Genomic DNA, 68,797 nt, shown 5'->3' on the forward strand with positions numbered 1-68,797 from the left:
GAAAATAATCGTTCTAGATTACTTTATCCATGTCATACACAACTTAGTGTTCTCTGGTAATATTAGTGAGTTCACAGGCATGAACTGGGTAGCTCTCAGGCCAAGGATCCTGCAGTAAAAAAAAAAAAAAAAAAAAAGGATTCTTTCATACCTGTCTATGTGATTACATTTTCTTCTCCAGAATTCAATCTATGTTCCATTTCAGGATGCCCATGTACATTACAATAAGTACAATTTCTCCCAAAATGAAAACCACATTCACAGTTAGTTAAAGAAGTTTGGTAAAGAAAACATTTCAAAATCAAAAGGATTTTTCTCATCACAACAGTCAAAAAAACAATCAGCAACTTGAATCCATTAATGATTAGAAAAATCAAACAAACGATCCTACTTGGGTATGACCAGGTTTAGGCAGGAAATTTCCAGGAGGAGGTATATGTGCAAGTCTTGGGATGTGATAATGAACATTTTATGTAAGATACCGTCCACCACGACAACTGCTTCTAATGTGACTTCTGTTCATTTAATGATGACACAACACAGATACGGATCCAATGAACATTTCTTTCTGGTCAAAATCAATACAGGCATAGGTCTAGTGTGAGAATAAGCAACGTCATAATTGCTGTACAATATACACACACATTAACATATCAGATCCTCCCTACAACTAGATCTGATAGCCTCATCTTCCACTCTTAACTAATTTAGGGCAAACTTGTGATGGCCACAAACCTTCTTGGGAAGCCCTTTCATAGAAGAGAAGACGAAACCTCCCAGAGTGCCACCAGAGATGCCAAAACTGCAGTGAATGACACCAGCAAAGCTTTTACCACAGACAGATGACCAACAAAGGATGTGGGGTACATTGGATATTTGTTGAAGCATAAAAAAGGTTCTGTGCTGGGGTGAAGTATATAAGAATTGGACTGAGGGCTTTGAGGCTTACCTAAAGTTTCTATTGATAATGGCTGTGGTGGTAACTCACAGGCTACCCGTGGCCGCTATCAGTAGAAACTCTTGGTAAACCTCAAAGCCATAGATCTGTCAACTTTTACAAAATTTGGTGGAATATGAGCTTTACGCTCACCATTCCACCAAGTTTTGTCAACATTGGCAGATATATTTTGGGTAAACAATACACTTGGGGACTCTGAGGTAACTCTACGAAACGCTCGATTTCGTTGTTCAGTGAATGTCAAGTCCTATGGTTGTGTAGTTGCTCCCAGATTAACAATGAGCTGGCATGGCTTGAACTTGCTAGGGCTAGGAGCTAATATTTTTGTACTACCATTCTTATAAAAAGAAGTAAAAGTGTGATGTGGAATATTTTTGAAAGGCAGCACATAGGTATGGACTCCCTCACATAATGCAATACCTGAATATTCTATGTGCAGCCTTGTTGCCAGCCACGGCCATATCGTGGTAAGGGAAGGGGGCTTGCTCTGTGCTTTAACTTCCAAAAGGTTGGTATTTACCGAGGCAGTCTAGTCTTTTGGGACACTATGAGACCTTGGAGCGCTCTGTGCACTTGGAACACTCTAGGATCTTGGGACACTGGATCTTGGGGCACTCTGGGCTCTATGTACATTCTGGGCTCTTGGGGCACTCTGGGCTGTATAGACTGTTGGGACACTCAAGGCTCTATGAACATTCTGGGATCTTGGGGCACTCTGGGCTCTATGGACATTCTGGACTCTCTGGGGACTCTGTGCTCTATAGGCTCTTGAGACAGTCTGGACTCTTGGGGCACTCGGTGCTCTAAGGACATTCTGTGCTCTATGGACATTCTGGGCTCTTGTGGCACTTGGTACTCTATAGGCACTCTGGGCTCTATGGGCTCCTGGGGCACTCTGGGCTCTATGGGCTCCTGGGGCACTCTGGGCTCTATGGGCATTCTGGGCCCTTAGAGAACCTTTTTAATGGCCAACCTGTAAATAAATTGCCAATAAAACTATGCAAGCTACTTCCTGGGATTTCCTTCTCTTCTCCAGAAGACTTTGTGTAGAAGGTTTGTGGTCATCACCAGTGTCCCCTATAGAAGACAATCGATGAACTCCTCAGTCTGAGAAATAACCATGACACATATAAATATTTAGCGATGGTCAAATTGTAAGGATCACAGGAAACCCTGATAAGAATCTAGAGAGATCCTACACGAATATAACAAAAATACACTCAGTATTTTATTTGTACTGCAAAACACACATTTTTAAATTTTTCCATATTTAATATTTAGGGTGCTTTTCTAGTTTTAAACCAGATTTTAAATTAGATTTAACTACAACTGTTGCTCAGTGCAGTTCCTGGTGATAAATACTGACATATACACAAAAATTATTTCAAACATTATTAGACTTTATAAAAAAAAATTGCAATGCAATTGATATGTTGCATAGAATTGTGCGTGAATGAGTCAGGAGCGTGGTAAACAACAGAACGTTTTCTAGTATGGTAATAGAAAAAAGCATTTGTGCAAAATAACCAACCAGACATGACAGTGCCCCTCTAAAAGGTAGCTTTCTGCCTCTCATCCAAATATAGATCTCTGGTTCCTCCAAAGGTAGGTCCCTTCCTTCCCCTGATGGTAGGTCTCATATTCCCCTCCAAAAGGTAGACAGATCTCCCCAAAAGGTAAGTCCCTCCCCCCACCGCTACAAAAAGGTACAGGTCTCTGCCATCCAAATATAGATCTCTGCTTTCTCCTCAAAGGAAGATCCCAGCCTAACTCCCAAATTTAGGTCCCTTCCTACCCCCGAAGGTAGGCGTCATATTCCCCTGAAAATGTAGGCAAGTTTCTGCCTTCCAACCAAAGGTAGATCAATGTCTCCCCAAAAGGTAGAATCCCCCCCCCTCCCTTCAAAAGTTACAGTATGTATCTGCCTCCCAACCAATGCTAGATCTCTGAACTCTCCAAAGTTAGGTCCCCCCCACCAAAGGTAGGTCTCTACTTCTCCAAAGGTAGAACACTGTCTTGCCCAAAAGGTAGCCCCCAAATTTCGGGCTCAGCCACTCCACCAAAAAAGATATCTACATCCCTCCAAAAAGTAGAATGCTGCCTCCCCCCTCAAAGGTAGGTCCCTGCCCTCCCAAGCCCTCTCCATTTCACCATCTTAAAAAGGTAGGTCTCTGCCCCCTCAAAGGTAGGTTTTAATTTTCCTTCAAAGGTAGGTCTTTGTCTCTCCCACAAAAGTAGGTCTATTCTTACATCCAATGGTATGTGTCTCTGCATCACTCCAAAGGCAAGTCTCTACCTCTTTCCCCAAAGGTCAGTTCCTCCCCACAAAAGGTAGGATTCTATCTCCTCCCAATATATGTCTTTGCAATTTAGAAGTATGCCACCTTAAGGTAGGTCACTGCCACCCCACAAGGTAAGTGTGTTCCCTTACATTTGATCAGTTTCACAATGTACTGGAGCGTACCACAAGTAATACAAAAAAACAAAACGAAAACGAGACAGGTTCCTGAAAGAATACGCAGTTCAACAAACTCCCTAAGGAACTCAGAAATACCTGACACAGCCAATCTTTTAGACTAGGAGATAGCATTTCATTATTGCATAATACTATTATACTTTAAGCTGCCTGTAAACCTATAAGCGTAGCGTAGAGCATGGCCATAAATTTCCAATGTGAAATTAAATTGATGACAGCATTCCTGTTCTACACTTCTGCCCCATAATGTTTCCAGTGAGTGAGCTGCTTCATATGAGGGAGGTCTGCAGCTCATCAGCAGGTAAAACATGGGGTCTGAGACCTCTAAAGTAGCTTTATGGGCTGCAGACATCACCAAAGGATCCCTGCAGGGCCAGGAGAGAGCCAAATGCCCCACATGATCTTACAAGTTTAGGGCCCTTTGGGTTTTTTACCCCATTAAATTAATATAGGGAGGGGACCAATTCTTTACTATAAATTCAGTTGAGCTGTAGGGAGCCTTGTGGGACCCCAATGAGCTGCTGTGCTTATCAAAAGTTGGTAAGATGTATCTGGGCAGAAACTCCAAGGGCTGAGGGTAACTGGGGGCAGATGGCCAAGTAATTAAGCCTTAAATGAAGGCACAGAATGTCAAAATATAATACTTTTCAAAATTCCCCAATAATTACCCAAACAAGACTTCACTTCAACAGCTGAGTTGACAGTAGTGATAAATTATCCACCGCTGCCTGGTCCTTCATGTTGGGTCATACCCTTGGCTGACCATACCAGATGCCAAGACCAAGCAGGGGCTTTTTCTGTGTCCCATGCTGCCAGTAAACCCAAAAAGAAGCTGGTGACTTCCCAATAAATCCAAAGTAAGTGTAACTTTATTGTTCAGAACATGGGAGGTGTCCTAGGGGGGCTTCATCTTGAAGCCTGTCTGGAACAATAAAGTTACTTATTTTGGATTTAAGGGAATGTCAACAGCTTCCTTTTAGATTTACTGGTAGATCAGGGCACAGGAAAAGCCCCTGCTACGCGTTGGCATCCAGTTGACAGAACATCCACATTTAAGATGGTCTGAACTCTTAGGATCTGAGCGTCCAGCCAACCCCTCAACAGACATTGGTACCATATCAAAGTCCATGCTGATAAAATACTATTTAGCTTGCTGAACATGGCTGAAAATTGAACTTCTTGTCTATGGAAGCCATCTTCGAGGAGCTTATTTTCGACATTTATTCAGAATCGGCTAAAGTCCAGCAGGATAACAACAAGGTCCATGAGACTTCATAACATGAACATGTTCTGCCTGAACTTCCACCACCGCTACTGGCTCTGTGCTGTTACCCTGAAGCCCAAAGTACTCCATCCAGGGGTCAGAGCCTTCAGGTCGAACCTCCACCAGGGATCCAGTCACAGATTCCGTCAGGTCCTTCTCCAAGAGGAGATGACGTATGATAACTTGAGCCAGGGAGAATGGCACTGAACTTCCCCCATAAGCGGACAACCCCATCACGTCATGATCTTCCCCATATATCAGCACTGATGGGCAGGCCCAGTAAAGGGGACTGGAGCTCTGCGAGGAACCCTGACCCTGAACAAAGTCACTGAGAAGGATCCCTGTAGATGAAGAAACAAACCCGGATCCAAAGGTGCTGTTAAGTGTGAGGGACAACACAAAGATATCTCCAGAAGCGTCAGCTATCATGATATTGCTTCCAACAGGCGCCGGGCTCCATGCTGGCAGCTGTAAAGGAAAGAATTGGGAAGACAAGTCTCTAGGCCAGGCTCCATCCTGTGCATACATTGTCTTCGAGAAATTTAGGAGACGCTCAGAAATCGACTCCATGCTTTGCTTATGTTCTTCTTCGTAAATCTTTTGAATGGAGTTGGAGAGGATTTTCCCGGCAGTGGGACCACCAGAAGTGAACAAAGTTAGTGCATCCAAGTGAAGTGTCAGCGAGTCTTCAAGGGTAAGATGTCTGGAGATGGACTCTCTGAATTTCTCATCTTCTGTAACCCCAATGTCACTCATCAGGCTGTGTATGAGGTCACTTGAAAGCACAGGGTCTGACACGGAACTTCCAATCTGATCCAAGAGTTTGCCAAGTGTGGGATTTTCTACTCTCTCTCCAACGTCTTTAAGATTTTGTTGAGGATCACAAAAGAGGCTCCGTAGACCCTCAGAGCTTAGAACCTTCTCATGATTTGCCACAAGAGCAGCACGGAGGCTGGAGTCCACCAAGAATCCCTTTTCTGCTAGAATGACAGCAGAACTTACTAGCTGAGCCCAGGGTTTCATCCCAAACTTCTGATGAAGCACCCATAACCCCTGAAGAACCTGAGGAACTCCATATGAAATTGAAGATGTTTCTCTGGGTATTGCATTTAATACTGAGGTGTTCTGTGAGGCTTTGTTGAAATAGATGGACGAGAAAACTCCACCTGAAATGACATATGGCGAGATGACTTAGCTTTATGTTAGGTATATGTTTTCATTTCAGCAAGAAAGAAGAAAATTCCACATAAACCAATTATTTCCCATTTCCCCCTAAATTCCACCAGTCCCCTCCCTCTTACCTTTGCAACTACGCTCGCGAGAATGTTGAGTAGCCCAAATCTCACAAGATGATCCTGCACTGTGCTGCAGGGTCTTCTTGTGAGATTTTGACTACATGGCATTCCCCGGGATCTTCTCTGCAGATGGATGACATACAGTAGCTCCCTACACTGTAGAAGTTGGGGAAGGTAAGGAACTGAAGGTGGAACATCTGCTTTAGGTATCAGGTTATTGATGAAGTGTAGGCGATCATTGGAGAGAAAAGTAGAAGGTGACTGGTGGAATATAGTGGTTAATTGGACACGAAAGTGATAGATGATTGGTAGAGTGTAGGGAGTAATTGGAAGTTTCAAAAACCCCCTTAATTCCACAAAATCAATAACCTTCATGTCATCCACCTGCCAAGAAGATCCCAGGGAATGCCATGTAGCCAAAATATCACAAGAAGACCCTTCAGCACAGTGGAGGGTCATCTTGTGAGATCTAGGCTACTCAACATTCTCGCGAGTGTAGTTGTAAAGTTTCTAGGGGGTTGAGGGGCCCAAAGAAAGGAGGTGAGTTGGGCGCTAGTATCCACAAAAAAAAGTTGTTTACGTAGATGAACCGGAGCTTGCCAAAATACATAAAGAAACCTGGCGGGAAAGAGGGAGGATGATGCTGCCACCAGCGCTATGGAGATTAGGGAAGGGTAATTATATTATCTAAGTATATTTCCCCCCACAGGTACATTTTAGGGAGGGGATCATGTTTTCTAACCATCAGTAAATTTACTGACAGTTTGTGTTTTTTTACAACTGTCCGTAAGTATCAGTAAATATTTTTTCTTCAGGTCATTTTTCAGGCTGTCGGTAAAAATTTTTGCTCTGTCAGTAGATTTCCCATGTTTTGCAAGTAAAAAAAATGCTACGGGAGGTTGGCAACCCTGGAGGGGAGGTGGGGCAACTTGAAAAGTGGGTACTCCTATTCACCTTCTACCCCCTGATGTGTAGATCCTCCTAATCACACTCTACCTCCCGATGTGCAGGTTATCCAAATCACCTTTTACACCTCACAGTGTAGGTCCCCGCAGTCACCTGTTATCCCCTGATGTGTAAATCCTCCAAATCACCTTCTACCCCCCGATGTGTATGTCCTCCCAATCACCTTCTAACCCTTGATGTGCAGGTCCTCTCAATCACCGTCTACCCCTTGATGTGTAGATCCTCCCAATCACCTTCTACCCCTTGATGTGTAGATCCTCCTAATCACATTCTACCCCTTGGAGGTGTAGGTCCTCCCAATCATCGTCTACCCCTTAAGGTGTAGGTCCTCCCAATCACCTTTTCCCACCTAATGTGTCCTTCCAATTATTTTCTACCCCCCTCCTCCCAGTGTGTAAGTCCTCCCAATCACCTTCTTATACCCATGTGTAGGTTTTACAAAACATCTACCTCTGGTGTGTAGGTCTTCCCAATTATCTCCTACCCTATGATGTGTAGGTATGCGTCTTCCTAATTATCTTCTACCCCATGATGTATAGGTTGTCTCAATCAACTTCTACACCTTAAATGCTGGTTTTCCTAATCGCCTTCTACATGTAGATCCACCCAAACATCTCCTACCCCTGATGTATAGGTCTTCTCAATCATATTCTGCCCCCTGATATGTAGGTCCTTTAATCACCTTCTAGTCTTAATATATAGTTCCTCCCATCACCTTTTACCGCACCCCCACTTTCCCATATGAAGTTCCACACAAAACATCTTCTACCTTTGATGTGTAATACCGTGTACACATGGTCAGACTTTCCGACAGGAAATGTTGGATGTGAGCTTGTTGTCGGAAAGTCTGACCGTGTGTATGCTCCATCGAAAATTTGCTGTCAGACTTTCCGCCAACAAATGTTTGAGAGCAGGTTCTCAAATTTTCCACCAACAAAAACTTTGTTGTCGGAAAGTCTGATCGTGTGTACACAAGTCCGTCGCACAAAAGTTCACGCATGCTCAGAATCAAGCAGAAGGAGCCGCACTGGCTATTGAACTTCCTTTTTCTCGGCTTGTCGTACGTCTTGTATATCACCACGTTCTCACGTTCGGAATTGTTGGTCAACATTTGTGTGACCGTGTGTATGCAAGACAAGTTTGAGCCAACATCCTTCGAACAAAAATCCACGGTTTGTTGGCGGAAATTCCGATCGTGTGTACGGGGCATAAGTTTTCCCAATCATCTTCCCCCCTCTGATGTGTATGTATAGGTCCTCCCAATCACATTTTACCCCGTGATGTATAGTCTGTAGTACCAATCCTACAGGTGAAGGTAGACAATCACTTACCCAAGCTGGAAGTGTGTGGGTGTAAAACCACCAAACAGAGCACAGCAGAGATTCCTGCATCAACCACCGAACCCCCTGACTGGAGGATGTCCCGAGCCAACATGGAGCATGTCTCTGTCACCATGGAAAGGAAAGAGAAACTTGATGAATGTGAGGAATATCTGTTATTTTATAATAAGATGATTTCAGGAGTAATCATTAACAGTGGTGAGTCACATTCAACTGGACTTGTTCTGTCATGATGAAGTTGTGTCCTCCTCATTTCTTTTTTTTTTTTTTTTGATATGTTTATTGATTTTGTTGTCCTTATTTCTAATGAGCGTCAGGAACATAATTTATACCCAAAGATACCAGGAACATACTCCAGTATTTGAGTAAAGAATTTGGGTATGTTGGCGCTACCTAAAAAAATTATTTTATATATTTATATACTGGGATAGCCTAAAGTATAGCACCCCCTACTCGTATTTATAGATCTTATAAAGGTGTGCAGCATAGATGAACCCCCCCTTACAGTATGGGTGGTCCCACAGCTGATAGGTATGTGCCCACTGATCATATGCTTTGGAAACTATGACAAACAACAGGTGTCGCACAGCTTACTAGGTCCTACAGCGTCTGGAAAAGAAGCCAGAGGCTATATTCCGTAAAAAAGAAAAAAGTAATAATGAAAAATTAATGATAAAAAATAACGAAGAAAAAAATGAAAAATGACAGGTAAAGGAAGTAAAACTAAAAAGTCCAGGCACTATTGTGTGATTCTGTCCAGGTTGGATAGGACAGCAATAATTGCCAAGCCAAATACAAAAGTAAAAAGTCCCTCCAATCCTCCAGGCATAAACAGCGCAGTGGAGGTGTATGTGCACCAGCTGCTAAGCAGCGTACTCCTCTCTCGTATGCCCTGGAGCAGACTGACAGAGCGTGATGCCGTTGTGCTCGCTTCGCCGTTGCTGAGGACGTCATGTGACGAAGCGCGCACAACGGCATCACGCTCTGTCAGTCTGCTCCAGGGCATACGAGAGAGGAGTACGCTGCTTAGCAGCTGGTGCACATACACCTCCACTGCGCTGTTTATGCCTGGAGGATTGGAGGGACTTTTTACTTTTGTATTTGGCTTGGCAATTATTGCTGTCCTATCCAACCTGGACAGAATCACACAATAGTGCCTGGACTTTTTAGTTTTACTTCCTTTACCTGTCATTTTTCATTTTTTCTTTGTTATTTTTTATCATTAATTTTTCATTATTACTTTTTTCTTTTTTAATTTTTTCCTTTTTTTGTAACCAACTTCGCTGGTTTAGTTCTGTCTAACCATACTCATTTTTTATGTCAAAATATCCCCGGTTTGCGGGCGTATATGGTTTTAAATAAAGTGGTCAGACTTTATCACGCTATGGAAGCTCTTTTTTTCTTACAACACATGAGGGGAAGCAACACCTCCAAGGATTGAAAAGCATAGGAGACATCCAGCACAAAACATAGCAGCAAGGCGATCCATCTCCCAACACAGGTGGAATACCTGGAAAGCTGATTACAACAGAATTATCTGTCAGACGGAACAACAAGTGAAGTGACCCAGCGGACTACACCTTTAGCGTTATACCCCTGTTGGGGTTCTGGGAGCTGGTGAGTAAGCAACCAAAGGGGAGCACGAGAGTCACCTGACAAATTGTTACAGCACCAAAGTCACCTGTGGGAACCTGAATAAATCATATAACATCAATATATGGGACTGTTGCAATACATGTTGAAGATTTAACTGTTGGATTTTCTGGGCTATTATATTTGTTCTGTTCTATGCAACTGTAATCTATGTCGATTACGCATATGATATCAGATCAGGACAGCACAATATATATATATATATATATATATATATATATATATATATATATATATATATATATATATATATATATATACACACACACACACACACACACACACACACACATCACCGCTTTGTTATATGGTTATTAATAAATGCACAGTACGGAATATAGCCTCTGGCTTCTTTTCCAGACGCTGTAGGACCTAGTAAGCTGTGCGACACCTGTTGTTTGTCATAGTTTCCAAAGCATATGATCAGTGGGCACATACCTATCAGCTGTGGGACCACCCATACTGTAAGGGGGGGTTCATCTATGCTGCACACCTTATAAGATCTATAAATACGAGTAGGGGGTGCTATACTTTAGGCTATCCCAGTATATAAAATAATTTTTTTAGGTAGCGCCAACATACCCAAAATTCTTTACTCTAATACTTCAGCAAAGAACCTCATTAGGGACTTTGTGTAAGGGAGGCAGCAACCTGAGTTTCTGAACCTATATACGCATCCTAAAGCGCAGTTTTGTTTCATATATATACACTCCAGTATTTATACCACCTTCATCTAATCACCATGGCATGTATCCAAACAGAAAAACAGATGTTGATTGTCCAAGAACCTGATGGGACGTGTGAACATTGCCGTTCAACCCTTGTTCTGTTCTGAGTCTGAATGGGGCGGGTCTCAAATTTAAACCCATCCCATCCTGTTCTTAGGTATGTGTTACGCTATCATCAGGGGTGGTGTCATTTGATGGCATCCCTGATGAACCCAGACAGTTCCCTGGTAGCTTGGTATAGCGTTCAGAGTGATTGAAGTATTGTAAAGAGTTCACGGCAATTGAATCCTTTAAGTGCACCCCTGAGGAGGGAGGAGCAGGGGGAAGATTCAGAGAGGAAGGAAGGAGCAGGAGAAAGACTGGGAGAGGAGGTAGGATCAGGAGGAAGAGGCAGGGGGAAGACTCCGAGAGGAGGAAGAGGCAGGGGGAAGACTCCGAGAGGAGGAAGAGGCAGGGGGAAGACTCCGAGAGGAGGAAGAGGCAGGGGGAAGACTCCGAGAGGAGGAAGAGGCAGGGGGAAGACTCCGAGAGGAGGAAGAGGCAGGGGGAAGACTCCGAGAGGAGGAAGAGGCAGGGGGAAGACTCCGAGAGGAGGAAGAGGCAGGGGGAAGACTCCGAGAGGAGGAAGAGGCAGGGGGAAGACTCCGAGAGGAGGAAGAGGCAGGGGGAAGACTCCGAGAGGAGGAAGAGGCAGGGGGAAGACTCCGAGAGGAGGAAGAGGCAGGGGGAAGACTCCGAGAGGAGGAAGAGGCAGGGGGAAGACTCCGAGAGGAGGAAGAGGCAGGGGGAAGACTCCGAGAGGAGGAAGAGGCAGGGGGAAGACTCCGAGAGGAGGAAGAGGCAGGGGGAAGACTCCGAGAGGAGGAAGAGGCAGGGGGAAGACTCCGAGAGGAGGAAGAGGCAGGGGGAAGACTCCGAGAGGAGGAAGAGGCAGGGGGAAGACTCCGAGAGGAGGAAGCGGCAGGGGGAAGACTCCGAGAGGAGGAAGCGGCAGGGGGAAGACTCCGAGAGGAGGAAGAGGCAGGGGGAAGACTCCGAGAGGAGGAAGCGGCAGGGGGAAGACTCCGAGAGGAGGAAGCGGCAGGGGGAAACCTCCGAGAGGAGGAAGCGGCAGGGGGAAACCTCCGAGAGGAGGAAGCGGCAGGGGGAAACCTCCGAGAGGAGGAAGCGGCAGGGGGAAACCTCCGAGAGGAGGAAGCGGCAGGGGGAAACCTCCGAGAGGAGGAAGCAGCAGGGGGAAACCTCCGAGAGGAGGAAGCAGCAGGGGGAAACCTCCGAGAGGAGGAAGCAGCAGGGGGAAACCTCCGAGAGGAGGAAGCAGCAGGGGGAAACCTCCGAGAGGAGGAAGCAGCAGGGGGAAACCTCCGAGAGGAGGAAGCAGCAGGGGGAAACCTCCGAGAGGAGGAAGCAGCAGGGGGAACCTCCGAGAGGAGGAAGCAGCAGGGGGAAACCTCCGAGAGGAGGAAGCAGCAGGGGGAAAAGTCAGAGAGGAGGAAGGAGCAGGGGGAAAAGTCAGAGAGGAGGAAGGAGCAGGGGGAAAAGTCAGAGAGGAGGAAGGAGCAGGGAGAAAAGTCAGAGAGGAGGAAGGAGCAGGGAGAAAAGTCAGAGAGGAGGAAACAGTGTTTACATTTGGTGCATAAAAAAAAACAAAAAAAACTAGTAGAAACTAGTGTTGAAAATTATATTCATAAATTGATATTATCACTAAAAAATAAAATACAAAAAGGATAAGAAAAATGGGAGGGGGGGTCTCACAAGGAGAGCCCTCAAAGATGCACAAAATTAGTCCGGTACCTCATCCTAAAAAATTCATTACACAAAGACCCCAAGTACTAAATTAGAAGGACTATAACGGTATCAATAGGTAAAAAAGTATCAAAAATATTTATTGTACAGAGTAAAAACATTGGAAAAAAAAAAAAAAAAAAAAAAAGGGAATTGTACAAATGTACCACAAACATGAGATCAAAAAAATGTTGATTATCACCAACCCCACATTTGTGGGGGATGTAAGACTTGCTGTTGCTCCGACGCAGGTTGCGTTTCGTGGGGCACAGTCCGCTTCTTCAGGGAATTTCAAACGCAGTCATACACTAGAATAAACAATGCAAATGTCAGTCGAGATCACATCTTATCACTTGGTGTAGTGGTCTAGTGATCTATTGCCACATACCTTGACATTTTGTACAAAAAAGGGATATATAAATGGAGTCAAAGAGTATATCATATGTAATCTTCACACAGTCAGCGGCCGCTCCCTCCTGATCAGATGGGACAGTCCACACACAGTTTGTAAAGGGGCCAGGCTCCTATATAAACATTCCAGATATCCATCTGGAATGATATATCATATAGGTAGTAGAGTCATCCATACAGTATATCATCATATTGCCAAGTACACTATATGATTAGGCCAAGGATATCATAATGTGGGGTCCCATAATTACAAACTACACCCCTATTGTTTATTCTAGAGTATGACTAAGTTTCAAATTTCCTGAAGAAGTGGGCTGTGCCCTGCGAAACTCAACCTGCGTCAGAGCAACAGCAAGTCTTACATGTGGGGCTGGTGATAATCAACACTAAGAAGAACAATTTTATGTTCATTTTTTGATGTCACGTTTGTGGTACGTATGTACAATTTCATTTTTTTCCAATGTTTTTACTCTGTACAATAAATATTTTTGATCATTTTTTACCTATTAGTAGTGTTATAGTCCTTCTAGTTTAGTAGTTAGGGTCTTTGTATAATAAAATACAAAAGGAAAATTCTAAAACAAAAACTATTCACAGCTTTCTTAAAATACCCCTAAGAGGTCATAGGGTTCTATAATCACCAGATTATATTCCTCACCAGAGTCGGTAACGGCTGCTGCTTGGTGAAAGGTGCTTCCAAAATGGTGATGGCCAGAAGAAGAGTTTCCATCTTCATCTCCCTCATTCTCTTCTTGGTCCGATGTTTGGGAATCATGGTGGTGGTGATGACCTTCTCCTAGCTCTTCATGGTTGGTCAGTGATGGGGGACCTTCAAAAACACTACTATCCGAGGACTCGTCAAGGTGGTCACTGAACTTTGGTTGTGTGGCTGGTGTTTCTGTATTTCTGAACTTGACGTCGTACAAGACAAAGCTGACGGCCACCACCAGTAGGAGTAAGGAGGAGAAGATTCGAAAACAGGATTCTCTATAGCGTTCCCGGATGATGGGCGATGATGGCTGGCTGCAAAAACAATGAAAACGATTTATTCTATATATCATTATAGTAAACTCATATTGTTCTCACCAAACCAAGTTATGTGTTCAAGTAACTCATCCCTGAAGCAATACTCAATACATAGACATTAAGTAGGACTTTGAATAGGTTTTAATGGTTTTGATCTGTATTAAATAAAGATTTTTTTTTATTAATTTTGTATCTATTTAATATTCTATATATCATCATGTTTGGTATCTCATCTCCTCTTCATATATCTTTCCAAATCACACACACCCACCTCTCCAATCTCTGACCATGGGTACCATATCTAGCAAAAAAAAAAAAAGTTCTGGTATACTTATGGTATGGATTTGTTTTGGCAAATGAAGTAGTGTTAGTAGAAGTACTATAGAAGCAAATGGAAATCAGATTAGGGTTTAATGGCAGAATTGCATATTAAGATGTCAGGGTTAGGTTGAGGGATAGTGGAAAGGGTTGGGTTGATGAATAGAAGTTAGGTAGAGGATTAGTGGAAAGGAATGGGTTGAGGGATGGAGGTTAGGTTGAGGGTTAGTGGAATGGGTTAGGCCGAAAAATGCAGGTTAGGTTGGGGATTAGTAGAAAGGGTTAGGCTGAGTGATGAGGGTTAAGTTGAAGATTAGTGGAAAGGGTTGGGTTGAGGGATAAAGGTTAGGTTGAAGGTTAATGGAAAGGGTTAAGCTTAGGGATGGAGGTAAGGGTGAGGATTAGTGGAAAGGGCTAGGCTGAGTGGAGGTTAGGTTGAGGATTAGTGGAAAGGGTTAGGCTGAGGGTTAGTGGAAAGAGTTAGGGTTAGATTAAGGATTAGTGGAAAGGGTTAAGTTGAGGGATAATGGTTAGGTTGAGGGATAGTGGAAAGGGTTAGGCTGAGGGATGAAGGGTCGGTTGAAGGTTTGAGGTTAGGTTGGGGGTTAGTGGAAAGGGTTAGGTTGAGGATTAGTGGAAAGGGTTAGGCTGAGGGATAGAGGTTAGGTTGAGGGTTAGTGGAAAGCAGTGGTGGCTGGTGCTCAATACTCTGGGGGGGGGGGCAAACCAATATCACCCCCCCCCCCGTTAGGTTGAGTGTTAATGGAAAGGGTTAGGGTTACATTATGGATTAGTGGAAAGGGTTAGGTTGAGGGATGGAGGTTAGGTTAACGGTTAGTGGAAAGGGTTAGGGTTACATTGGGGATTAGTGGAAAGGGTTATGTTGAGGGAGGGAGGTTAAGTTAAGGGTTAGGCTGAGGGATGGAAGTTAGGTTGAAAATTGCTCCACTAGTGAGCTCCCAAGGGAATCATATCTACTATACCACTTCCTGGTATCTATCCTAGCTCCCCTCTTTTCTCGGATATCTATCTATCTATCTTTATTTGATCTACTTTATAGGTGTCCTAACCTTTATTGAGTGACTGGCAAGCTCTATTTAAGAATGTGTTACTTTTTAAAAGGGACAAGTCCCAGTCTTAAGGGGTGTTGTTACTACTGTGGGGCAAAAAAGTATTTAGTCAGCCATCAATTGTGCAAGTTCTCCCACTTAAAAAGATGAGAGAGGCCTATAATTGTCATCATAGGTATACCTCAACTACGAGGGACAAAATGTGGAAACAAATCAGTCTGATTTTTGAAAGAATGTATTTACAAATGATGGTGGAAAATAAGTATTTGGTCAATATGAAAAGTTCATCTCAATACTTTGTTATATATCCTTTGTTGGCAATGACAGAGGTCAAACGTTTTCTGTAAGTCTTCACAAGGTTGTCACACACTGTTGCTGGTATGTTGGCCCATTCCTCCATGCAGATCTCCTCTAGAGCAGTGATGTTTTGGGGCTGTCGCTGGGCAACACAGACTTTCAACTCCCTCCAAACGTTTTCTATGGAGTTGAGATCTGGAGACTGGCTAGGCCACTCCAGGACCTTGAAATGCTTCTTACGAAGCCACTCCTTCGTTGCCCGGGATCATTGTCATGCTGAAAGACCCAGCCACGTTTCATCTTCAATGCCCTTGCTGATGGGAGGAGGTTTGCACTCAAAATCTAACTATACATGGCCCCATTCATTCTTTCATGTACACGGATCAGTCGTCCTGTTTCCTTTGCAGAGAAACAGCCCCAAAGCATGATGTTGCCACCCCCATGCTTCACAGTAGGTATGGTGTTCTTTGGTTGCAACTCAGCACTCTCTCTCCTCCTAACACGACGAGTTGAGTTTCTACCAAACAGTTCTACTTTGGTTTCATCTGACCATATGACATTCTCCCAATCCTCTTCTGGATCATCCAAATGCTCTCTAGCAAACCTCAGAGGGGCCTGGACATGTACTGGCTTAAGCAAGGGGGACACGTCTGGCAGTGCAGGATCTGAGTCCCTGGCGGCGTAGTGTGTTACTGATGGTAGCCTTTGTTACGTTGGTCCCAGCTCTCTGCAGGTCATTCACTAGGTCCCCCCGTGTGGTTCTGGGATTTTTGCTCACCGTTCTTGTGATCATTTTGACCCCACGGGGTGAGATCTTGTGTGGAGCCCCAGATCGAGGGAGATTATCAGTGGTCTTGTATGTCTTCCATTTTCTAATTATTGCTCCCACAGTTGATTTCTTCACACCAAGCTGCTTGCCTATTGCAGATTCAGTCTTCCCAGCCTGGTGCAGGTCTACAATTTTGTTTCTGGTGTCCTTCGACAGCTCTTTGGTCTTCACCATAGTGGAGTTTGGAGTGTGACTGTTTGAGGTTGTGGACAGGTGTCTTTTATACTGATAACAAGTTCAAACAGGTGCCATTAATACAGGTAATGAGTGGAGGACAGAGGAGCCTCTTAAAGAAGAAGATACAGGTCTGCGAGAGCCAGAAATCTTGCTTGTTTGTAGGTGACCAAATACTTATTTTCCACCATAATTTGCAAATAAATTATTTCAAAAATCAGACAATGTGATTGTCTGGATTTGTTTCCCCAATTTTGTCTCTCACAGTTGAGGTATACCTATGATGACAATTACAGGCCTCTCTCATCTTTTTAAGTGGGAGAACTTGCACAATTGGTGGCTGACTAAATACTTTTTTGCCCCACTGTATATATGATAAGTACTACTGTATATGGTTTGATTATAAAGTTAGTCTAATCTTTTACACCCCTCATGAGGATTGCTGTGGCTTTAAGCTTCCATCAATCCATACACCCTTCATCGTATATACAGTATCTGACAAAAGTAAGTACACCCCTCACATGTAACAATTTTCTTCTATCTTTTTATGTGACAACACTGAAGAAATGACACTTGTCTACAATGTAAAGTAGTGAGTGTACAGCTTGTATAACAGTGTAAATTTGCTGTCCCCTCAAAATAACTCCACACACAGCCATTAATGTCTAAACCGCTGGCAACAAAAGTCAGTACACCCCTAAGTGAAAATGTCCAAATTGGGCCCAATTAGCCATTTTCCCTCCCCGGTGTCATGCGACTCTTTAGTGTTACAAGGTCTCGGGTGTGAATGGGGAGCAGGTGTGTTAAATTTGGTGTTATCGCTCTCACTCTCTCATACTGGTCATTGGAAGTTCAACATCAGCACCTCATGGCAAAGAACTCTCTGAGGATCTAAAGAAAAAAAACGTTGCTCTACATAAACATAGGATATATATACTATGATATAAGAAGATTGCCAATATGGGGATTTGGTCACTCCATATTACTATATGGTGCTTAAGCCCACTTACTGTGACAAAGTACCCCATGATTAGTGGGTCCTACACTATCCATAGAATGGGAGATCCTTCTTCTCTGAACCATGGGAGACATACACTCCTCTATATGGGAGAACTAAAAGACTCCACCCATGACACAGGTGGACACTAATGAGAGGTACTTAATGAGGGAGTGGGGTGCTCCTCACCCAAAAGGATTTGGTCAGAATCCATACAATAGAAAAGCAAGATATTTGGGGGTCACACCCTAAAAGATGCAATAAAGATGGTGCAGCCATAAGACCGTACAACAGAACAAAATATTACAGCACACACATGCAAAAAAGACATTTACCTCCTACAAGGCTTATTAAAAACACCTAAACACTTTAAAAAAATATGGGGATTTGGTCACACCATATTATTATATGGTGCTTAAGCCCACTTACTGCGACAAAGACTGGGATGCCATTACAGGTCATGTGTGTAAAGGCAGGCGTCCCAATACTTTTGATAATATAGTCCATATATAATATATAACAGTGCTTCTCAACTCCAGTCCTCAAGGCGCACCAACAGGTCATGTTTTCAGGCTCTCCATTATTTTGCACAGGTGATTGATCAGTTTCATTGCCTTGGCAATTACCACAGCCATTTCATCAGAGGGAAATCCTGAAAACATGACCTGTTGGGGCGCCTTGAGGACTGGAGTTGAGAAACACTGATATATAATATATATGTATATATTGGCCAGGAACAGCTGTATACATATTGGTTAGAAGTGATGTATACTGTAGTGTGGGGGATGGAGTCGTGTCCTGTTACCTGTCACCAGCACAACCGGTGTATCGGGTTCTGCCGGTGGAGTGTGTCAGACCTGTATGGCTGGATGCCCCGTGTTGTTCATGAATGCCCTGTGCTGGTCGGGAATGCCCCATGCTGGTCGGGAATGCCCCATGCTGGTCGGGAATGCCTTGTGTTGTTCTTGAATGCCCCGTGCTGGTCGGGAATGCCCCGTGCTGGTCGGGAATGCCCCGTGCATACCCTGTGCTGGTCTGGAATGCCCTGTGCTGGTCGGGAATGCCCCGTGCTGGTCGGGAATGCCCTGTGCATGCCCTGTGCTGGTCGGGAATGCCCTGTGCATGCCCTGTGCTGGTCGGGAATGGCCTGTGCTGGTCGGGAATGGCCTGTGCTGGTCGGGAATGGCCTGTGCATGCCCTGTGCTGGTCGGGAATGCCCCGTGCTGGTCGGGAATGCCCTGTGCATGCCCTGTGCTGGTCGGGAATGGCCTGTGCTGGTCGGGAATGGCCTGTGCTGGTCGGGTATACCTGGAGTTGCGTGGAAATGCTCTGAGCCGGTCATGAACACAGCCAGAAATGACTTTGGGAGGATCTGATCACTGGAAGACAAAAGAGATAGAAGATGATGCGTATGCGTTCTTTCCAGTGATCCTTTTTCGGGGCTCCATCCAGATCCACGCTCTACATTGGGGCACACTTTATCAGATTGAAGTTTAATGTCTTTTGGATCACAAATGAGAGTAAACGAGGACACACCCAAAGATACCCATATAGAACTGAGATGACTGTCATCAGAGTGTATGATTGGGGACAATCCCTATGGACAGTCTATGACCTCTACAGACCAGGGGAAGTATTATTTGGCAGGATTGGTACATTTTTGACGTGGGCTAAAAGTATCACTTCCAGATACAGTATCTCACAAAAGTAAGTACACCCCTCACATTTTTGTCTATATTTTTTCATGTGACAACACTGAAGAAATGACACTTGGCTACAATGTAAAGTAGTGAGTGTACAGCTTGTATAACAGTGTAAATTTACTGTCCCCTCAAAATAACTCAACACACAGCCATTAATGTCTAAACCGCTGGCAACAAAAGTCAGTACACTCCTAAGTGAAAATCTCCAAATTGGACCCAAAGTGTCAATATTTTGTGTGGCCACCATTATTTTCCAGCACTGCCTTAACCCTCTTGGGCATGTAGGTCACCAGAGCTTCACAGGTTGTCACTGGAGTCCTCTTCTACTCCTCCATGATGACATCACAGAGCTGGTGGATGTTAGAGGCCTTGCGCTCCTCCACCTTCCGTTTGAGGATCCCCCACAGATGATCAATAGGGTTTAGGTCTGGAGACATGCTTGGCCAGTCCATCACCTTTACCCTCAGCTTCTTTAGCAAGGCAGTGGTGGTCTTGGAGGTGTGTTTGGGGTCGTTATGTTGGAATACTGCCCTGCGGTCCAGTCTCTGAAGGGAGGGGATCATGCTCTGCTTCAGTATGTCACAGTACATGTTGGCATTCATGGTCCCCTCAATGATCTGTAGCTCCCCAGTGCCGGCAGCACTCATGCAGCCCCAGACCATAATACTCCCACCACCATCCTTGACTGTAGACAAGACACACTTGTCTTTGTACTCCTCACCTGGTTGCCCCCACACACGCTTATCACCATCTGAACCAAATAAGTTTATCTTGGTCTCATCAGACCACAGGACATGGTTCCAGTAATCCATGTCCTTAGTCTGCTTGTCTTCAGCAAACTGTTTGCGGACTTTCTTGTGCATCATCTTTAGAAGAGGCTTCCTTCTGGGATGACAGCCATGCAGACCAATTTGATGCAGTGTGCGGCGTATGGTCTGAGCACTGACAGGCTGACCCCCCCACCCCTTCCAATGCTGGCAGCACTCATACGTCTATTTCCCAAAGACAACCTCTGAAAATGACGCTGAGCATGTGACCTCAACTTCTTTGGTGGACCAAGGCGAGGACTGTTCTGAGGGGAACCTGTCCTGTTATACCGCTGTATGGTCTTGGCCACTGTGCTGCAGCTCAGTTTCAGTGTCTTGGCAATCTTCTTATATCATAGTATATATATCCTATGTTTATGTAGAGCAACATTTTTTTTTTTTTAGACCCTCAGAGAATTCTTGCATTGCATAGAGAAGCACAAAGACCCAGTAATGACATCACCGGGTATAAAATGATTTTATTTAAGCGTTTCATTAGCATATTGATGGGGGGACCAGAGAAGGACGACATATAAATAGATTCAACTTCAACTCCTTCACACCATGAGGTGCTTCCAGAGGTAAACTTTTTTTAAGGGCCACCCTAAATGTGCCACCCAGCACCGCCCCCTCCCTGACGCCCAGCACCGCCCCCTCCCTGACACCCAGCGCCTCCCCCTCCCTGACACCCAGCACCTCCCCCTCACCGACACCCAGCACCTCCCCCTCACCGACACCCAGCACCTCCCCCTCACCGACACCCAGCACCTCCCCCTCACCGACACCCAGCACCTCCCCCTCACCGACACCCAGCACCTCCCCCTCACCGACACCCAGCACCTCCCCCTCACCGACACCCAGCACCTCCCCCTCACCGACACCCAGCACCTCCCCCTCACCGACACCCAGCACCTCCCCCTCACCGACACCCAGCACCTCCCCCTCACCGACACCCAGCACCTCCCCCTCACCGACACCCAGCACCTCCTCCTCACCGACACCCAGCACCTCCTCCTCACCGACACCCAGCACCTCCCCCTCACCGACACCCAGCACCTCCCCCTCACCGACACCCAGCACCTCCCCCTCACCGACACCCAGCACCTCCCCCTCACCGACACCCAGCACCTCCCCCTCACCGACACCCAGCACCTCCCCCTCACCGACACCCAGCACCTCCCCCTCACCGACGCCCAGCACCTCCCCCTCACCGACGCCCAGCACCTCCCCCTCACCGACACCCAGCACCTCCCCCTCACCGACACCCAGCACCTCCCCCTCACCGACACCCAGCACCTCCTCCTCACCGACACCCAGCACCTCCTCCTCACCGACACCCAGCACCTCCCCCTCACTGACAATCAGCACCGCCCCCTCCCTGACACCCAGCACCTCCCCCTCACCGACACCCAGCACCTCCCCCTCACTGACAATCAGCCACATCCAGCCATACAGGTCTGACACCCTCCACCGGCAGAACCTGATACACCGGTTGTGCTGGTGACAAGTGACAGGACACGACTCCATCCCCAACACTACAATATACATCACTTCTAACCAATATGTATACAGCTAATTATGGCATATATATGTATATGGAGTGTATTACCAAAAGTATTGGGACGCCTGCCTTTACACACACATGAACTTTAATGACATCCCAGTCTTAGTCCGGAGGGTTCAATATTGAGTTGGCTCCGCCTTTTACAGCTTCAGCTCTTCTGGGAAGGCTGTCCACAAGGTTTAGGAGGGTGTCTATGGGAATGTTTGACCATTCTTCCAGAAGAGCATTTGTGAGGTAAGGTACTGATGTTGGACGAGAAGGCCTGGCTCGCTGTCTCCTCTCTAATTCATCCCAAAAGGCCTAATTCACACCTTATGGCATTTTTAGTGCTTTTTGCAGATTTGCACTACAGAACACGTTCCATAGGAAACCATGTTACATGGACTGTAGTGCAAATCTGCAAAATGCAAAAAGCACTAAAAATGCCGCAAGGTGTGAATCCAGCCTTAAGGTGTTCTATGGGGTTGAGGTCAGGACTCTGTGCAGGCTGGATACAAAGAGGCTGAATACAAATTCCCCCCCCCCCCCCCACACTTTTCACATATTTGTATCATTTATCATTTTCCTTCCACTTCACAATTATGTGCCACTTTGTGTTGGTCTGTCACATAAAATCCCAATAAAATACATTTATGTTTTTGGTTGTAACATGACAAAGTGTGGGAAATTTCAGGGGGTATGAATACTTTTTCAAGGCACTGTATATATTTGTGGCCGGTATACAGATACGGAGTACAGAGCAAACCTGATTGGACATAATGCCAGAGTATATGTTTTACACAGTGTGCTGGGCTGACACTCCGACCTCCGCACAGAGTACATCACTGTATATAGGAAGTAGTATATAGCACTATATACATACCTGTGTCACCTGTATACATATATACATCTCTATACAGATCTCTATATACAAATCTATATATACACCTCAATATACACACACACACCTCTATATACACCTCTATATACAAATCTCTATATACACATCTCTATATACACACACACACACCTGTATATACACACACACACACACACACACACATCTCTATATACACCTCTATATACAAATACACACCTGTATATATACACACACACACACACACATCTCTATATACACCTCTATATACAAATCTCTATATACACCTTCCCTGGGTCACATTTCTGTCTTATAACACCAGAAACTAATTACAGCATGTGAGTATATACTGTACAGTATATAGAGATAGTCATACCTGTACAGGTAGATGGTGACCCCTCCTCTAGGGATATATAATATATGTATAGATGGTGACCCCCTATATAGAGACATATAGATATTACCTGTACAGGTAGATGGAGACCTCCTCCCTCTCCTCCTCCCCCGGGGTGTTCTGCACTTTCTGGTATCGGATTTCGGGTCTCGGGGTAGCCATCTGATCACCTGTCCTCACCTCTTCCTGACTCACCTGTTACCACTGACACCCGAGACACGCCCACTACCTGTCCATCTCCGCCCACCTCCTGTCCTCACCTCTTCCTGACTCACCTGTTACCACTGACACCAGAGACACGCCCACTACCTGTCCATCTCCGCCCACCTCCTGTTCATCCCCGCCCACCTCCTGTCCTCACCTCTTCCTGACTCACCTGTTACCACTGACACCCGAGACACGCCCACTACCTGTCCATCTCCGCCCACCTCCTGTCCTCACCTCTTCCTGACTCACCTGTTACCACTGACACCCGAGACACGCCCACTACCTGTCCATCTTCGCCCATCTCCTGTTCATCCCCGCCCACCTCCTGTCCATCTCCACCCACCTCCTCTCCATCTCCGCCCACCGCCTGTCCTCACCTCTTCCTGACTCACCTGTTACCAGTGACACCCGAGACACGCCCACTACCTGTCCATCTCCGCCCACCACCTGTCCATCTCCACCCAACTCCTGTCCATCTCCGCCCACCACCTGTCCATCTCCACCCAACTCCTGTCCATCTCCGCCCACCTCCTGTCCATCTCCACCCACCTCCTGTCCATCTCCACCCACCACCTGTCCATCTCCGCCCACCACCTGTCCATCTCCGCCCACCTCCTGTCCATCTCCACCCAACTCCTGTCCTCACCTCTTCCTGACTCACCTGTTACCAGTGACACCCGAGACACGCCCACTACCTGTCCATCTCCGCCCACCACCTGTCCATCTCCACCCAACTCCTGTCCATCTCCGCCCACCTCCTGTCCATCTCCGCCCACCACCTGTCCATCTCCACCCAACTCCTGTCCATCTCCGCCCACCTCCTGTCCATCTCCGCCCACCTCCTGTCCATCTCCACCCACCTCCTCTCCATCTCCACCCAACTCCTGTCCTCACCTCTTCGTGACTCACCTGTTACCAGTGACACCCGAGACACGCCCACTACCTGTCCATCTCCGCCCACCACCTGCCCATCTCCGCCCACCTTTATAGGAGTCTTACGCTCCCAGCAGTCTTTAGCCGTTCAGACTTCACTCGGTGTCCCGCCCACTTTCAGTTATCCTCCGCCCCCTCCTCTATCCTACCTGTGTGCTGAGCTGGTAGCAGCCGCTCCCACCCTCCTACTGTACACATACTGTATTATTGCCCCTCCTATTAATTTATATTATCTATTATTAATATTATTATTACCCTTTCTATTATTTTATATAATTTATTATTACCCATTCTATTATATTATATATCACTGTACACATACTGTATTATTATTATTATTACTCATCGTTATTTATTATAAAATATTATTACACACCCATTATTTTATGTGATTATTATTATTACATTCATCCTGATTAATATTATTGATCACACCCATCACCATCAATTGTTACGCTCTGTATTCATCATCCTCTCCATATTCACATGTGGGGTCCAAGCTGTCCAGGACTAGAGATGTGACTTCTGCAGGGGGGCTCAGTGATTACAGTAAGAATAAAGCTGTGGGAAGCAAAGGGGCCCATTGCTCCTGACCCCCCCCCCCCTCTGGGGGGATCTAGTTCACACCCCCCCCCCCCCCCCTGGAGGGATCTAGTTCACCACTGTCACTGGACAGCCTGGTCTGAATGGAGATCATCTAAGTGAAGGCATTTATAATGGAGAAGGAATTCCTGTACTGAGTGTGATAATTGTTGTGTCATGAAAAGGGGGGGGGGGGGGCATCTCCAGGTTTCAGGTTGGGGCTCAGTGTGCATCGAAGGCATAGAAATAAGGTGAGGTCACTTGGAGGAACAGGAGTGCTGGGGTCACTGGAGACACTGGGGACATTAGATGCACTGGAGACATGGGGTCACTAGGCACACTGGGGCCACTGGAGACACTGAGGTCACTAGGCACACTGGGGCCACTGGAGACACTGAGGTCACTAGGCACACTGGAGTCACTGGAGATACTCGGGGGTCACTGGAGACACTGGGAACATTAGACACACTGGAGACATGGGGTCACTAGGCACACTGGGGCCACTGGAGACACTGAGGTCACTAGGCACACTGGGGCCACTGGAGACACTGAGGTCACTAGGCACACTGGAGTCACTGGAGATACTCAGGGGTCACTGCATACACTGGGGGCATTAGACACATTGCCCACACTGGGGTCACTAGGCATACTGGGGCCACTGGAGACACTGAGGTCACTAGGCACACTGGAGTCACTGGAGATACTCAGGGGTCACTGCATACACTGGGGGCATTAGACACACTGCCCACACTGGGGTCACTAGGCATACTGGGGCCACTGGAGACACTGAGGTCACTAGGCACACTGGAGTCACTGGAGATACTCGGGGGTCAGTGGATACACTGGGGACATTAGACACACTGCCCACACTGGTGTCACTAGGCATACTGGGGCCAATGGAGATACTGGGGTAACTGGAGAAACTGGGGAAACTGGAGACACCAAAATCACCAGAGATACTGTGGTCACTGAAGCGACTGGGGAAACTGGAGACAAGGGGGACACTGAGGTCACTGGAGATAATGCAGTCACTGAAGAGACTGGAGACACGGGGGACACACTGAAATTACTGGAGATACTGGGGTCACGGTAGACACTGAGGTCACTAGGCACAGCAGGGTCACTGGAGACACAGGGGTCTCTGGAGACACTATGTACATTAGACACACTGGAGAGACTGGGGTCACTAGGAACACTGGGGACAATTGAGATACTGGGGTACCCAGAGAGACTGGGGACATTGGAGACACTGAAATCCCTGGAGATATTGCAGTCACTGGAGAGACTGGGGACACTGGATACATAGGCGACACTGGAGACAATGGGGTCCCTGGATACACTGGGGTCACTGGATACACAAGGGGCACTGGAGACACTGGGATCACTGGAAATACTGTGGTCACTGGAAAACCTGAGGTCACCAGAGATACTGGGATCACTGGATATTTTGGGGACACTAGAGACTCTGGGGTCACTGGAGATATTGTGGTGACTGGATACACAGGGGACACTGGAAATCCTGGGTTCAGTGGAAACACTGAGGTCACTGGAGATACTGGAGACACGTGGGATACTGAGGTACTGAGGTCACTGGAGATACTGGGATCACTGGATGCATGGGCGACACTGGGGCCCCTGGATACACTGGGGTCACTGGATACACAGGGGGCACTGGATACACAGGGGGCACTGGATACACAGGGGGCACTGGATACACAAGGGGCATTGGAAATACAGGGGGCACTGAAAACACTGGGGTCACTGGAGCTACTGGGGTTACTGGAGACACTGAGATTACTGGAGATACTGCGGTCACTAGGGACACTGGGGACACTGGGCACACTGGAGACACTGGAGTGGCTTGAGACACTGGGGTCACTGAAGACATTAGGGTCAATAGGCACATTGAGGTCACTGGAGACTCTGAGGTCACTGGAAATATTGGGGACACTAGAGACACTGGAATCACTGGAGGCACTAGACACACTGGGGATACTGGGATCACCGGAGACACTGAGATCACTGGAAGCACTGGGGAAACTGGAGACACTAAGGACACTGGGGTTACTGGAGACACTGGGATCACTGGAGACACTAGGGTCACTAGGCACATTGGGGTCTCTGTAGACCCTGGGGTCACTAGGCACATTGGGGTCACTGGAGACAGTGGGGTCACTGGAGACACTGGGGACATTAGACACACTAGAGACACTGGGGTCACTAGGCACACTGGGACCAATGGAGACACTGGGGTCACTTGAGACACTGGGATCACTGGAGAGACTGGGGACAATGGAGACACTGAAATCACTGGAGATACTGTGGTCGCTAGAGAGACTAGGGACACTGGAGAAACTGGGGACACTGAAATGACTGGAGATACTGCTGTCACTGGAAATACTGGGATCACTAGAAACACCTAGGTCACTGGAGATACTGGGGTCACTGGAGATATTGTGGTCATTGTGGTAACTGGATACACAGGGGACACTGGAAATACTGGGGTCACTGGAGTTACTGGAGACACTGAGATTACTGGAGATACTGGGGACACTGGGCACACGGGGTCACCTGCAGACACTGGAGTCACTGGAGACTCGGGTCACTGGAGACACTGGGTACACTGGAGAAACTGGGGTCACTGGAGACACTGGGATCACTGGAGACACTAAAGACACTGGAGTTACTGGAGACACTGGGGTAACTGGATACACTAGGGCCACTGGAGATACTGGGGTCACTGTAGACACTGGGGTCGCTAGGCAAACTGGGGCCAATGGAGATACTGGGGTCACTGGAGAGACTGGGGACACTGAAATCACTAGAGATACTGTGGCCACTGGAGAGACTGGGGACACGGGGGACATTAGACACACTGGAGACACTGGGGTCACTAGGCACACTAGGGCCAATGGAGATACTGGGGTCACTGGAGAGACTGGGGACACTGAAATCACTGGAGATACTGTGGTCACTGGAGATACTGTGGTCACTGGAGATACTGGGGTCACTGAAGATACTGGATACACTGGGTTTACTGGAAATACTGGGGTCACTGGAAACACTGAAGTCACTGCAGATACTGGGGATACTGGGGTTACTGGAGACACTGAGATTACTGGAGATACTGTGGTCACTGAGGTCACTAGACAAACTGGGGACACTGGAGACACTTGGGGTCACTGGGCACAATGGAGACACTGGGGTTACTGAAGACACTGGTGTCAATAGGCACATTGGGACCAATGGAGACACTGGGGTCACTTGAGACACTGGGATCACTGGAGAGACTGGGGACAATGGAGACACTGAAATCACTGGAGATACTGTGGTCACTAGAGAGACTAGGGACACTGGAGAAACTGGGGACACTGAAATGACTGGAGATACTGCTGTCACTGGAAATACTGGGATCACTAGAAACACCTAGGTCACTGGAGATACTGGGGTCACTGGAGATATTGTGGTCATTGTGGTAACTGGATACACAGGGGACACTGGAAATACTGGGGTCACTGGAGTTACTGGAGACACTGAGATTACTGGAGATACTGGGGACACTGGGCACACGGGGTCACCTGCAGACACTGGAGTCACTGGAGACTCGGGTCACTGGAGACACTGGGTACACTGGAGAAACTGGGGTCACTGGAGACACTGGGATCACTGGAGACACTAAAGACACTGGAGTTACTGGAGACACTGGGGTAACTGGATACACTAGGGCCACTGGAGATACTGGGGTCACTGTAGACACTGGGGTCGCTAGGCAAACTGGGGCCAATGGAGATACTGGGGTCACTGGAGAGACTGGGGACACTGAAATCACTAGAGATACTGTGGCCACTGGAGAGACTGGGGACACGGGGGACATTAGACACACTGGAGACACTGGGGTCACTAGGCACACTAGGGCCAATGGAGATACTGGGGTCACTGGAGAGACTGGGGACACTGAAATCACTGGAGATACTGTGGTCACTGGAGATACTGTGGTCACTGGAGATACTGGGGTCACTGAAGATACTGGATACACTGGGTTTACTGGAAATACTGGGGTCACTGGAAACACTGAAGTCACTGCAGATACTGGGGATACTGGGGTTACTGGAGACACTGAGATTACTGGAGATACTGTGGTCACTGAGGTCACTAGACAAACTGGGGACACTGGAGACACTTGGGGTCACTGGGCACAATGGAGACACTGGGGTTACTGAAGACACTGGTGTCAATAGGCACATTGGGGTCACTGGAGACTCTGGAGTCACTGGAGAGAATGGGGACACTAGAGACACTGGAATCACTGGAGGCACTGAAGACCCTGGAGACACTAGACACACTGGAGACATTGGGATCACTGGGTGCACTGGGATAACTGGAGATACTTGGGTCACTGGAGACACTGGGATCACTGGGAACACTAAAGACACTGGAGTTACTAGAGACACTGGGCTTACTGGAGACACTGGGGTTACTGAAGACACTGGGGTCAATAGGCACATTGGGGTCACTGGAGACATTAGACACAATGGAGACACTGGGTTCACTAGGCACACTGGGGCCACTGAAGACACTAGGATCACTAGGCACACTGGGGCCAATGGAGATACTAGAAACACTGGGGTCACTAGACACATTGGGGTTACTGGAGACACTAGGATCACTGGAGACACTGGGGATGCTGGAGACACTGGGGATTCTGGAGACACTGGGGGCACTGGGATCCCTGGAGACACTAAGGACACTTAGTCCCCTGTGTATCCAGTTACCACAATGACCACAATATCTCCAGGGGCCCCAGTGTCGCCCATGCATCCAGTGATCCCAGTATCTCCAGTGACCTCAGTACCTCAGTATCCCACGTGTCTCCAGTATCTCCAGTGACCTCAGTGTTTCCACTGAACCCAGGATTTCCAGTGTCCCCTGTGTATCCAGTCACCACAATATCTCCAGTGACCCCAGAGTCTCTAGTGTCCCCAAAATATCCAGTGATCCCAGTATCTCTGGTGACCTCTGTGTTTCTGGTGACCCCAGTATTTCCACTGACCCCAGTGTCTCCAGTGTCCCCTGTGTATCCAGTGACCTCAGGGACCACAACATCCCCAGTGACCCCAGTGTCTCCAGTGTCGACCATGTATCCAGTGACTCCAGTATCTCTAGTGACCTCAGTGTACCCCGTGTCTCTAGACTCTCCAGTGACCACAGTATCTCCAGTGATTTCAATGTCTCCAGTGTCCCCAGTCTCTCCAGTGACCCCAGTTTCTCCAGTCTCTCCAGTGACCACAGTATCTCCAGTAATCTTAGTGTCTCCAGTGTCCCTAGTCTCTCCAGTGACCCCAGTATCTCCATTGGTCCCAGTGTGCTTAGTGACCCCAGTGTTTTTAGTGGCCCCAGTGTGCCTAATGACCCCAGTGTCTCTAGTGTGTCTAATGTGCCCAGTGTCTCCAGTGACCTCAATGTGCCTAGTGACCCCAGTGTCTACAGTGACCCCATTGTGCCCAGTGTCCCCAGTGATACTAGTGTCTCCAGTGCTTCCAGTGATGTCAGTGTCTCCAGTGACCCCAGTGTCTCCAGTGACCCCAGTGTCCCCAGTGATCCCAGTGTGTCTGTGGACTCCTGTGGAGTATAGAAGGACAGAAAGGATTGAGGGACCCCTGCCGGGGGTGGGTGGGTGGGTTACCTTGGGTTGGACCTCGGGAGTCTGGCTTGAAAGGATTCTACCACAGGAGGCAGTTGGAAGGAGGCTTTCCGGAGAAGCAGCAGAAGCAAAGAGAGTGAGTGGATCAGTACGGTGCTGGGACAGACAAGGGGAGGGACTGCCAGCTGTAGCAGGTCTCTCTTGTAGACAGCGGTGTGTCGAGTCTTCATTCAAACTTGCCCTCGGAATCTCCAGTGTGTGCCAGTCAGGAGGACTGGGAATAGGAAGCAGCCAGGTGGGCTAGCATTTGTTTGGGAAGTAGAGCTTGGACCAGGGTCTACAGGGAAGCAGATGGTATTGCAGGAAGCATCTCACTCCACATTTTCTACAAGGGACTTCCTAGTTCCTAGCCTGTAATGGGCTGCTGTTGATCTAACGAGAGACTGTTCGTTCCTCCAGGAGTGAACCAGCAGAGCCGTGCAAAGGAACCAAGTTTGAAGCAGGAGGAGGAAGTGGAAGCAGTAAATAGGGAGGAAGTTGTCCCTGGTTCTGTTGTTACTGTCAAGTTGGGCATCCCATAATCCCCAACCCCATCCGGGTTATTATCCGCTAAATAAAACCACAAAACCAAGCTCAAGGACTGTTTTCTGAGTCTGGATCCAAGAAGGAAATGCAGTGTGACTGGCTGTGTAGCAGTGACTGGCTGTGTAGCAGTGGGGAACCCAGACATCTGCAACTCCTACCTGTGTCCCCTGTGTATCAAGTGACCCCATTATCTCCAGTGACCCCAGTATCTCCAGTGACCTCAGTTTCCCCTGTGTCTCCACAGTGTCCCCAGTCTCTCCAGTGACCACAGTATCTTTAGTGATTTCATTGTCCCCAGTCCCTCCAGTGACCCCAGTCTCCTTAATGTTTCCAGTGATCCCAGTGACCCCAGTGCCCTTGGTGTCTCCAGTGTCCCCAGTATCTCCAGTGATCCCAGTGACCTCAGTGTCTCCAGTAACTGCAGTCTCTTTAGTGTCTCCAGGGGACACTGGAAATACTGGGGTCACTGGAGTTACTGGAGACACTGAGATTACTGGAGATACTGGGGACACTGGGCACACGGGGTCACCTGCAGACACTGGAGTCACTGGAGACTCGGGTCACTGGAGACACTGGGTACACTGGAGAAACTGGGGTCACTGGAGACACTGGGATCACTGGAGACACTAAAGACACTGGAGTTACTGGAGACACTGGGGTAACTGGATACACTAGGGCCACTGGAGATACTGGGGTCACTGTAGACACTGGGGTCGCTAGGCAAACTGGGGCCAATGGAGATACTGGGGTCACTGGAGAGACTGGGGACACTGAAATCACTAGAGATACTGTGGCCACTGGAGAGACTGGGGACACGGGGGACATTAGACACACTGGAGACACTGGGGTCACTAGGCACACTAGGGCCAATGGAGATACTGGGGTCACTGGAGAGACTGGGGACACTGAAATCACTGGAGATACTGTGGTCACTGGAGATACTGTGGTCACTGGAGATACTGGGGTCACTGAAGATACTGGATACACTGGGTTTACTGGAAATACTGAGGTCACTGGAAACACTGAAGTCACTGCAGATACTGGGGATACTGGGGTTACTGGAGACACTGAGATTACTGGAGATACTGTGGTCACTGAGGTCACTAGACAAACTGGGGACACTGGAGACACTTGGGGTCACTGGGCACAATGGAGACACTGGGGTTACTGAAGACACTGGTGTCAATAGGCACATTGGGGTCACTGGAGACTCTGGAGTCACTGGAGAGAATGGGGACACTAGAGACACTGGAATCACTGGAGGCACTGAAGACCCTGGAGACACCAGACACACTGGAGACATTGGGATCACTGGGTGCACTGGGATAACTGGAGATACTTGGGTCACTGGAGACACTGGGATCACTGGGAACACTAAAGACACTGGAGTTACTAGAGACACTGGGCTTACTGGAGACACTGGGGTTACTGAAGACACTGGGGTCAATAGGCACATTGGGGTCACTGGAGACATTAGACACACTGGAGACACTGGGTTCACTAGGCACACTGGGGCCACTGAAGACACTAGGATCACTAGGCACACTGGGGCCAATGGAGATACTAGAAACACTGGGGTCACTAGACACATTGGGGTTACTGGAGACACTAGGATCACTGGAGACACTGGGGATGCTGGAGACACTGGGGATTCTGGAGACACTGGGGGCACTGGGATCCCTGGAGACACTAAGGACACTGGGGTCACTGGACACACTGGGGACACTGGAGACACTAAAGAGACTGCAGTTACTGGAGACACTGAGGTCACTGGGATCACTGGAGATACTGGGGACACTGGAGACACCAAGGGCACTGGGGTCACTGGGATCACTGGAAACATTAAGGAGACTGGGGTCACTGGAGGGACTGGGGACAATGAAATCACTAAAGATACTGTGGTCACTGGAGAGACTGGGGACACTGTGGAGACACAGGGGAAACTGAGGTCACTGGAGATACTGGGGTCACTGGAGATAATGGGGTCACTTGATACACAGGGGACACAGGGGAAACTGAGGTCACTGGAGATACTGGGGTCACTGAAGACACTGGTGTCACCGGAGATACTGGGGTCAATGATACACAGGGAACACATGACACATTTGGGGTCACATGAGACATTTGGGGACACAGGAGACGTTTGAGTCACTGGGATCACTGGGGATAGTGGAGACATGGGTCACTGGGGACACTGGGATCACTGGAGACACAAAGGACACTGTGGTCACTTGAGACAATGAAGACACTGGGATTACTGGATACATTAGGGGTCACTGGGGACACTAAGGTCACAGGAGACACTGGGGTCACTGGGAACACTAAGAACACTGGAGACACTGGGTATACTGGAGACACTGGGGTCACTAAGAACACTGGGTATACTGGAGACACTGGGATCACTGGGGATACTAAGGACACTGGGTATACTGGAGACACTGGGGTCACTGGGGACACTAAGGGCACTGGGTATACTGGAGACACTGGGATCACTGGGGACACTAAGGACACTGGGTATACTGGAGACACTGAGGTCACTGGGGACACTAAGGGCACTGGGTATACTGGAGACACTGGGATCACTGGGGGCACTAGGGACACTGGGTATACTGGAGACACTGGGGTCACTGTAGAGATTGATGACACTGGGGTCACAGGATTGCATAGAGGTCAGAGAATCTAAAGGGACAAGAGTCATGGGACTGCACAATGGAATCATGGGAGTTGGAGGCTGGGGGGTAGACATAGGCGTAGTGATGAGGGGCAAGCAATTCACTGCCTATACCTTAAAGCCAGTGCCCAAGAGCTGACTGGTTGTAGTGCTGGCACAGCTGTGGGGGGCGACCCAGAAGAGCCGACAGCCTCACCAGAGAGAAGAGCCAGCGCTGTATGGGGGAGGGGGGGGATTAATAATATAAATGTAGCAATACCCCGGTAGGAGTTGCAGATGTCTGGGTTCCCCACTGCTACACAGCCAGTCACACTGCATTTCCTTCTTGGATCCAGACTCAGAAAACAGTCCTTGAGCTTGGTTTTGTGGTTTTATTTAGCGGATAATAACCCGGATGGGGTTGGGGATTATGGGATGCCCAACTTGACAGTAACAACAGAACCAGGGACAACTTCCTCCCTATTTACTGCTTCCACTTCCTCCTCCTGCTTCAAACTTGGTTCCTTTGCACGGCTCTGCTGGTTCACTCCTGGAGGAACGAACAGTCTCTCGTTAGATCAACAGCAGCCCATTACAGGCTAGGAACTAGGAAGTCCCTTGTAGAAAATGTGGAGTGAGATGCTTCCTGCAATACCATCTGCTTCCCTGTAGACCCTGGTCCAAGCTCTACTTCCCAAAAAAATGCTAGCCCACCTGGCTGCTTCCTATTCCCAGTCCTCCTGACTGGCACACACTGGAGATTCCCGAGGGCAAGTTTGAATGAAGACTCGACACACCGCTGTCTACAAGAGAGACCTGCTACAGCTGGCAGTCCCTCCCCTTGTCTGTCCCAGCACCGTACTGATCCACTCACTCTCTTTGCTTCTGCTGCTTCTCCGGAAAGCCTCCTTCCAACTGCCTCCTGTGGTAGAATCCTTTCAAGCCAGACTCCCGAGGTCCAGCCCAAGGTAACCCACCCACCCACCCACCCCCGGCAGGGGTCCCTCAATCCTTTCTGTCCTTCTATACTCCACAGGAGTCCCTCAAATCTCTCCGTCCTTCTATCCTCCACAGGGGACCCTCAAATCTCTCTGTACTTCTATCCTTCTGTCCTCCACAGGGGACCCTCCAATCTCTCCATCCTTCTATCCTCCACAGGGGACCCTCCAATCTCTCCATCCTTCTATCCTCCACAGGGGACCCTCAAATCTCTCCGTCCTTCTATCCTCCACAGGGGACCCTCCAATCTCTCCATCCTTCTATCCTCCACAGGGGACCCTCCAATCTCTCCATCCTTCTATCCTCCACAGGGGACCCTCAAATCTCTCCGTCCTTCTATCCTCCACAGGGGACCCTCAAATCTCTCTGTCCTTCTATCCTTCTATCCTCCACAGGGACCTCTCAAACCTCTCCCCACCAGTGTGCCTCCACAGGGGCCCCTCAAATCTATCTCCACTGGTCTGTCCTCCAAAGTGGCCCCTCAAATCTCCATGCCCCTCTATCCTCCACACAGGAGTGGCTCCTGAATCAGCTCAGATGTGTTCTCAGCCTCTATCTCCTCTTTGCTGTTGCCCAGCCTCCCTTGTTTGCTGTAACTTGAGAGTCTGGTATGTTGGATTACAGAGGAAGACTTGTTCTATTCATCCCTCCTGCAAACTCCCCCCCCCCCCTTCCAACCAGCCTCTCCCTCTCCCCTCCTTGTCCTTTTTATTCTCCATCCCCAGGACAATGTCCAACCACAATCTGGCATGGCCTTTCACCGATTTATTTGATAAAGGACTGGAGGCCGGGCTTGGCTCCTTTCCGATCACATGGCCGCTGTTTACATGCTGAAGGTTGGGAGCCTCCGATGGGGAATTCCTGCAATGCTTTCTAAAGGGACCTCATAAAAGATTCATCCTCCAGGAACAGAAGCTTTTCCCATTCGCTGAATCCAGAGGGAGGCAGGAATACAAACTCTGGATGCCAAACGAGGTTATGACACGCCGCGCGTTGTACCCTGACCCTTGGAATCAGCGATAATTTTGTGTATCTGCCTGTCCACTCTCATCAGAGAGTCTACGCTCAGGAAGATGTAGACCCCCTTCGATGGCCATCAGACGAGCCTGGTGTTTGAAGGTTCTCCTCGGTGTCACCGTCTTCTTCTCCTTCCTCCTGCTCTGGAATTCGTGGTCCCAATTTCTGGAAGACGCGAGGGGACGATGGTTTTGGTTTTTTGACTTTGCACCGTCTGGAAGAAAAGGTATTAATTTCCCATCTCTCTTCTCAGAGGAGCTTCCAGAACCGAAATGCCAGACGGAGCTACTCCTTCTTATCTTGGTGACCTCAAAGCCTGACCATCATGACTCCCGGAAGGCCATACGAAGGACATGGGCCTCTCCAACCGAAAGGACCACTGACAAATGGCAGGTGGTCTTTTTAGTCGGACAGACGTTGGATGTAGAACTCGATTGGCGTATCCACAATGAGCAGAAGGCCAATGATGATATTCTCATGGGTGACTACCTGGACTCCTACCGTAACCTAACCCTAAAGGTCATGCATGGCATGAAGTGGGCGGTGGATAGGTGCCGGCCGCGGTACATTCTGAAAACAGACGATGACTGTTTCGTCAACACGCACTACCTCCCGTCCTTTCTGAGGGATCGCGGCCACGGTACTGGCCACCTCTACGTGGGCTCTGTCGTCCCGGAGCAGAAGAGAGTCGTTGTTCGGGATCCACTCAGCAAATGGTACGTTTCGTACCGGGAGTACGAACCCCGTGTGTACCCGGCGTACGCCAACGGAATCGGGTATATCGTGTCCTTCTACACGGCCAAGTCCATCCTACGTGCCGCAAGGACCGTTCCTCCCATCCCCGTGGAGGACGCCTATCTCGGGATTTTAGCAGAGAGGGCCAAGATCAGGCTTCTCACCAGTGCCAGGTTTGCCAAACACAATCTAAAATGGAGCGTCTGCAACTACCGGTTCCTCATGGTGATCCACGGACTCTCTCCGGAGGACCAGGCCTTGGCACTGGAGAACCTTCAAAGGACCAGGACCTCCTGCAACCACAGCACGGAGGTGGCGCACTGGAGGTGAAGAGGGAAGCCACCAATCGTTGGATTTGTGTTCTGTCACCCCCAATCCCACCATTCAGGCACTATTCAGACTCTCATCCTCTACCTGCCATCTTCCACTGCAGGTCAGTAGGATCGGTGGCTGTGGAGGAACTTAGAACAATCCTCATTCTGGACAACTGCCAAACACAACCAACGTCTTCTCTGGTGTGAGGGTAGAGAAAAAAAAAAATTCATAGCTGTTTGTTGATCATCAAAACTGCAAAATCGAATGTTCTCAGGTTATAATCTCTGCAGGTCGAATGTTATACATGAAAAAAAAAAAATTGAATAGGGAAAAAACAGCTGAGAAGCACACTTATTTTTCTATGATATTCAGTTCTATCTGGTGGTCCTAATACAGTATTTTCCCCATTCACTGCATTTGTAACAGTTTAACATTCGATCTGCAGAGAACATAGCCTGAGAACATTCCCTGAACAGTGAAAATACAGTGCCACTAGGTGGCGCTGAGGAGCAAACTTATTTTCTATGATACTCGACATGATCGTGTGGTCATAATACAGTATTTTCCCCATTCACTGCATTTGTAACAGTTTAACATTCGATCTGCAGAGAATATAGCCTGAGAACTTTCCCTAACCCTAACCCTGAATAGGGAAAATACAGCGCCAAAAGATGGAGATGAGGAGCACTTATTTCCTGTGATGACTTCATCTAGTGAACAAAATGCAGTATTTCCCCATCCACGGTGCTTTACAGTTTAACATTCGATCTGCATAGAATATAGCCTGAGAACATTCCCTGAATAAGGAAAATACAGCGTCACTAGATGGAGCCGAGGAGCGCAGGTACTTTCTACAATACTCAGCTCCATCTAGTGTTCATAATGCAGTATTTTCCCCATTCATAGTGCTTTTTTTTTAACGTTTAACATTCGACCTTCAGAGAAATATAGCCTGAGAACATTCCCCGAATAAGGAAAATACAGCGCCACTAGATGGAGCTGAGGAACGCACGTATCTCCTATAATACTCAGCTCCATCTAGTGTTCATAATGCATTTTTTCCCCATTCGCAGTGTTTTTTTTTTTTACAGTTTAACATTTGATCTGCAGAGAATATAGCCTGAGAAAATTCCCCGAATAGGGGAAATACAGCTCCACTAGATGGAGCTGAGAAGCACCCTTATTCCTTATAACACTCAGCTCCCTCTAGTGGTCATAATGCAGTATGTTCCCCATTCATAGTGCTTTTTTTTTTTTTTTTTAAGTTTAACATTCGATCTGCAGAGAATATAGCTTAAGAACATTCCCTGCATAAGGAAAATACAGGGTCACTAGATGGAGCTGAGAAGCACACTTATTCCTTATAACACTCAGCTCCCTCTAGTGGTCATAATGCAGTATGTTCCCCATTCGTAGTGCTTTTTTTTTTTTTTTTTTTTTTTTTTAGGTTAACATTCGATCTGCAGAGAATATAGCTTAAGAACATTCCTTGCATAAGGAAAATACAGCGCCACTAGATGGAGCTGAGAAGCAAACGTATTTTTCTATGATATTCAGCTCCATCTAGTGGTCGTTATGTAGCATTTTCCCCATTCACAGTGTTATTTTTTTTTTTACAGTTTAACATTCGATCATTCAGAGAATATAGCCCAAGAACATTCGATCTGGCACCATTCATACAGAATTAATTTGCTTGCAGTTTCAATGGCAGAATATGTGTATATATATATATTATACGTATTTTTTTTAATACGCTCCCAAGTAATTATGGGGGAATAGTTGGGATTGGTGGGATTTATGACTTTTTTAAATGAACAAATCGAACTCGCTGGTACTAAAAAAGTGCTGCAAAAAATGTGAAATTCTGACAGCAATGAATGTCTAAGAAAACTTCTGGAGACCAGAAATAAATTGTGATTCCCTAATAGATCCGAACCGAAGAACGAAATCATTGTCTATTGCTGAGTACCGGTGCTGACATGAGGGGACCGCATTCCTTTTCTGACTTTATTTTCACCCAAAATCTCTGAGCTATTTGTCTTGTGAAATATGGGCTATTTTCTCTCCACGTCGAATGTTATTCACTCATATACAAAACAGTGGATCAGGAAAACACCACGGTATGGCCACTAGATGGAGCTGATGAGAATAGGCAAATAAAACACATGTACTATGATCGTCAGCTCCATCTAGTGGCCTTAATGCAGCATTTGCTTTATTCATGCGATTTTTTGTGGCATTCGACCTGGAGAGAAAACAGGATAGGAAGTGAGGTAAGACTACAGAGCACCTCCCCCTCTCTACTCATCTCATTATCATAGGGGGGAGGTGTCCTTTAGGACAGCACTGGATTTCTGGCAGGATCAATGGGTATTGTTTATAATGATAGACTAGATCTAATGAAACATTGATCGGGATAGTTACCAAACCAGAAGAAAGATGAGTATTGGGGGATCACATGGTGCAGATGTTGGGGGGGGGGGAGGGGGTGGTCCTTGTGTGGTAACTGTGAGGAGCTCTGTTAGTCATGGAACATCTGCTATTGCCAACTATTAGCAGTGTGAAGGCCAACTCCATCCTTAGGAAGAGGTCACATGTCTGCCGGGTGTTCATTCCTGGGGAGACTCTCCCTCACTTCCTGTCCCGGTGACCCCCATACAGGAAATGGGGGGAGATGTTGTCACCGGGACAAGAAATGTGGAGACAGCAATAAAGATGTGGTCAGAGGTTCCCATCGTTCTCTACTGACCTAAAATTGTATTTTGTGTCCCCTTCGGGGAGATTTCACATCACTTCTTGTTCTGACTAAAAATGATGGTGAATCTCCCTAATAAGGACACAGAACATAACGCCCAAATATCTTCATCTCTGTCCCCAACATCGAGACTTGGAGCCAGCGACCTCTCTACAGAATCCTCCATAAATGATCCTCCATGTGTGATCCTCTCTATATGATCCTCCCTATATATTCCTCCCTATATTATCCTCCATGTGTGATCCTCCATAAATGATCCTAGATGTGTGATCCTCCATAAATGATCCTAGATGTGTGATCCTCCATAAATGATCCTAGATGTGTGATCCTCCATAAATGATCCTAGATGTGTGATCCTCCATAAATGATCCTAGATGTGTGATCCTCCATAAATGATCCTAGATGTGTGACCCCCTCTATATGATCCTCCATGTGTGATCCTCCCTATATGATCCTCCCTATATTATCCTCCATGTGTGATCCTCCATAAATGATCCTAGATGTGTGATCCTCCATAAATGATCCTAGATGTGTGATCCTCCATAAATGATCCTAGATGTGTGATCCTCCATAAATGATCCTAGATGTGTGACCCCCTCTATATGATCCTCCATGTGTGATCTACTTTATATGATCCTCCCTATATGATCCACCATGTGTGATCCTCCCTATATGATCCTCCATGTGTGATCCTCCCTATATGATCCTCCATGTGTGATCTACTTTATATGATCCTCCATGTGTGATCTTCCATAAATTATCCTCCATGTGTGACCCCCTCTATATGATCCTCCATGTGTGATCTACTTTATATAATCCTCCCTATATCATCCTCCATGTGTGATCCTCCCTATATCATCCTCCATGTGTGATCTTAGATAAATGATCCTCCATGTGTGATCCTCTCTATATGATCCTCCATGTGTGATCTACTTTATATGATCCTCCATGTCTGACCCTCCCTATATGATCCTCCATGTGTGATCCCCTCTATATGATCCTCCATGTGTGATCCTCTCTATATGATCCTCCATGTGTGATCCTCTCTATATGATCCTACCTATATGATCCTCCATGTGTGATCCTCCCTATATTATCCTCCATGTGTGATCTACTTTATATGATCCTCCATGTGTGATCCTCCATAAATGATCCTCCATGTGTGACCCCCTCTATATGATCCTCCATGTGTGATCCCCTCTATATGATCCTCCATGTGTGATCCCCTCTATATGATCCTCCATGTGTGATCCCCTCTATATGATCCTCCATGTGTGATCCCCTCTATATGAATCTCCATGTGTGATCTACTTTATATGATCCTCCATGTGTGATCCTCCCTATATGATCCTCCATGTGTGATCTACTTTATATGATCCTACCTATATCATCCTCCATGTGTGATCCCCTCTATATGATCCTCCATGTGTGATCTTCCATAAATTATCCTCCATGTGTGACCCCCCCCTATATGATCCTCCATGTGTGATCCCCCCTATATGATCCTCCATGTGTGATCCTCCCTATATGATCCTCCATGTGTGATCCTCCCTATATGATCCTCCCTGTACATGTAGCAGCCTCTGCAACTTATCCAGGGCTAGTCAGTGTTACAGGATTTGACTTTACTGGCTGCATGCTTGTTGCAGATCAGTGGCTCTCTAGATGGTCAGACCAGGATGAGAATGAGGTCCTTCTCACAGCTTCCCCTCCTCTCTACTCTGCACACACAGGACACCACCAGTGGATCATCAATGTAAAATTTTATCTGTAATCATCACAGCACACAAACTGCTCTGATCTCCAGTTACCACAGCTCATACATTTCCCCTCCATGATAGAAGTTTCCTGCCTTGCCCTGGGAGTTTCCAACTCTCATCCATGATGTTTTCTGGCCTTGTCATGGAAGTTTCCATCTCTCATCCTTGATGTTTCTTGGCCTTGTCCTGGAAGTTTACATCTCTCATCCTTGATGTTTCCTGGCCTTGTCCTGGAAGTTTACATCTCTCATCCTTGATGTTTCCTGGCCTTGTCCTGGAAGTTTCCATCTCTCATCCTTGATGTTTCTTGGCCTTGTCCTGGAAGTTTCCATTTCTCATTCTAGAAGGTTCCTGGCCTTGTCATGGAAGTATCCATCTCTCCTTCTGGAAGTATCCATCTCTCACCATTGATGTTTCTTGGCCTTGTCCTGGAAGTTTCCATCTCTCATCCTTGATGTTTCTTGGCCTTGTCCTGGAAGTTTCCATTTCTCATTCTAGAAGGTTCCTGGCCTTGTCATGAAAGTATCCATCTCTCACCATTGATGTTTCTTGGCCTTGTCCTGGAAGTTTCCATCTCTCATCCTTGATGTTTCTTGGCCTTGTCCTGGAAGTTTCCATTTCTCATTCTAGAAGGTTCCTGGCCTTGTCATGAAAGTATCCAACTCTCATCCTGGAAGTATTCATCTCTCACCATTGGCGTTTTCTGGCCTTGCCCTGGAAGTTTCCATCTCTCATCCTTGAAGTTTTCCTGGCCTTATCTTGGAAGTTTCCAGCTGGTGACTGAGCGGCTCTCGAATGAAGCTCTCCCTCCCTCGTAGGGTGAAGCAGTCATGACAAATTCTGGTTGGTACTTTGGGGACGAAAGCATCTGATGGACAGATGGGGACACCTTGTGGAGGAGGATTTGACTGACGTTCAGCCTGCAGGATAGCAGAGACTTTGGCAGAGGGTGACCACCATCATTCAACTTATCTGCTTCTCCTGCTCCTGGTGTCACCATGGTTCTCATTCTGGGGACAGGTGTGATGTCATGTGGGCAGCCCATGCACAAGGAGAGTGACATTCAGTCCCTTCACTTAGGGCGATGGGGGGACGGGGGGATCACACTATAATTTTTCTCTGGGCTCAGAGAAAATGCAGATCTTTGTGCCTCTCCTGTACCGGAACGTGTCTACACACATTAGTCCTGCCTCTCCACCACGTCCCGTTCACAGATCCACGGCAGCTCGCTGTAACAATTCTCCATTTTCAGATGTTGTCCTAGCTTGACGCAGCTCCCGGCTCCACCCACAATGATGTCCCTACAAGGAGAACAGAGACAAGAGACCGCCATCAGTGCCGGAGAATCACTGGAGAACACAAGATCCATAGAGAAACAAGGGGACTCTGGATACAAACCAGGAGACTCCAACAAAAAAATGTAGCAAGTCCAAACCAAAAGCCGGCAACCTTATTCCTTACCGACCTACACTGAGCCCTCCTAACTTTAATTAGAGGGTTTGGGTGGTGGAACTCTATGGTGATGACATCACCACACTGTAAATGAAGGGTGCTGTGGTGAAGGGATGGGGCAGGACTCTGTGCACTCATAGTATGTCTTCTGGCTTGTGCAGAGGTGTCCCCGCAGTACTTTTTTTTCACCACAAGATGCCCTCTGTCTTCTGCATTGCACAGAGCTATCTCCGCAGTACTTTCATTTTACCACAAGATGTCCTCAGTCTTCCAGAATGAATAAAGAAAACCAGGTAATAACTCATGGAAGACTGAGGCCATCTTGTGGTGAAAAAGAAGTATACGGGGGACAGCGCCAATCTGCTTTTTAATGCTTGCTGGGGATCTATTATAAATGTTTAAAAATCATGTATTATCCCACCATCCCTGTGCTGAGTTCCCGGGTCCGTACACCCGCTGTGCCCATTATGAGGGGTTCCCACCATCCCTGTGCTGAGTTCCCGGGTCTGTACACCCGCTGTGCCCATTATGAGGGGTTCTCACCATCCCTGTGCTGAGTTCCCGGGTCTGTACACCCGCTGTGCCCATTATGAGGGGTTCCCACCATCCCTGTGCTGAGTTCCCAGGTCTGTACACCTGATGTGCCCATTATGAGGGGTTCCCACCATCCCTGTGCTGAGTTCCCGGGTCTGTACACGCGCTGTGCCCATTATGAGGGGTTCTCACCATCCCTGTGCTGAGTTCCCGGGTCTGTACACCCGCTGTGCCCATTATGAGGGGTTCCCACCATCCCTGTGCTGAGTTCCCGGGTCTGTACACCTGCTGTGCCCATTATGAGGGGTTCCCACCATCCCTGTGATGAGTTCCTGGGTCTGTACACCCACTGTGCCCATTATGAGGGGTTCCCACCATCCCTGTGATGAGTTCCTGGGTCTGTACACCCACTGTGCCCATTATGAAGGGTTCCCACCTTTCCTGTGTGGAGTTCCCGGGTCTGTACACCCACTGTGCCCATTATGAGAGGTTCCCACCATCCCTGTGCTGAGTTCCCGGGTCTGTACACCCGCTGTGCCCATTATGAGTGGTTCCCACCATCCCTGTGCTGAGTTCCCGGGTCTGTACACCGCTGTGCCCATTATGAGGAGTTCTCACAATCCCTGTGCTGAGTTCCCGGGTCTGTACACCCGCTGTGCCCATTATGAGGGGTTCCCACCATCCCTGTGCTGAGTTCCCGGGTCTGTACACCCGCTGTGCCCATTATGAGGGGTTCCCACCATCCCTGTGCTGAGTTCCCGGGTCTGTACACCCGCTGTGCCCATTATGAGGGGTTCCCACCATCCCTGTGCTGAGTTCCCGGGTCTGTACCCCCGCTGTGCCCATTATGAGGGCTTCCCACCATCCCTGCGCTGAGTTCCCGGGTCTGTACACCCGCTGTGCCCATTATGAGGGGTTCCCACCATCCCTGTGCTGAGTTCCCGGGTCTGTACACCCGCTGTGCCCATTATGAGGGGTTCCCACCATCCCTGTGCTGAGTTCCCGGGTCTGTACACCCGCTGTGCCCATTATGAGGGGTTCCCACCATCCCTGTGGTGAGTTCCCAGGTCTGTACACCTGATGTGCCCATTATGAGGGGTTCCCACCATCCCTGTGCTGAGTTCCCGGGTCTGTACACGCGCTGTGCCCATTATGAGGGGTTCTCACCATCCCTGTGCTGAGTTCCCGGGTCTGTACACCCGCTGTGCCCATTATGAGGGGTTCCCACCATCCCTGTGCTGAGTTCCCGGGTCTGTACACCCGCTGTGCCCATTATGAGAGGTTCCCACCATCCCTGTGCTGAGTTCCCGGGTCTGTACACCCGCTGTGCCCATTATGAGAGGTTCCCACCATCCCTGTGCTGAGTTCCTGGGTCTGTACACCCGCTGTGCCCATTATGAGGGGTTCCCACCATCCCTGTGCTGAGTTCCCGGGTCTGTACACCCGCTGTGCCCATTATGAGGGGTTCCCACCATCCCTGTGCTGAGTTCCCGGGTCTGTACACCCGCTGTGCCTATTATGAGGGGTTCCCACCATCCCTGTGCTGAGTTCCCGGGTCTGTACACCCGCTGTGCCCATTATGAGGAGTTCTCACAATCCCTGTGCTGAGTTCCCGGGTCTGTACACCCGCTGTGCCCATTATGAGGGGTTCCCACCATCCCTGTGCTGAGTTCCTGGGTCTGTACACCCGCTGTGCCCATTATGAGGGGTTCTCACCATCCCTGTGCTGAGTTCCTGGGTCTGTACACCTGATGTGCCCATTATGAGGGGTTCCCACCATCCCTGTGCTGAGTTCCCAGGTCTGTACACCCGCTGTGCTCATTATGAGGGGTTCCCACCATCCCTGTGGTGAGTTCCCGGGTCTGTACACCCGCTGTGCCCATTATGAGGGGTTCCCACCATCCCTGTGCTGAGTTCCCGGGTCTGTACACCCGCTGTGCCCATTATGAGGGGTTCCCACCATCCCTGTGGTGAGTTCCCGGGTCTGTACACCCGCTGTGCCCATTATGAGGGGTTCCCACCATCCCTGTGGTGAGTTCCTATACCTGTACACCCGCTGTGCCCATTATGAGGGGTTCCCACCATCCCTGTGCTGAGTTCCTGGGTCTGTACACCCGCTGTGCCCATTATGAGGGGTTCCCACCATCCCTGTGCTGAGTTCCCGGGTCTGTACACCCGCTGTGCCCATTATGAGGGGTTCCCACCATCCCTGTGCTGAGTTCCTGGGTCTGTACACCCGCTGTGCCCATTATGAGGGGTTCCCACCATCCCTGTGGTGAGTTCCCGGGTCTGTACACCCGCTGTGCCCATTATGAGGGGTTCCCACCATCCCTGTGCTGAGTTCCTGGGTCTGTACACCCGCTGTGCCCATTATAAGGGGTTCCCACCATCCCTGTGCTGAGTTCCCGGGTCTGTACACCCGCTGTGCCCATTATGAGGGGTTCCCACCATCCCTGTGCTGAGTTCCCAGGTCTGTACACCCGCTGTGCCCATTATAAGGGGTTTCCACCATCCCTGTGCTGAGTTCTGGGGTCTGTACACCCGCTGTGCCCATTATGAGGGGTTCCCACCATCCCCGTGCTGAGTTCCCGGGTCTGTACCCTCTGATACCTGATACATCTCTATGAGGTGCAGACACTGCTGGAATACTATAATTCTTATACAGAGATCTGGAACTCACTCCATGCTGCCGTCCGGCCATTTCCCCTTCTGGGTGTCGGGGCTCCAACTGCTGTCCGGCTTCTGAATTCTCACCCAAAATTCCTGACCGAGCCGGGTGATAATTCTCTGCAACATAACCAGTAAAAATGTATGATGGAGGGTGTAGTATAATGTATGATGGAGGGTGTAGTATAATGTATGATGGGGGGTGTAGTATAATGTATGATGGGGGGTGTAGTATAATGTATGATGGGGAGTGTAGTATAATGTATGATGGGGGTGTAGTATAATGTATGATGGAGGTTGTAGTGTAATGTATGATGGGGGTGTAGTATAATGTATGATGGGGGGTGTAGTATAATGTATGATGGGGGGGTGTAGTATAATGTATGATGGGGGGTGTAGTATAATGTATGATGGGGGGTGTAGTATAATGTATGATGGGGGTGTAGTGTAATGTATGATGGGGGGTGTAGTGTAATGTATGATGGGGGTGTAGTGTATTGTATGATGGGGGGTGTAGTGTAATGTATGATGGAGGTTGTAGTGTAATGTATGATGGAGGTTGTAGTGTAATGTATGATGGGGGGTGTAGTATGATGTATGATGGGGGGTGTAGTATAATGTATGATGGGGGGTGTAGTATGATGTATGATGGGGAGTGTAGTATAATGTATGATGGGGGGTGTAGTATGATGTATAATGGAGGTTGTAGTGTAATGTATGATGGAGGTTGTAGTGTATTGTATGATGGGGGGTGTAGTATAATGTATGACTGAGGTTGTAGTGTAATGTATGATGGAGGTTGTAGTATGATGTATCATGATGGAGGTTGTAGTGTAATGTATGATGGGGGGTGTAGTATGATGTATGATGGGGGGTGTAGTATGATGTATGACTGAGGTTGTAGTGTAATGTATGATGGAGGTTGTAGTATGATGTATCATGATGGAGGTTGTAGTGTAATGTATGATGGGGGGTGTAGTATAATATATGATGGAGGTTGTAGTGTAATGTATGATGGGGGGGTGTAGTATAATGTATGATGGGGGGTGTAGTATAATGTATGATGGGGGGTGTAGTATGATGTATGATGGGGGGTGTAGTATAATGTATGATGGGGGGTGTAGTATAATGTATGATGGGGGGTGTAGTATAATGTATGATGGGGGGTGTAGTATAATGTATGATGGGGGGTGTAGTATAATATATGATAGGGGGTGTAGTATAATATATGATGGAGGTTGTAGTGTAATGTATGATGGGGGGTGTAGTATAATGTATGATGGGGGGTGTAGTATAATGTATGATGGGGGGTGTAGTATGATGTATGATGGGGGGTGTAGTATAATGTATGATGGGGGGTGTAGTATAATGTATGATGGGGGGTGTAGTATAATGTATGATGGGGGGTGTAGTATAATGTATGATGGGGGGTGTAGTATAATGTATGATGGGGGGTGTAGTATATTATATGATGGGGGGTGTAGTATGATGTATGATGGGGGGTGTAGTATAATGTATGATGGAGGTTGTAGTATAATGTATGATGGGGGGGGTGTAGTATGATGTATGATGGAGGTTGTAGTGTATTGTATGATGGGGGGTGTAGTATGATGTATGATGGGGGGTGTAGTATAATATATGATGGGGGGTGTAGTATAATGTATGATGGGGGGTGTAGTATGATGTATGATGGGGGGTGTAGTATATTATATGATGGGGGGTGTAGTATGATGTATGATGGGGGGTGTAGTATAATGTATGATGGAGGTTGTAGTATAATGTATGATGGGGGGGGTGTAGTATAATGTATGATGGAGGTTGTAGTGTATTGTATGATGGGGGGTGTAGTATGATGTATGATGGGGGGTGTAGTATAATATATGATGGGGGGTGTAGTATAATGTATGATGGGGGGTGTAGTATGATGTATGATGGGGGGTGTAGTATAATATATGATGGGGGGTGTAGTATGATGTATGATGATGGAGGTTGTAGTGTAATGTATGATGGGGGGTGTAGTATAATGTATGATGGGGGGTGTAGTATGATGTATGATGGAGGTTGTAGTATAATGTATGATGGAGGTTGTAGTATAATGTATGATGGGGGGTGTAGTATAATGTATGATGGGGGTGTAGTATAATGTATGATGGGGGGTGTAGTATAATGTATGATTGACGCTGTAGTATAATGTATGATGGGGGGTGTAGTGTAATGTATGATGGGGGGTGTAGTATAATGTATGATGGGGGGTGTAGTATAATGTATGATGGGGGGTGTAGTATAATGTATGATGGGGGGTGTAGTATAATATATGATGGGGGTGTAGTATAATGTATGATGGGGGGTGTAGTATAATGTATGATTGACGCTGTAGTATAATGTATGATGGGGGGTGTAGTATAATGTATGATGGGGGGTGTAGTGTAATGTATGATGGGGGTGTAGTATAATGTATGATGGGGGTGTAGTATAATGTATGATGGGGGTGTAGTATGATGTATGATGGAGGTTGTAGTGTAATGTATGATGGGGGGTGCAGTATAATATATGATGGGGGGTGTAGTATGATGTATGATGGAGGTTGTAGTGTATTGTATGATGGAGGTTGTAGTATAATATATGATGGGGGGTGTAGTATGATGTATGATGGAGGTTGTAGTGTAATGTATGATGGGGGTGTAGTATAATATATGATGGGGGTGTAGTATAATGTATGATGGGGGGGGTGTAGTATGATGTATGATGGAGGTTGTAGTGTAATGTATGATGGGGGGTGTAGTATAATGTATGATGGGGGGGGGGTGTAGTATGATGTATGATGGAGGTTGTAGTATAATATATGATGGGGGGTGTAGTATAATGTATGATGGGGGGGGGGTGTAGTATGATGTATGATGGAGGTTGTAGTGTAATGTATGATGGGGGGTGTAGTATAATGTATGATGGGGGGGGGTGTAGTATGATGTATGATGGAGGTTGTAGTATAATATATGATGGGGGGTGTAGTATAATGTATGATGGGGGGGGGTGTAGTATGATGTATGATGGAGGTTGTAGTGTAATGTATGATGGGGGTGTAGTATAATGTATGATGGGGGGGGGGTGTAGTATGATGTATGATGGAGGTTGTAGTATAATATATGATGGGGGGTGTAGTATAATGTATGATGGGGGGGTGTAGTATGATGTATGATGGAGGTTGTAGTGTAATGTATGATGGGGGGTGTAGTATAATATATGATGGGGGTGTAGTATGATGTATGATGGAGGTTGTAGTATAATGTATGATGGGGGTGTAGTATAATGTATGATGGGGGGTGTAGTATAATGTATGATGGGGGTGTAGTATAATGTATGATGGGGGTGTAGTATGATGTATGATGGAGGTTGTAGTATAATGTATGATGGGGGAGTAGTATGATGTATGATGATGGAGGTTGTAGTGTAATGTATGATGGGGGTGTAGTATAATGTATGATGGGGGGTGTAGTATGATGTATGATGATGGAGGTTGTAGTGTATTGTATGATGGGGGATGTAGATACTCATCATGCTGAGGAGCTAGCATCATACATGCATGTGGTAGTAGCTACACCATGTCATGCATGGAGGTAGTAGCTGTACCTGTCATGCATGGGGTGTAGTATACATCATCGATGGGCGAGTAGCTACACCTATCATGCATGTTTATACTACATCAGACAGCAGTCTGTAATACTACACCATGACATCATGTTTTATACTACACCATACATCATTTTTGATACGACACCATACATCATTTTTTATACTACACCATACATCATTGTCTATACTACACCATACATCATTGTTATACTACACCATACATCATTCTAATACCAGTACATCATTGTTATACGTATCATACTGGCAGGCTTAGTAGCTATACCATACATCATGGGTTTTATACTATACATGTATCGATGGGGGTGTAGCTACTCATGACATCGATGGGGTGTAGTATCATACTTATGGGTTAGTACTACCATACATCATTTTTATACTACACCATGACCGAGGGTGTCATGACCTGTGAATGAAGGGCTGTAGTACTCTTACCCGGGGCTGATGAGAGTCTCTGGTACCGGAGGCTAATTTGGAGCCATAGGCGGTGCAGTTCCGGTCGCTCTCCGTCTGAGACATCTTTCTGATGAGAAGTCGTAACATTTCTGATAGATGTAAACCCAGTCTGAAGGGCACAGGTGGGAGGGGTCTTCATCTGCCAATCAGGGTAAGGTCATAAAATTAATAGCCCCCATTACTGAAAGAAGTTATTTTTGTAGTGTAGTGTGGGGAGATGAAAAGAAGAATCTGATTGGCTGTCATGGGCCACAAGGGCAATTACTTTTCCAATCCTTCCAACAGGTTTCATTAATAAGCTGTAACTGACTTTCTCTAGCCCCTCCCTTAATTGATTTAACCCCTCCTATTACAAAGCTTTCCTCCCCCATTATACAGTTCTCAATATAACTCCCCCATCATTATATATAGCTCCCCCTAGTGCCTTGCACCCCTCGTACACATGCCCAGTGTATGCCCTATTACTTAATAGTACCACTTATTTCTACATATAAATTCATCATTTTTTTTAGCTCCACCCTTTAGAATGACTCAACCTTTTCACTGCTCTATAGAACTCCCCCCCCAACATAATTCTTCCTTTAATCCTCATAAGTCCTCCTATAACTCCATAATGCTCCTCCCAAGCAGGGGGTTGGGCAATATAAGTCCTCTCATTTCTCTACATAAAATGTAATCTCTATATAACCTCTATGTGAGTCTCCCTTTCGAGTTTATCCCATAAGCCTCTCTCTTCCTGTCACCCTAAATTAGGCTCCTCTTCTTCCATACATACAAGTCCCACCTGACCCATGGCTGATCATAACAATAGACGTCTCCTCCTCCTGTCGCCCCGTTTGTCGTACTCCTTCTGTCGGTTCCACAGGACATGGATCTGATGTGGGTGGAGAACCTGATAAGGACAGGAGAAGTGTGAGGTGAGGACCAGAGCCTTCATACCATCTCCTACATGAGATACAACCAGCCTACCTGACCCATAAACTGAAGACCACCTCCTGATTCTCTTGAAGACCACCATGGTATGCGCCACTTTACAGGCATACTATAGACATCCCCCAGGTACGAAATTTAAAGGAATATTTCACTTTTATTGTTTCACTTTAAGCATTATTAAAATCACTGATTCTCTGGAAGGCTACCATGGTGGAGACATTTTCAACAATACAATCTCCTTCATAAACTACAACCAGTCTACCTGACACATAAACTGATGACCTCCACCTGATTACTGGAAAGGCCAGCATGGTGGAGACATCTCCACCTGTACCATTGCCTTCATAAGATACAACCAGTCTACCTGGCACATAAACCGATGACCACCCCCTGATTATCAGGAAGACATCTTCACCCTTTAACCCCTATAGGATTGCCTAGCACAACGTTGCTGATATTTCCTACATCAGTCCTTAAAATCAATTATGGACAGCAGGAGTCAGCTTCACCGTTCCTATCTATGCTGGTTCAGAACACACAGCTTGTAATGGTCCTCGTGTTGGTAGATCTGTGTTCTGAGTGTAATCTCAGATCTTTCCAAGCACCAGCTCCAGGAACAGTCAGAGCTGGTATCTAAGCCGGGTTGTACTACAATATGATGGCATCATGACACTCTCACCATATTCCCACAAGGATGCCCTCAAATCATGTCCAGAATGATGTCAACATAATGACCCCACAACCCACGTCCCAACCAAATTTTGTCACCATTATGTGTCCACAGTGATGTCAGAATAATGTGACCACAATGATGTCATAACAGTGATGTCATATTGATATCCTCACCATGACCAGGACTATTTGGAAATTCAGTGCACCTATTGGAGGTCTGACCAATCAATGTCGGCACAATGAAGGCATACTATAGATGTCATATTGAGGTCATCACCATGTCCAGCACTGTTTTTGAATTCAATGCACCTATTATGAGGTCAGTTCATTCACCTACAATATTGCCATTGCAATGTTCCCACAATGATGTCATAATAATGTCTCCAGGGTGATGTCATGCCCATAATGATAATCTTACTCCCAGAATCAGAATCCCACATCTTTTATTCCTTAGTATGGACAGACACCCCGGAGACCTCCAAAGCACAGCAATAAAACCAAACCAAGGCATACCCTCTGTGCTTCTTATGGAAGGGCTCCATCCACCCAATGGCTGCACTCATTCATAGCAGTCAAGCCCATGAGGAGCAGCCTGGTACTGTGCAGAGCCTCCAGGGATCAGGAAATAAGGATACAGCTAAGCACAGCATAGTTACCTATCCACATACACACAGTGTACTTACCTGCCATGCGGAGAGTGATGATTACTGACTGCAGAACGGCACAGATAGATAAAAGAACCAGCAGCAGTGCCAGTGCCACACGCTCATAGCGGGGAGGTCCAGGGTCTTCCCATAACCCAAAGGACTCTATGAAAAGGGAGAAGATCAATATTATATGTGTACCTGGACCCCAGATGGGAGACATCACAGCTCTCCATGACAAATGATCCCCTGAGCACTCTGTGTTATCCAACGAGAGACAAGGGAGCAGAAGCTGTTCCCTTTCAGGCGGGCTGTCTCTGATTGAAACTGAGACAGCACCGCATGAAGGGAGGAAGCACTGGCTATATGGTCCTGGCGGGGGGGGGAGACATCAGAGCTCTCCATAACAAAGAATCCCCTGAGCACTCTGTGTTATCTAAAAAGAGAAGAGGGAGAAAAAGCTGTTCCCTTTCAGGTAGGTTGTCTGTGATTGAAACTGCAACATATGGAGGGGAGGGGAAGAGACACTGCTCTGAAGAAGGTGGAGTCACTGCTCTGAAGTAGGTGGAGTCACTGCTCTACAGAAGGTGGAGTCACTGCTATGAAGGAGGTGGAATTACTTCTCTGAAGGAGATGGAGTTACTGCTCTGAAGGGGGTGGAGTCACTGCTCTGAAGAAGGTGGGGTCACTGTTCTGGAAAGGGAGGAGTCATTGCTCACACCCGGTCTTTTGTATGTGTAATTTTCATCTCTTGCTCTACTGAGCTCTATGAAAACCAGGATTTTCACATCAGGAGGTAAGAAAACATGTGAAGAGGGGCTAATAGCATTCATGATATTATTATTTTTGGTGAAGCGAAGGGCCTCTTGATATTTAGTAGTCCCACCCTGTCTATTCATAGTCCTGATGTAGGGAATTAAAAAGGACCTGGTGGGATTGAGATTCGCTTGATGTTCAGTAGGCCAGTCCTAACCATTCATAGTCCTGATAGCCCATGTAGGGAATTGGAAGAACCTGGTGGGATGGAGGGTCTCTTGATGTTCAGTAGTTGCACCCTGACCATTCATAGTTCTGATACATACAACACTGAGCAAACCTTGACGCAATACTAATATAGAAACAGTGGGGAAGGGTGAAGGCAAATGCTGCTTTAGAAAAGCCAGAGGAACAACATATAGCAACAGAGCAAATAGTCCTAATAGTCCATGTCGGGAGCTGGAAGGACCCCGTGGGATGGAAAGTCTCTTGATGTTTTGTAGTTCTACCTTGTCTATTCATAGTCCTGATTGCTGGCCATATCTAGTCCTGAGAGCAATTCCAGGGGGTTGGAAGGAATCAGCGGGATGTCTCTTGATGTTCAGTAGTCCCACACTGTCCCTATGTGGTCCTGATAGCCCATGTAGGGATTTGAAGGGACATGGTGGGATGGAAAGTCTCTTTATGTTCAGCAGTCCCACACTGTCCATATGTAGTTCTGATAGCCCATGTAAGGGGTTGGAAGGGCCCAGTAGGATGGAGGGTCTCTTTAGTAGTCCAGCACTCTCTATATGTAGTCCTGATAGCCCTTATAGGGTGTTGGAGGGACCTGGTGTGATGATGGGTCTCTTGATGATTAGTAGTCCCACGCTATCCATATGTAGTTCTGCAAGCCCATGAAGGGGGTTGGAAGGGTCCAGTAGGATGGGGGGTCTCTTTAGCAGTCCAGCACTCTCTAGATGTATTCCTGATAGCCCTTATAGGGGGTTGGAGGGACCTGGTGTGATGATGGGTCTCTTGATGATTAATAGTCCCACGCTATCCATATGTAGTTCTGCAAGCCCATAAAGGGGGTCGGAAGGACCCAGCAGTATGGATGGTCTGTTGATATTTAGTAGTCCTGCACTCTCCATATGTAGTCCAGACCTGTTGTTTCTGGAAGTGTAAAATCTGCTTCCCCAATGCTACCAGCTCAGAACACGAGTCATGAGGGATGCTGATGCTGTTGCCATTCCATGTCCTTCAGCCCTAAGGGGTGCTTTATAAGGAGCCCCTAAAAAAGGGGGGCACTTTTTTTTCAAAGCACCTGTGCTATATGCTGGTGGGCACTTTGTTATCCAGGGCGAGTGTTGCCAAGTAGGGTCAACAAAGTGTCCCAAGCGCTATGACCTTATGGGGAATCACACTGTCCACTGCCCAAAAGGCCAATCAGGTGCAGCCGTTCAACACTGGTACACAGGGCGACTAGAATTGCAAACAAAGGGAATTAACAGCGCTCTCTGAATATAGATGGTTGACATGGAATCCTCAGGATGAATAGCACCAAGCCAATGATAAAGGCTAATGAGATGAGTTATTGTTCACAATAACTAGAAAGTTCACATAAAAATGTATGTAATCAAAAATGGTTAATACGATACCAAGCCGGTATGCCAAGTGTAGATGGGTTAGCAACCACTGGGTCCGGTGAACATGTAGATGGAAAAGATCTGCCGTAAGGTGCAACACCGCTGTACAAAACTTCAGACACTCGTGAGCCAAGCCGGAGTCCACCGTCGCTCACAAATGGCCATGAAGATGGAAGGAATACACCACAGTGTGCAGCACCGCTGCAGAGCCACAGACGCTCGGGAGCTGAGCCGGAGTCCGCCGGCGCTCACGAGTGACGTAACCGTACCACAACTGTTGATGCCGTGAAACGCCTTGGCGCGGCAACAGTTCCTCTTGCATTCCAGCTTGGTTTGATTGGCAACCCAATCCGGTGCATCACTTCCGCTGTTGTGGAACAGTTTCGGCAGACTCCGGCTCGGCTCACGGGCGTCTGTGGCTCTGCAGCGGGGCTGCACACTGTGGTGGATTCCTTCCATCTTCATGCCCACTTGTGAGCGACGGTGGACTCCGGCTTGGCTCACGAGTGTCTGAGGTTTTGTACAGGGTTGTTGCACCTCACGGTGGATCTTTTCCATCTACATGTTCACCGGACCCAGTGGTTGCTAACCCATCTACACTTGGCATACCGGCTTGGTATCGTATTAACCATTTTTGATGATATACGTTTTTATGTGAACTTTCTGTTTATTGTGAACAATAACTCATCTCATTAGCCTTTATCATTGGCTTGGTGCTATTCATCCTGAGGATTCCATGTCAACCACCTATATTCAGAGAGCGCTGTTTATTCCATTTGTTGACAAGTAGGGTGCCAATCTCCACCTGGGAAAGTTACCCCCTCTGATAGGCTGTGGTTGGGTTGATTAGAATGGTCTTCATGTCTCAGTGTCAGTTGTCACCATGGCAATAGGATACGTTCCTCTAAATGGGAAATAGCAATAACCGAAAAGATGCTCTAACCCTCCCCCCTCCCCCACTATATCCGGGAGATATGACACCTCCAACACACCAAGCTGTACAGTCAGTCGGACAGTTGTGGGTGGAGTGATGGGACTTCACAGAGGTCACTTTTTTTTATATGGTGCTCCAGTATCAGCTCCTGGGGAGCCAATGAGGTCCAACAACATACTGGCTGTATATACCAGACAAGGATTGTACACTCCCGATAGAGTAACCTCATACAGGAACCAATACACCACAACTTCCAATCACAGGGGAGTATCAGGCAGATGAGTGTCCAGGTACATGAAAACCGGTATGTGGTTGCTATGGATCACACCAATATTCCATGTCACATAAATAACCTGAAAAGTGAGGTGGATTTCTTGTTCCTGCACTCTGTTGTCACCATACTAGCCCTGTACATGTGGGTGGGATTGGTGCAGTATAAAGAGAGAGGTGACCGAAATGTACAAAGGTACCCCCGGATTGGTGTGCAGCATCTGGATGTATGCAGCGGAGAACTCTGCCTTTATCACAGTGATAAACCAGAATACAATCAGCACCCCCACCCCCAATTACCTGATTCCTGAGGTCTCCTGCGGCTGGGACCCATGTTCTCCTCCATGGTGTCTCTGTTCTTATATGATGATCTGTGGTCTCTCCAGCTGGAGGAGAAGAGGAAGTGAGACCTGAGAGCTCCTCTTGTGTCTGCAGACTGTGGTCAGGCGTGTATGGGGATTGCATGTCATATGACAACTGAAAGGAAAAACTGGAAATGAAAATGTCAGTTCTCCTATTTATTATTACACACAATGTATTTCAACACTTTAAAGCAAAACCCCCACTTACTTTAAATAAAAATTTCTGAACTACATACCTGAGCTCCAGGTATCATCTGTCTGGTGATGTTACATGTTCTTAACCTTCTGTCTGGTGATGTCACATGTTCTTCATCTTCTGGATACATCAAGGAAACGTGGAGGGTCTAGCTCTGGAGTGGGTGGTCTGGACTTATAATTCTACAACATAGAACATGGCTGCCTCATCATTATATGAGCATCATTCTGTGCTGCAGAAAGCTCCCCACCTCCACAACTGCGGGGGTAGAAGGTGAAGAACATGTCATGTGTTCTTCACCTATCTGGTGATGTCCCATGTTCCTCATCTTCTGTCTGTTGATGTCCCATGTTCTTCATCTTCTGTCTGGTGATGTCACATGTTCTACATCTTCTGCCTGGTGATATCACATGTTCTTCACCTTCTGTCCGGTGATGTCACATGTTCTTCACCTTCTGTCTGGTGATGTCACATGTTCTTCATCTTCTGGATAGATGAAGGAAATGTGGAGGGTCTAGCTCTGGAGTGGGTGGTCTGGACTTATAATTCTACAACATAGAACATGGCTGACTCATCATTATATGAGCATCGTTCTGTGCTGCAGAAAGCTCCCCACCTCCACAACTGCAGGGGTGGAAGGTGAAGAACATGTCATGTGTTCTTCACCTATCTGGTGATGTCCCATGTTCTTCATCTTCTGTCTGTTGATGTCCCATGTTCTTCATCTTCTGTCTGGTGATGTCACATGTTCTTCATCTTCTGTCTGGTGATGTCACAAATGCTTCACCTTCTGTCCGGTGATGTCACATGTTCTTCACCTTCTGTCTGGTGATGTCCCATGTTCTTCATCTTCTGTCTGGTGATGTCACATGTTCTTCACCTTCTGTCCGGTGATGTCCCATGTTCTTCATCTTCTGTCTGTTGATGTCCTATGTTCTTCATCTGTCTGGTGATGTCACATGTTCTTCATCTTCTGTCTGGTGATGTCACAAATGCTTCACCTTCTGTCCGGTGATGTCACATGTTCTTCGCCTTCTGTCCGGTGATGTCCCATGCTCTTCATCTTCTGTCTGGTGATGTTGCATGCTCTTCATCTTCCTTCTGTTTGGTGATGTTTCGTCACCAGATAGAAAGTAAAGAACACCTGAAATCACCAAACAGAAGAAAGGTGAAGAACATGTGACATCACCAAACAGAAGAAAGGTGAAGAACATGTGACATCACCAAATAGAAGAAAGGTGAAGAACATGTGACATCACCAGACAGAAGAAAGGTGAAGAACATGTGACATCACCAGACAGAAGAAGAGCATGTGAAATCACCAGAGAGAAGATGAAGAACATGGGACATCAACAGACAGAAGATGAGGAATAGGGATGAGCTTCATGTTCGGGTCGAACATGAGTTCAACTCGAAAATTGGTTGTTTGCCCGTTCGCCGAATAGCGAACAATTTGGGGTGTTTGCGGCAAATTCGAAAGCCGCAGAACAGCCTTTAAAAGTCTATGGGAGAAATCAAAAGTGCTAATTTTAAAGGTTAATATGCAAGTTATTGTCATAAAAAGTGTTTGGGGACCCGGGTCCTGCCCCAGGGGACATGGATCAATGCAAAAAAAAGTTTTAAAAATGGGCATTTTTTTGGGAGCAGTGATTTTAATGATGCTTAAAGTGAAACAATAAAATTGAAATATTCCTTTAAATTTCGTACCTGGGGGGTGTCTATAGTATGCCTGTAAAGTCGCGCATATTTCCCGTGTTTAGAACAGTCCAAGAGCAAAATGACATTTCTAAAGGAAAAAAAGTCATTCAAAAGTACTCGCAGCTATATGAATTGTCTGTCCCAGCAATACACATAAAATTCATTGAAAAAAACGGCATGGGATTCCCCCACAGTCCATTACCAGGCCCTTTGGGTCTGGTATGAATATTAAGGGGAACCCTGAACAAAAATTAAAAAAAAAATTGTGTGGGGGGTCCCCCCAAATTCCACACCAGGCCCTTCAGGTCTGGTATGGATTTTAAGGGGAACCCCGTGCCAATTTTTTTTTTTTAAATGACGTGGGGGTCCCCCCAAAAATCCATACCAGACCCTTATCCGAGCACGCAACCTGGCATGCCGCAGGAAAAGAGGGGGGGATGAGAGAGCGCCCCCCCCTCCTGAACCGTACCAGGCCACATGCCCTCAACATGGGGAGGGTACTTTGGGGGAAACAGGTGACCCCGCCCCCCTCTGACACCACGGGGAAAGCCATAGGGAACTCCCTGTGCGTCAGAGGGGGGCGGGGTCACCGGATGGCCCCGCCCTCAGTTATATAAGAGCTGTCACAAGAACAGAAGCGTCACACAAAGGGAAACTCCCATTGAGGCAGATCGTCCGGAGGACAAAGCAGGGAAGGAGAAGCCGGAGAAAGATGCCAGAGAAACCAGGGGAAGAAGCAGAGGACCGGAGGAAGAAGCAGAGGAAGATAGAGGAAGAAGCGGGGGAAGAACAAGATGGAGGAAGAAGAAAACCAAAGAAAGACCAAAAGAAGATGGAAGAAGAAGCGGGGAAAGAAGAACACATTAATAAAGGAATTGTCAAAAACCGGCTATTGTCTTTTTTAACATTTTTTACACTTTTTTTGTGAAATGGTAGGGGTACATTTGTACCCCATTACCAATTCACACAGGGGGGGCAGGATCTGGGGTCCCCTTGTTAAAGGGGGCTTCCAGATTCCGATAAGCCCCCTGCCCGCAGACCCCCACAACCACCGGGCAAGGGTTGTGGGGATGAGGGCCTTGTTCCCATCAACATGGGGACACGATGCTTTGGGGGGCTACCCCAAAGCACCCTCCCCATGTTGACGGCATGTGACCTGGTACGGTTCAAGAGGGGGGTGCTCTCTCATCCTCCCTCTTTTCCTGTGGCCTGCCAGGTTGCGTGTTCGGATAAGGGTCTGGCATGGATGTTTGGGGGGACCCTCATGCCATTTTAAAAAAAAAATTGGCACGGGGTTCCCCTTAAAATACATACCAGACCTGAAGGGCCTGGTATGGAATTTGGGGGGACCCCCACGCAATTTTTTTTTAAATTTTGGTTCGGGGTTCCCCTTAACCACTTCAGCCCCGGAAGATTTTACCCCCTTCCTGACCAGAGCGTTTTTTGCGATTCGGCACTGCGTCACTTTAACTGACAATTGCACGGTCGTGCGACGTGGCTCCCAAACAAAATTGACGTCCTTTTTTTCCCACAAATAGAGCTTTCTTTTGGTGGTATTTGATCACCTCTGCGATTTTTATTTTTTGCGCTATAAACAAAATAAGAGCGACAATTTTGAAAAAAACGCATTATTTTTTACATTTTGCTATAATAAATATCCCCAAAAATATATAAAAAAACATTTTTTTTCCTCAGTTTAGGCCGATCGTATTCTTTTACATATTTTTGGTAAAAAAAAAATTGCAATAAGCGTTTAATAATTGGTTTGCGCAAACGTTATAGCGTTTACTAAATAGGGGATAGTTTTATGGCATTTTTATTAATAATTTTTTTTTTACTAGTAATGGCGGCGATCAGCGATTTTTATTGTGACTGCGACGTTATGGCGGATATGTCGGACATTTTTGACACATTTTTGGGACCATTGTCATTTATGCAGCGATCAGTGCAAATAAAAATGCACTGATTACTGTGTAAATGGCACTGGCAGTGAAGGGGTTGACCACTAGGGGGCGGGGAGGGGTTAAGTGTGTCCTAGGGAATGATTACTAACTGTAGGGAGATGGGCTGTGTGTGTGACGTCACTGATCTCTGCTCTGATGACAGGGAGCAGAGATCAAGTGACACTTGTCACTAGGCAGAACGGGGAGATGCTTGTTTACAACGGCATCTCCCCGTTCGTCCTCTCCGTGAGGCGATCGCGGGTATCCCCGCGGCGATCAAGTCCGCAGGACCCGACTCACGGAGCTCCCGCACGTAATGGCACGGCGGGGAATTTAAATGGACGTACAGGTACGCCCATTTGCCCAGCCGTGCCATTCTGCCGACGTACATCGGCGTGCGCTGGTCGGGAACCGGTGAATATTCACACCAGACCCAAAGGGCCTGGTAATGGACTGGGGGGATCCCCTGCTGTTTTTTTCAATAACTTTTGTGTGTATTGCCGGGACCGACAATTCATTATAGCCGAGAGTACTTTTAAATGACTTTTAGAAATGTCATTTTGCTGTCAGACTGTTCTAAACACGGGAAACATGCGCCCCTTTACAGGCATACTATAGACACCCCCCAGGTATGAAATTTAAAGGGATATTACACTTTTATTGTTTGACTTTAAGCATTATTAAAATCACTGCTCCCAAAAAACGGCCGTTTTTAAAACTTTTTTTTGCATTGATCCATGTCCCCTGGGGCAGGACCCAGGTCCCCAAACACTTTTTATGACAATAACTTGCATATTAGCCTTTAAAATTAGCACTTTTGATTATTCATGTTCGTGTCCCATAGACTTTAACGGTGTTCGCGTGTTCGAACAAATTATTTGCCTGTTCGCATTTTCTGCTGCGAACCGAACCGGGGGGGGTGTTCGGCTCATCCCTAATGAGGAACACGGCACATCACCAGATGACATTTTCTTCACCTTCTGCCCCCGCAGTTGTGGAGATGGGGAGCTTTCTGCAGCACAGAACGATGCTCATATAATGATGAGGCAGCCATGTTCTATGTTGTAGAATTATAAGTCCAGACCACCCACTCCAGAGCTAGACCCTCCCCGTTTCCTTCACTCTTGAAGAGGGCTATGACATGTGAGGACGGGGGGCTGTTCTGGGGGAACGGACTCCTCCTGGAGTAGACATAATTTTTTAATAAGTTCATAGACACAATGCAAGTCAATTAAAAAGAGTTTATTTATTAACCCCTTTACTGTTGAAATATATATTTCTTTTCATTTTTGCACACATTAAAAATCTGAATTTTGGGATATAAAATTATTTACCCCCTCCCCCATACATTACATATTTTCTGGAGAATAAAATGAAGGTAGCTGCAATTTTTTATGTTGCACAATGTTTTCAGTAAAAATACAACAAAGGTAATTTCAGCGCACACACAACTATAATACACAAGTTTTGGTAACATAAAAGATGAGGCTGTGCCGAGAAGATAGATACCAAACATTTCAAGTCCGAAATTGTCTGCACCCGAGAAACTTAAAAAAAATGACCCAAAATGATCCAGAGGTGAAATGCCTTCACAGCTCATCAATTTACAATTGAACATACATTAGGGGTGAAACGCATCAAAGGGGCGTGGCCAAGGGGGTGGGAATTATAGCTGAAGCTTTCACGTGGTTGATATATACATTGCAGCCTGTGGCTTTGCACTGCTGTGGAAGGACGGAGCACGACGTGGTCCTTGAGGGCCCCTGGAGCAGAGGAAGAGCCAGTGGGATGGTATGCAGGAGGCTTTGAACGGCACCATCTGTTGGGTATAGTTGTTGTTTACATACACAAGCCCACTATGTGATAGCACTGGGCAGGTGACAGGTACTCTTAATGGAGACATCAGACCTCTAATGTCTTTCCTGCCTTCTGCTCCAGCCAATGAAGCACAGACCATGATTAATTGGCTGCTTTACCAGCATTTTGATGGCTCTGAGCCTGGAAGTGCTCAGAGATGAACGCTTTCAGGTTCAGACTCTGCAGGCCCCCAATGGGATGGCATTGGGCAGGTGACAGGTACTCTTAATGGAGATATTAGGGAGTCTATCCAACCTCTAGTGTCTCTTCTGCCCTCTGCTCCAGCCAATGAAGCACAGACCCTGATCAATCTGCTTTGAACATGGTAGTGCTCAGAGCTGAAAACTTTCAGGTTCACCCTCTACATGCCTCCTATGTGATAGCCTTGGGCAGGTGACAGGTACTCTTAACTGAGACATCAGGGGTCTATCACACCTTTAATGTCTCTCATGCCCTCTTCTCCAGCCAATAAAGCACAGACTGTGACCAATTGGCTGTTTAACTGCCATTTTGATGGCTCTGAATCTGGAAGTTCTCAGAGCTGAATGCTTCCAGGTTCACACTCTGCAAGCTCTCAAAGGGATGGCATTGGGCAGGTGACAGGTACTCCTAATTGAGACAATAAGGAGTCTACCACACTTCTAGTGTCTCTCCTGCCCTCTGCTCCAGCCAATGAGGCACAGAGTGTGATCAATCTGCTCTGAACCTGGAAGTTCTCAGACCTGAACACTTTCAGGTTCACACACTGCAGAGGACACTGGGGGAACAGATGTTCCTCGATGTCATCCCGGCACCTATGGACACCCAGGAGATGTGGGGGAGCTTGGGAACCACTGAGGGGGAACCTGGGGGATGGAGTTAAACCACAAATCACACAACAGGGATCCGGTATCTCTATATCTGCTCAAATCACTTTTACTAAACAGTTGGAAGCATGCTGCACAACATAGACATGTGTGAGATCAGCCCTGGGCCTTGACTGATTAAATCCCAACTCTGAGCTGCTTTATATGTGCCCAATGCAGTCGCCCCGCCCCCCCAATACTCTTTTGGCTGTGGGAGATAAGTGCAAATTGAAGAGGAACCTTATTTCTCACACCCGCGTCCCTTGGCACCCTCCTACACTGTCCGGTGTTCTGGGCTGTGGGTGGGTCCTCATTATACAATGTAGGACTCCTGGTCCTGCACTGTACATGAGGACGTCCGATCACTACAGCAGGCCAGATAGTGAAGTGAATCAGCTTTGGGGGGCCGGGCACAGGAAGAGGAGGAGTCTGCAGGAGCGAGGGGTAAGGAGTTTGTACTCATTTCTCACCCCATCAGCCCAACGAGCACTTAAAGTAGAACTCCAGGTAAAGCCTTAGTCCTAAAAATGCCCCCCACCCCTGCAAAAAAAAAAGATATACACCTACCTATTTTTAGGCCACTGCAGTCATGTGATCTGGGCCCCGTGTGTCAGGGAACAGCAGCTGCAGGGGAGAGGAGGGAGCGCTGAGAGTGATTGAGCCATATGAGCCTATGGGTGATGTCACCGCTCCCAGCTGTTGTCAGCGCGCTCTCTCCTTTCCCCTGCAGCTGCCGCTGGCTGACACGGGGGGGTGACGTGACTGGATTGATAATAGGTAAGTATACACAGGTTAGTTAGTATAGGTGTTGGGGTGGGACATTTTTAAGACTGGTTAGATGTGAGCTGGAATAGCAGTGGGGGAGGGACATTTATTAGCAGTCTGGGAATACCAACATCTGGAGGTAAGTACCAATGACCTCTTTATGGAGAAGATTACCTGATGGTCACCCCGTGTTACTGCCAGGTGTGGGGGGAGGGACAGGTGAAGACCTCTCAGGTGAGCTCAGGGACCTCACACCACGGGTGTTCAGCCTGGGGCCCCTCCTGCTGATGCGGAACTACAAGTCCCATGAGGCATTGCAAGGCTGACAGTTACAAGCATGACTCCTAAGGGCAGAGGCATGATGGGACTTGTAGTTCCACAACAGCTGGAGGGGCCACAGGCTGAGCACTCACACCTTACACAGTACAGAGGAAGGGAGGATGTAGAGAGAGGAACAATCTACAGGACGCCAGGAGTACAAATCAGGAACAGAAACTTTATTGACATCACAAGAGGAAGAGCATCAGACAACTGTGAGCAGACAATAGCGGTTTTAAAAAAAAAAAGAAAAAAGCCCCCTAATAGGTCTATTATTTTTATTGCCTATGATCGCCATCTAGTGGCCATACAGTGGTATTTTCCAGATTTAAAAAAAATACTGCATAGCCACTAGATGGCGCTAATAACCATATGAAATAAACATATTAGACACTTTATTATACAAGACGGATGTGCGGCAACCGAGTCTCACAGAGGCAGATATTATATACATAGACCCCTCAGTGTATATACACAGCCCCCCCCCCCCCTTGCTGTATATACACAGTCCCGACATTTAACCCCTTGGGGTTGGAGGTCTATTTATAAAACATTTGCTGTGTGGGTGTCCCAGCATTCCCCCGACTATCGTGAATAATCCCCATAATGTATCTAATATGACCGTCAGCTCCATCTGGTGTACATAAAGTAATATTGATGTATTTCAGGAAAGTACCACATTATGGCCACTAGATGAAGCTGACGCTCATAGGATATACACCTATGAGACATATTATGGGGGTTATCCACAATGCTTGTGGTACATAGACAATACATAGACCTCTGAGTGTATGTACACAGCAGTCCCGGTGTCACTCTGTGTATATAGACAGTCCCGGTGTCGCTCGGTGTATACAGACAGTCCCGGTGTCGCTCGGTGTATACAGACAGTCTCGGTGTCGCTAAGCGTATACAGACAGTCCCGATGTATATAGACAGTCCCGGTGTCGCTCGGTGTATACAGACAGTCCCGGTGTGGCTCAGTGTATATAGACAGTCCCGGTGTCGCTCGGTGTATACAGTCCCGGTGTCGCTCGGTGTATATAGACAGTCCCAGTGTCGCTCAGTGTATACAGACAGTCCCCGTGTCGCTAAGCGTATACAGACAGTCCCCGTGTCGCTAAGCGTATACAGACAGTCCCGGTGTATATAGACAGTCCCGGTGTATATACACAGTCCCGGTGTCACTGAGCTGCTCTCCAGAGAAATACTACAACAAAGATTTCCTGTGAACTCATATATAATAATATCATCCACACTGTCCATGGGGGGGGGGGGGTATGCTCTCCTGGAGATGACTCTGTACTGTCCATGGGGGGGTCCTCTTCTGGAAGTGTTCACAGATACAACCTAAGCCCCCCCGATAATGCGAACAGACCATGTGACCGGCAGTACCAGGGGGGGGGGGGGGGGGTTTGGACCCAGCACAGTTATTATTGTCACCAATCACTGAGCAGAGAACAGATCACACCGATTTTAAGAAGGAGCATAAACGTTTGGGGTCAGATCGTCAATTCATCCTGGGATTCTGGTGACAGAAGACAGATAGCAGAGGGCTTGGACCTTACTTCTCATGTCATTTTGAGACCTCCAGACATCGTGGGTGGTGGGATCATAGAGTTCTCTGTCCTCCATCTCAGGATTTGTCCAGCACTCTGGTATTGGTGTCCTCCAATCTCAGGAGTACTGGGACGTTTGGAAGGTAGCACCATGAAGAACCAACCACTGAAGGTATAAACATGACTGACCACCAACTGGGGTGATAGAGCCATCTGATCTGTTAGAGGTGGGTTACTCTAAAAGTGTCTCCGGCTGATACCTCTCCCCCCATCACTCCACTGGAAACCAATGAGATATACCTTGTACTCCCCCAAGTGACTTCCTTTCCTTCCTCCCACAATGCAGCCAATCAGCAGGCCTGGACAGAAAAAGAAGGAAGTCATTAGTCCTGGAGAGTCTCTTTTACCACCCAGCCCAGGGTTTGGAAGAATGGTAGATGGAGGAGTAGGGGGGGTATGGGTAGGTGGAGGTGTTGGAGAAGACCTCCAAGTCCTCCCCGGATGTGCCGGAGATTGTCCATGTATATTCCCGGCATCAAATGAAGTCCTGGAGCAAAAGAAGAAAGATTGGGGAGTCATGACCTCTGATGGCTGGATGGTGGTGGGGGAGGGTCATATTACAGATCGGGGGGGGGTTGGCATTTTGCAGACACTATGGGGTGATCCAGGATTGAAGACCAAGTTATGGACATATATCACAGGCTGGGGTCCTGGATCTCTCTCTCTGGCCCCTGTTGGATTGATGGGTGTAGATGAGGCCCCTGTTGGGAGTTTAGGTCCTGTGATGCAGCTCTGTGGCCTCTGTTGGTTAAGTCATTTATTGTAAGTCTGTGGCCCTTTTAGACTGTCTCAGTCCTGTAATTTAGCTCTTTGGCCCCTGTTAGGTAGGCAGGAGGCTCAGTCCTGTAGTGTAGTTTTGTCAGTCCTGTAGTGCAGTTCTGTGGCCCCTGTTGGGTGTCAGCCCTGTAGTGAAGTTCTGTGGCCCCTGTTGGGTGAGTTCTGTGGCCCCTGTTTGGTGTCAGCCCTGTAGTGCAGTTCTGTGGCCCCTGCTGGGTGTCAGCCCTGTAGTGCAGTTCTGTGGCCCCTGTTGGGTGTCAGCCCTGTAGTGCAGTTCTGTGGCCCCTGTTGGGTGTCAGCCCTGTAGTGCAGTTCTGTGGCCCCTGTTGGGTGTCAGCCCTGTAGTGCAGTTCTGTGGCCCCTGTTGGGTGTCAGCCCTGTAGTGCAGTTCTGTGGCCCCTGTTGGGTGTCAGCCCTGTAGTGCAGTTCTGTGGCCCCAGTTGGGTGTCAGCCCTGTAGTGCAGTTCTGTGGCCCCTGTTGGGTGTCAGCCCTGTAGTGCAGTTCTGTGGCCCCTGTTGGGTGTCAGCCCTGTAGTGAAGTTCTGTGGCCCCTGTTGGGTGAGTTCTGTGGCCCCTGTTGGGTGTCAGCCCTGTAGTGCAGTTCTGTGGCCCCTGTTGGGTGTCAGCCCTGTAGTGCAGTTCTGTGGCCCCTGTTGGGTGTCAGCCCTGTAGTGCAGTTCTGTGGCCCCTGTTGGGTGTCAGCCCTGTAGTGCAGTTCTGTGGCCCCTGTTGGGTGTCAGCCCTGTAGTGCAGTTCTGTGGCCCCTGTTGGGTGTCAGCCCTGTAGTGCAGTTCTGTGGCCCCTGTTGGGTGTCAGCCCTGTAGTGCAGTTCTGTGGCCCCTGTTGGGTGTCAGCCCGGTAGTGCAGTTCTGTGGCCCCTGTTGGGTGTCAGTCCTGTAGTGCAGTTCTGTGGCCCCTGTTGGGTGTCAGCCCTGTAGTGCAGTTCTGTGCTCCCTGTTGGGTGTCTCATACCTGTAGTGCAGTTCTGTGGCCCCTGTTGGGTGTCTCAGTCCTGTAGTGCAGTTCTGTGGCCCCTGTTGGGTGTCAGCCCTGTAGTGCAGTTCTGTGCTCCCTGTTGGGTGTCTCATACCTGTAGTGCAGTTCTGTGGCCTCTGTTGGGTGTCAGCCCTGTAGTGCAGTTCTGTGCTCCCTGTTGGGTGTCTCATACCTGTAGTGCAGTTCTGTGGCCTCTGTTGGGTGTCTCAGTCCCGTAGTGCAGTTCTGTGGCTTCTGTTGGGTGTCTCAGTCCTGTCATGCAGTTCTGTGGCCCCCTGTTGGGTGTCTCAGTCCTTTAGTGCAGTTCTGTGGCCCCTGTTGGGTGTCAGCCCTGTAGTGCAGTTCTGTGGCCCCTGTTGGGTGTCAGCCCTGTAGTGCAGTTCTGTGGCCCCTGTTGGGTGTCAGCCCTGTAGTGCAGTTCTGTGGCCCCTGTTGGGTGTCAGTCCTGTAGTGCAGTTCTGTGGCCCCTGTTGGGTGTCTCAGTCCTGTAGTGCAGTTCTGTGGCCCCTGTTGGGTGTCAGCCCTGTAGTGCAGTTCTGTGCTCCCTGTTGGGTGTCTCATACCTGTAGTGCAGTTCTGTGGCCTCTGTTGGGTGTGTCAGTCCCATAGTGCAGTTCTGTAGCCCCTATTGGTTGTCTCAGTCCTGTCGTGCAGTTCTGTGGCCCCTGTTGGGTGTCTTGGTCCTGTAGTGCAGTTCTGTGGCCCCTGTTGGGTGTCTGATACCTGCAGAGCAGTTCTGTAGCCCCTATTGGTTGTCTCAGTCCTGTGGCCCCTGTTGCATGTCTCAGTCCTGTAGTGCAGTTCTGTGGCCCCTATTGCATGTCTCAGTCCTGTACTGCAGTTCTGTGGCCCCATTGGGAGTCTTAGTGTTGTAATGTAGCTCTGTGGCCCTTGTTGGAGTTGTTGTGATTTGTGACCCCCCCCAGGGCACCTTAACCATATGACCCCAACAGGGGCCACAGAACTGCACTACAGTATGAGACACCCAACAGGGGTGTCTGCATCTTGTAGTGTATCCTGGAGCCCCTGATCAAGCTGTGTGGCCCTTGTTGGAAGTCTCTATGTTTTGTATCTGTATCCCCCCCGTCCCCCCTGTGTGGCCCTCAGTCCTGCGGCTCGTAGCCGGCCAGCTTCCGTCGGAGTTCCTTGATCTGCTCGTTCTTCTTGCTGAGGATGTCCTTCATGTTTCGGTAGGCGGCGGTCTCCTGGAACTTCCTGTCCAGCTCTCTCTCGGCGAGGGCCAGCTGCTCCCGCACCCGGAGGAGTTGGTGTTTGGTGCCGGTCAGGTCCTCCTCCATCTTCCTCTGGGCGGCGCTGTGCTCCCCCACCGTCTTCTGCAGCTCCACCTTCAGGCTGCTCAGGGCGTCCTCCAGCTGGGAGACGTCCCTCGGGGGCGGGGCCTCCTTCTCCTGGTGGTCGGCTTTGCGGCGGAGCTCCTGGAGGGCGTGGTCCTTGTCCTCTAAGGCGGAGGTGACCCGCCCCTCCAGGGTCCGGAGCCGCCCCCTCAGCTTGTCGTTCTCCTCCTGGAGGCGGGAGATCTCGGCGTGGAGGAGCTGGGCGGGGCCCTCGATGGGGGTGAGGCGGGGTTTGGGGGCGGAGGAAGGGGCGGGGTCCTGGCCTCTCTCCAGCTCGGCCACCCTCTCCAGCAGTTGTCGGTTCTCCAGCTCAGACACGTCGGTGTGGAGGGTCAGGTGCCAGTGCTGTGATTGGAGGAACAGCTGCTGGAGGAGGAGCACGT

The 68,797-nt window shown here is 47.8% G+C and overlaps 3 protein-coding genes and 1 long non-coding RNA gene across 4 annotated transcripts in view; 1 reads left to right on the plus strand and 3 right to left on the minus strand.

The window, feature by feature from the left end:
• Positions 1-501: 501 nt before the first annotated feature.
• Positions 502-23,236, minus strand: LOC141123623 (glutathione hydrolase 6-like). Its single transcript, XM_073612067.1, has 4 exons — positions 22,981-23,236; positions 13,535-13,899; positions 8,291-8,404; positions 502-5,864 (listed from the first exon to the last, which is right to left on the minus strand). Exons 1-4 carry the CDS (start codon positions 23,070-23,072, stop codon positions 4,669-4,671), a joined length of 1,767 nt encoding a protein of 588 aa, XP_073468168.1. The 5' UTR covers positions 23,073-23,236; the 3' UTR covers positions 502-4,668.
• Positions 23,237-35,294: 12,058 nt separating this feature from the next.
• On the plus strand, positions 35,295-54,338 carry LOC141123639 (beta-1,3-galactosyltransferase 5-like). Its single transcript, XM_073612068.1, has 2 exons — positions 35,295-36,692; positions 50,600-54,338. The coding sequence occupies exon 1, from the start codon at positions 35,597-35,599 to the stop codon at positions 36,587-36,589; it is 993 nt and encodes a 330-aa protein (XP_073468169.1). The 5' UTR covers positions 35,295-35,596; the 3' UTR covers positions 36,590-36,692; positions 50,600-54,338.
• On the minus strand, positions 41,078-45,866 carry LOC141123670 (uncharacterized). The gene is made up of 2 exons (XR_012240752.1): positions 45,756-45,866; positions 41,078-42,390 (listed from the first exon to the last, which is right to left on the minus strand). It is a non-coding gene; the product is annotated as an uncharacterized lncRNA (long non-coding RNA).
• Positions 54,339-67,556: 13,218 nt separating the features above from the next.
• The window catches only part of LZTFL1 (leucine zipper transcription factor like 1), a 1,559-nt gene continuing 318 nt past the window's right edge, over positions 67,557-68,797 (minus strand). Inside the window, exon 1 of the mRNA XM_073612069.1 lies at positions 67,557-68,797. This exon is cut by the window's right edge and continues 318 nt beyond it. Within this exon, the coding sequence (XP_073468170.1) occupies positions 68,163-68,797 (635 nt within the window). The 3' untranslated portion in view covers positions 67,557-68,162.

This window comes from Aquarana catesbeiana, linkage group LG01 (assembly GCF_042186555.1).
Source record: "Aquarana catesbeiana isolate 2022-GZ linkage group LG01, ASM4218655v1, whole genome shotgun sequence".
NCBI lineage: Eukaryota > Metazoa > Chordata > Amphibia > Anura > Ranidae > Aquarana > Aquarana catesbeiana.

Bases quoted from the DNA above. Each gene is read 5' to 3' on its own strand.
- LOC141123639 (XM_073612068.1), top strand. From the start codon at position 35,597: ATGGCCATCAGACGAGCCTGGTGTTTGAAGGTTCTCCTCGGTGTCACC.
- LOC141123623 (XM_073612067.1), bottom strand. From the start codon at position 23,072: ATGGCTACCCCGAGACCCGAAATCCGATACCAGAAAGTGCAGAACACC. The intron at 13,900-22,980 runs GTAATATCTATA...TTGTTTTTGCAG, and splicing joins GTCTCCATCTACCTGTACAG to CCAGCCATCATCGCCCATCA. The intron at 5,865-8,290 runs GTAAGTGATTGT...ATGTCATTTCAG, and splicing joins CCCACACACTTCCAGCTTGG to GTGGAGTTTTCTCGTCCATC.